The following is a 71856-nucleotide window of genomic DNA, read 5'->3' on the forward strand; positions in this document are numbered from 1 at the left end:
TATCCACTTTTTATTGCTACGATCAATCAGAAAAACTAAGAAAAAGAATCCCGGGCATCATGAAGCTATCAGCACAACTTGTTACTTATGATTTGCACATCACTCTTTGCTGATAAAGGAGAGGAAGAGTATCAGAAAAGATATGTTTGTGTAGCTGTGGAAGGTGATGTAGAAAACCGTTTTCCAATTTTTAGAAAATTTCAGAAAAAAAATTTGATATAAATATTTGGTGCATAAATGACAATAGGTAAGCTAAGAACTTGGTGTTCACTTGAATAATAGTATAAGTTTCAATAAAACTAAATTTCAGAAATGTTTTTTGGTCAAACTGTTTTTATTTACAACTATTAGCCTTAAATAATTCATATTTTTAGAGAAAGTTGGTTAATTTATGATTATTGCTGTACTTGTTATCACTGAATGTCGCCAAGTTTATTCCCACCTTTCATATTCATGCACATGTGAGTGACATTTGGTATCGACACATAATTCGATACATTCACAAGCGGAGGACGTCATCAGTTTAATTAGCCGCTCCTGTCTGCTCAACCATTTCTTGCGAATAATGTTACGCATCGCATGTACAATACGTACATGTTCCATTTCGCAAATGCGACCGATAACTGGAATTCAATAATGATACAGGAGACATTTTTTTCAGCGTTATCATGATTTTTTTTCTGTTCATTTTTAATTTTTTACGAAAATCAGCTCTGCTACATGTATTGTGCTTCTGCAATAAATCAGAAAATAAATTGAGTGCATGGAGTTTCCAAATCTGCAGGTGTATACGTAAACAGTTTTTTTTCTCTGTATACACAAGCATTTACATTTGAATTGAAATATATAATATTTACTCACAAAATCCAAGCTCAGCTGTTGAATTGAAAATAAACATTTTGCAGCTCAGCAGCGACAGAATTGAACAGAGATCACGTAGTTGTATTTGCAAGAGTAGGAGCATGTTAACTACCTCGTCTGTACTTTGATGTGCTACCTGTATTCTGAAAAACGGAACACGCAAAGGGTCGATGCTCATTTTTCGTTCTGTTCCGATAGATCCACGATCCATAAGTAATCGCAGATGTGTACATATAAATACCCACAATAGACGCAAAATCCTTTTCTTTCACATATCGATTCCGTACGTGAAAAAAAAAAAAAAAAAAGAAAATGACCAAAAATATCTCTTTAAAAAATCGAGTAAAGGCTAGACATTGCCATGGATAGGCAGAGAAAATCCTCGGAAAGAACACCATCCCTTGGTGTATTCATGCCAAACAAAGAGAGCAAAATCGAAAAGAGTACCAAGAAAGCGTAAGCTCGATTTCCCGGTGTGGCTCGATAATGCTCTACTTCTTTTTTCTAGACTCTTCTACAAAAAGTATATAGTGTAGTGCAGTGCACGCGAAGGCCTTGTCGGATTTTCCTCCCTCAGTAGTTATAGCTCGGCACTGCCTCCGACTCTTGTTTTCTGGACATTGTTCCTACCTACTGCTAGCACCGAAGCAGCAGATACTTACACTTACGTTCATGTAAGCTTTATACGTACAAAGTAACAAGCCCACCAAGTATTACTAGATATTACACAGTGAAAATTTAGGTTGAGCTTATATTCTTTTAAATTTTATGCCCTGTATACACGCACGTGTAAATCACCGGTGCTGGACTTGGGACTCTCACCGCACTCCCTTTTTTGTTTTGTTCTTTTGTCCAGGCAAGCGCGTCACGTTGAGAAATTTCTGATTCGCATTCATGCGCCCTGCAATTGTTTCCTTTCTCGCTTCATGCGAGTATACATGCAAGCCGCAAAGAAGAGTTATGTGCATACCAGTACTCTTTTTCAGCGGAGAAAAAAATTTCGTTTTTCACTCGAGTTTTAAAGATGATGGATCGAGACAAATGTGTATGGGATTACAAAGTAGAAAATGAAGATAAAGATTTCGGGACTCATAATTGTACAGCAAAATTGTGATTATTGTTGTTTTCTCATTCCCAATGCATTGGTTACAATGAGAACTTGGTCGTATTTAATGGCGACGCTTCCAACGGAGCAATAGGTGGCAGTCCCCTATTGTTTCCCTCCGAAAAGGGTAATTAAACTCATTAGTGGAAACGGCACTTGAGACAATACAATTGCACATCAATAGTTAAATTTTCCCTTATCTACGTATATTTTAGCCACCAGTTCAAATTAATCTACTCCTTCGAGTTCCAGCTGCCAACAGTACCAATTGTTTGTTGTCTCTCTCCGTCATCCCCGATGTCAACAACAAAAATTTCATGAAAAATTGTTTTAAATTTTTGAAGCATTTTAAAAACAGTCTCAGTTATTTCAAAAGAGTTTGCGTATCAAAAAAAGATTTTTTATTTCAAGTTTTTAAACAACGATAAAAAGAAGGAGGAGATTGAAACTTGATAGACGTTTATTCCCCCACTGGCTCCATTGTAGGGAATGTATTATTTTTCTGTTCGGCAAATAAGAGAAGCCGTCTTTGAGCCACAATTTCTGTGCTCCCTGGCAGCGAATACCGTAGACGAAATGTATTTTCAAGAGACAATGGAGGCACGCGCGGCAAGCGAAACTCAAACTGTGTACAGTAGAGGCAAGAGAATAGCAAGTGTGTATGGCTTCGTTTGAAAATAGGAACGCGGTAAAGCTTCTCTGTTGAGCGTCTCTTTCGATACCTGCTTTCCAAGTATCTTTCATTGTACGTTTTACGTAAACTATAAATGACTACGCGTTGGTGTTGTCACCACTAAAGAAATTTCAATATTCTGACAATGAAAACATTGTTCCTGCATCATAATAGTCCCGAACGAACTTTTTGAACGGATACGAATCACCACAAGAATTCATTGCTTAAATATAAAACACGCACCTTTCCAGCTAAACCCTCAGCCCTTTATATAACGTATGAATTTCATTGATTGTTTTTGAGCATCTTCGCAAAACGCTCTCCAACTCATCGCTCCATTTTCTCTGAGAAACAAAATCTAGAGATTTTGAAACCAGCTGCTGCAGGTGTGCAGGTACGACCAGCCTTTTATTCTTCTCTTCCTCGTCATTTTTATACTTAATCTCCACAAAATATGAATGCATGTGTAGTTAGTTGTACGCCCGTCCGCTCCCGAAAAATCTGGACTCCTTTTTCCCTGAAAAATAAAAATAACCTGTGCAAACTCATACCTCGCACGTACGCACGTACGCACGAAAAAAAAGGGATTACGATATGGAAGTCCTCGGGTGTGTGCTCGAGAGTATAGTAGTCTAATCGCGTAAGCTCATCGTCGGGACGTCGGTGGAATCGCAGCCACGGCAGACGTATTGCGCCAGGGATATATGCGTGGGACACTTCAACTCCATCCTAAATCCCTCCTCTTTGGGGGATGATTCTAGAGAGAGGCCCTGCTTTGAGAATGAAATCCTTCCCGCGTGGGAACTGCAAAATTTGGACGATGAGTGGTCATTTCTGATGAAACTTAGCACTCATGTAGTCCATCCTTTTTGTATTGTAATAATATTAATAACGATAGCAATAACTATAGTAGTACTTCCAATTCGGTAAATATTAATGGGTCAGGCTTTTGTATCTTCAGCTACTGGAAACTGCAATTAGTATCGATTACCATGACAAAGTCAAGCTTGCTTCTGGGATATTCTTGTTTCTTAATCTTAAAAAAAAATGCGGTTCCATATAAAATGGGAAAAAATCACACTTTATCGGCAACTTCATTTTGAACCAAGTATTGTCGTGAGACGTAAACATTCAAAGACGTTTTAACTTTTTTTTCAATGTTACTCAACTACGTGAGATTTGTATTTATTGAGTTGAAAAGATTTTAGTCGCAAGACATTCAAACACCCAATTTGGAGTCGGTAATTTATTTTAAAATTTTACAACAAATATATTTGCAAAACTTTGTTCTGTAATTAAAAAATCTACTACTACTTAACTCTGTTTCGTGAAAAAACTCGAAGCACGTGAAGATGACCTTTAAAATAGTTTTTCGAGTCAATTTACGTTTCCGAGTGAGGCAAAAAATCCATCCAAACAAGCATCCAGTGCCACAAGGGGACTAAAACGAGGTGGGCAAAGAAAGAAATAACAAGCAAAGGCTTGTCTGCATGTACGCGAAAAAATGTGCGTGGAGGAGTAGGAAGAGTATAGGAGATAGGCCCGTGAAATCCCACATCGGCGCCAGTCTGGTTCAATATAAATTCAAATACCATCTGGCCGGTCGGTGGACCGAGTGGAATTCAAAGATGGGTTCGAGCGGAAGGGATGACGGACTGTACGGCTCGCCAAAATTTAAATCGAACTACTGCTTTTTAGCTCCGTATACATACCTACACTTTAAAGGCGTTCGATGTCTATGCTACATTTTTTTTAAGTATGTACCTCTTTGCATGTTATTCTGACCATAACATTATTTTCAGGTCTATTTTTATTTAAAAACAGACTGTTTAGTAATGACTTTAATTTCTTTGACGAAACCTTCCATTCGTACATGTGTAGGCAAATAAATGATTTCTATCTCTATTGCTTCAAAATAAACTGATTTGGAGACTATTGAAAAATCGAGAAGAAATACGAGACAATCCGCAAACTCTGAAAATATCGATATAAATTTTTCACACGTCTTATTCATCAGAAATACTCGATTGTGCAGCTGAAGGTGGAGGAGAGATTGCACAATTAAAAACAAACAACCCATCCCTCTCGGATTTCCTGTATTACCGCTGTCCCCCTTTTCCCTCTGTTCGACTTTTTTATTCTCATTTCCGGGTCCCGAGCACGCGTGTCCAATTTTTCCTCTGCTCCTGGGAGACCGACCACCACACAATACAACGACTTTTATTCCAGTGGACAATTCAAGTGCGGTTTGACGAATAATGCAATCAAAATTGGAAATACGGAAAAACAGCTCGAAGGTCACGTACGAATCTAAAACATATTTACTACTACGTATTTTTTTTAGCAAGACCGACTGAGCTTTTTTTCATAAATCATTTGATTTTTTACTCAGTACTTCGTCAAACAAGTTTGTACGAGTGGGGCTGCGCACTCTGAAATCTTTTGAAGACTTCTAAAATCTTTGAAAGACTTAGAATGACTTATGAAGTCTTTTTGAATGACTTGAAGTCTTTTTTAATGACTTAAAGCTATATGCACTCTTGAAGTCTTGGGGAAAAGTCTGAAGTCTTTGAAAAACTTAGAATGATTTATTAAGTCTTTGTTAATGACTTTGAGCTATATGCACTCTTGAAGTCGCGGTAAAAAGTCTAAAGTCTTTTGGAGACTTCTGAAGTCTTTGAAAAACTTAAAATGATTTATGAAGTCTTTGTTAATGACTTTGAGCTATATGCACTCTTGAAGTCTTGGTAAAATGTATGAAGTCTTTGAAAAACTTAGAATAACTTATAAAGTCTTTTTTAATGACTTTGAGCTATATGCACTCTTGAAGTCCCGGTAAAAAGTGTGAAGATTTTGAAAGACTTAGAATGACTTATGAAGTCTTTGTTAATGACTTTGAGCTATATGCACTCTTGAAGTCTTGGTAAAATGTATGAAGTCTTTGAAAAACTTAGAATGACTTATGAAGTCGTTTTCAATGACTTTAAGAGAGCGCAGCCCTTCGAGTTTGTACGCAGATGTGCACACTGACACACGTACGATCAAATATTTTTCAGCACTAGTATTAAAACTCAGAAGTGAATGGAGTGAAAAAAAAAAAAATTTAACATTTTCATTTCCCTAGTCAGACACAGTGCTTTTCTCTTTGAGACAACAAAAGTGCTCCCACGCGCGCATCTGGACGTAAATCCCCATTACTACCCCTTTCCTCGGCCATTAAAACAATCCAACTAAAAAGCTCTCGAGGGCGCGGGTCGGTGGAAAAATAGCCTCGAGAGTTGATTAAAAAGTCCCATTAGGTCTCCCAATCCACGTGGGAACCTATTATTGAAAGAACCCCACCCTCACCCCCTCGAGCTTCAACTCCGAAGCGTACATCCGATTAACGGAGCTACTACTGCAGAAGGAAAAAACTCGCCAAGCCACTAATAAAGCTCTTCGAGGCCAAGGTAATTTTGCGAAGCTCTGGGTAATTGTGAATTTAACCGGGGACACTTTAATAGAGGCACATACAGTATAGTCTTCAGCACGTAAATCGGATATGTTTCATTCTCGAACGTGAAATGATGGAAGCTAAAGGGCATCCAAGCCCAGGGGCTCGTGTATACCGTTGTCGGGGGCCTTGGTGGACCCAAGGAGCGCTGTGATATAGAACCCCCTTCTTCTCTCTATGTTTCGTACTACGACTCCCACTGGGCTGTGACGCTATGTGCGCACAGGACTCAGAGGCTCCCAACGAAAACGTGTATGTCTTTGCGGTATACTCGGGTGTATAAATTGTCGTTGTGTTCGGATGTATTGAAAGGCTCTATTTGGCGTATTTTTCGTTCGAGGGTGAGAATATCTGTTATTGAGTAATAATTTAGAGTCTGTGTCGACTGAAGTAAGGTAAAAAATAAAAATAAATAAATACCGCCGAGGAAAAAGGTTGTCACGTATCACCTACTGTCCCGAGAAAGTAGGACCCATGAAACCTTGTATAGTTGTACGATAAATATAAATTCAATTTTTTTCTATTCCCTTTCCTCGATCGCCTGTAATCGCACTTTTTATCAATTACATTTACACAATTAGTGGTTTGTACACTTTCTTCCTTAGCAATTTATTTAAGACGTCAATGAAAAAGTTTAGCTAAACTAGCTTTCATCGACATCCAGACTTTTTGAAAAACTTTCTCAGAGTAAACTGCCATCTCTCGCTCGTCAGTACACACGTGGAAACCCCCTAACTTCCTCATCGCTGCACGTGACAGCCACAGTACTTTTATCCAACAAGCTTTTTCATTGCAATTTCTAATACCCCCGACTCTGTGGTCGCACGGCAAAATCGAGGGCTATCGAAGCACTGAGGTGACTTTGCTCTTTCCTTTTACTCGACAAATCTGTCTGTCTTAGTTTCACTATGTACAAGCTTCCCCCAGAGGGAGAAGGGTCCGATAAAAGCTTCCTTTTATTCGGCCGATCAACTGATTCCTGCCACTGACTTGCCTTTCGACAGTGTGTGTGTGTGTGTGTTTTTTTTTTCATTCACAGGCATTTGATTCCTTTTTTCCTTCTTCCTCTACTTCGTTTTCTTTTCTTTCTATTTACCTTCTCTCATGCACATGCTCTTCTTTTCTGTAGGTATAAGGAAAATAAAGAGCGAAATGTGTCTCTACAACTGTGTCTAGTCTTCACAACAATAACTTTTTGAGCTTTTGAGACTCGGTTATTTAATTTTTCTTCACGTAAAAATCTCTTGTACAACAACACTTTAGATTCTTAATACTACTATAGAAGCTCAAAGTTACGACTGCTTGCAATACCTAAAAAATTAAATACACAGCGGCATCTTGAAATATTTACAAATGTACAGACAAAAGCTTAAAAGCTAAATGATACACTAAACCCACTGTAAGCCCCACCAATCGCTTAAAAATCTCGATATAAAAATCTTTGAAAGGATATTACGAAAGGCCACCAATTTAAGGGAGCTGTAGAGAACATAGTAATACACATCAAAGAAAAAGCTTAAAAAATCACGTGGCAGTGCAAGGGAAGGAGAAGGAAAAAACGCCCACATCCACACTCTCGGCTTTCCCCCCTTTGCTCGCAAAGGCAAGTGCAAATAATTTCTGGGAGGTGCACTCAGCTGCTGCAGACAGGCCACGCGACATATTTTTCGCGATACTCGCTTTTGGCTCTCTTGGACGCACGCCATGGGCATAGTATACACATGTACACGCGGGACAAATGCACAACTCTCATACTTGCCCTCCCCAGTTTTTACGCTCCCACATCTGTATATACACGTATACGTATAGGTACATCTTCGAAGTAGAGCGCAAACAACGCGTCCCGTGCAGGCAGGAGATAAACAAATACGTTTTTGCCGAAGAGCACCGGCGCTCATCTCCTATCCATTACGTACTTATACGTAGTGGCTAAAAAATATATAAAAATATAAGCACTGTCTTTTCAGAAAAAAAGAGGAAGAGTTAGTACAATGGTTTCCAAAATGTAGTTAGAAGTATCGAGATTATAGTGTGATGATTCGTATTGAGCTGCAAGGCTGTTGCGTGTCGTTGCATTTTGACTCAAAAGCCAGCCGAAGTAGGTACGAGGTAAGTTATCGAAGGTTTATTTAGATGATTTCAAACTCAAATAGTGTTTTTTCCTTTAATTTCTTGAAATATGTGAACAAGCATTAAAAGTAAACAAAATACATGATTTCGGTACTATCACAAATAAATAATGTTACTTCTGTGAATGAATAAATGATGTGAATTTTACGAATTACAAATGTATTTTTCTACGTTGCAATGTATATGTGTGCCCACCCCAAAATATGTACCTGTGGACTGAGACAGACGCACAAATGAGGCCACGATACCGACCAAAGGAAGCGTATTGAGGACATGTACACATAATAACAGCAGAGCTTGCAAGCTCACTATCGCACGTGAAATAAGGAGGCCGTTGCACAACCAACCCTTGTACTTTTTGCCCTTCTTTTCGTTGCTAGCTCGCTAAAAGGACCGTGAAAAGAACAGAAACATATAGAGGCTCGAGCACGTGCGTTTTAAAAAACAAAAATACGATTTTTAAAGTAAAATGAATTTTTTTAATTTATTTATTTTTTAAAATTATTATTATTTTTTTCTCTTTTTAATATACGCACGTCATTGAGTGCAATCAAACAGCTTCCCCCTGAACACAGAAATCAAACATCATCAAACAAAAGATAAATAAGAGCTTCCCTACGTTTTCATGCATGCGTGGCCTGCCAAACCAACCGAAAAATCATGAAAAAATCCTGAATAGCTTCGTCAATTAAAAAACTGAACCGCGAGCACTTTCTCCCTCCCCATCGGTACGAAATCATTCGAATGACTCCCATCCCTTTCTCCCCCTTTTTTTAATAACGCACAACCTATACACGTACGTTTGCTCGTTTTTTATTTGGTGGACGAGTAAAAAAGAATCCATGGCTGTGCTGAATAAGCACATGCTTCCCACGCAACGCATCCCCTCACCGATTTATATTAATCGACGAAAAAAGTCAGCCTTTCTTTTTTCCCTCCTCTTTTTGGCTCATTGATACACCCATGGCCTTTGCTTCACGTGTAATTGAGTACCGCACTCCTTAGTAATGAGGTGTACGTGTCGTCAATCCATGACAGAATACCTACATCGACTTGATTGTGCGTCTGCGATGCAAAGCAGATATCCCTCTTTTATTTCCTTGTGCAGCCAATTCGTGCCTTTGAACTTGAATAACTTTTTTACCTCTTTTTTGGACTACTATTGGTCGGGGGGAGTTGAATCGATTGCTTTGCGATTTAATTGGCTCTCCCGATTGAAATAAATCCCCTCTTTATTTGGTCGATGGGGGATGGAAAAACAAAAACCAAAATTGCATTTTTTTCCCGATTGATTGTGTTGGTAGACAATTCGATCCCAAACAACAATAAAAGTACACAGACGCTCTCTATTGCTCCAAAAATAAAAGAGACATCGTGTGTTAGCCGAAATATATTTTATACGTTTGAAAAAAAAAAGGCCCAACACGTTCGATCAGTCACTGGTGCATGAAAATATTGTAAAAAAATCAACAAATACCTTCTTTTTCCCTTTGAACCAAAATATCGTAAAAAAAAAAAAAAAAAGAAAAAAAAACGGAGCCTCCAGCGAAAATATTCGGTTTGATCGACCTACGTCCACATATATATATGCACTGCGACTGTCACCGTCCATTTGCCAATTCACAGGTTCACTGCACAGGTGTACGTTGGGTCTCATCGTACCTTTCCTGCCTCACGTCACTCGACGCACACGTATCCGCATGTGGCAAAAGTATTAAGTGGAGTCGCTCGATTGAAAACCCTCGAGCCTTTTTTCGGGGTTCTGCGTCGAGTCGGTTGTCGTGATTATTCTCTGGAGTTTCGCGCACTGCTCACGGAAGGGCCATTAGTCGATCGCCTACTTATGTTCATTTGGCAAATAATTGTCGACTGACTCGAGCGAAAATTGAATCTGTTCATTTTGCTAACAAAATTTTAATTATTGTAAAATCTTTTTTAAAAAAAAAAAAAAAAAAAAAAGGGCGCAAGAAAAACAAACCTGGCTGGTATTGAAGTATGTATTGCGCAGAGCCAAACTTGGGCGAGTAAATGCATGAGAAGCCACTGGGGACTCCCTAATATCAACAGGTTCCACACCAAAGTGGATCAAAAAGTGCTGATCCGCAAAGACAACCTCACCCCCCACTATTCAACTTCTTTCTTTTTTCCCACCGAAGGAGAAACTTTTCCTGCATACCATGTACACCCCATTTTCGCATCGCATCTTCCCACTACCTATGAATTCCAGAACTCGCTCGTGAGCGAAGCGGAGATGAGGAGAAAAAAGGCAGCGCTTATCGATGCGATCCGCCTTGCATTATCCATCCCTAATATAGCCCCTCCGGGAGATCGCAAACTCGTTTCTAGAAAAATCGGTGCACAGCAGAGGTGCGTGTTGTGTGTGGCTACTCGCGTGCAAGCATAGCTGTTTATATGCATTTTTAGTGCCTCGAGCGAAACTTTCGACATTAAAACCGTTCAATAGATCAGGAGAAAATCTACGCCGATGCTTTGCTTTTTTCCATGACGACAAAGGAGAATTTCCATGGTTAACGCGGCGTTATAGAACTGCTGTGACATAGTAACTCTCGGATGTGGAGAGCTGTGAATTGTTCAACCATCCACTTCTGCTACATTTTATAGCTGGATGCATTATCTTCTTGTATTTACGTATTTTCTTTCTGTATTAGATTAAAAGGTACACTTACAGTTTCATTAGCTCACGTAACAACAGATTTTATTTTGCGTTACTTGAGCGTTCGCACTATTTTTAGTGTCTCGATTTATTTTTTGGTGCAGAAAACACCGCTCACTTTGTCCGAAACAAGTATCAGTTTTATTCTGCTTCGTTCGAAAAAAGCACAAATTTGATCCTGCTTCGTTCACCCTCTCGTTGATGGAACTTGCGAAAGACGCGAAACTCGTTTTTTCAGGCAGTAGGGAAGAGTAAGGGCGTAACAGTGAATTCTCGTGAAATTCTTGATGCGCAGGTTTATATGCCTGTAAAGGGCGCCCCAACAATGAATAAGACGCTAACTTGTTTTCCCTTCCCGAAAATGACGCGCCAACTTTGCGATGTGCATTAATACAAAGTGGTGTGTATAAATTTATTTCGCATGTCTTTGAGACCCTCCCTTCTTTTCCTCAGCTTTATCGTGGCATTAATTTTGTATTTTCACAGTTAATCCAGCGATGAAAACTACGAATAATGTCGTTTTCCAGTTTACTGAGTAAAATTGAAATTAATATTTACTTATAAAATATTTGCAAAATATATAGTGAAAATCAAATTAACGAGTGCAATGAGCAGTTTTTTACCGCGAGCTTTTGTACATGACTGATCTTGACCCACTTGGAAATCAGTGCAAAAAGTGTGCAAGCATATATACCTTATAAATTTTCATATTTTACCACCTTCATTGTTCACATTTAAGTTTTACATAGAAATTCATACAAACTTTTTTGACCGAAATTAAAAAAAAAAAAAAAAAATTTAAGCGTCTCATTCAAGTACAACTAATTATTATTGTATTTACTAGTGTACTTTTGTTTTGCATAAAATCATCTAATAATCTGATGATTTATAGTCCAAAGGGCTCTCCCTTTTTCCCCTCTGTAAATGAAAAAAAAAAAAACCTAAATCTTCTAAATTCACGAAACTTAGCTACAATTTACGATTCGCTGCACTTTAATCCTCGACCCCAAGAACACACGTGTACCTCGTCCAATCACGGTAAAACCCAAGATTTTCAACTTTTCCTCGTACTACTTTCTTGTTTACTGCACACCGGATGGAAATCAGTGCTTCATTTGTTTATAATACGAGTTTTTGCTAAAGACATAACATGTGCACTGTTTATATAGGCCTCTGTGGTCTGTCCTAAGATGAAAGGATGATTTCGGCACATCCCAAACACCTTTGGTATTATTATACGTAGAGAGAACGACAGAACAGTAATAAGAAGTAATAAAGAGCAAATAGTACCAACACATGTCTCTGTAAGGTATTACGCTCTTTTTGACTGGAACCCTCATCTGTTAGCCAATATGCATTATCTTCGTGTGCTCCTCTGTTTCACACTTTATTCAATCAGCGATAAGTTTTGGGATTCGGTATACTCGTGGGTAAATGTCCGCACAGCTCGACTTAGCTTTACTGTTGCCGGTCTTTCGAGTAAAAAGCTACTACTGCCACGTAAGACTTTAAAAAGGGTTGCCCTGCGTACACACCAAGATGGTCCACTGATAGTTGAATCGAGTTTTTTTGCTTCCAGTTAAGAAATGCCCCCTAAAAATGTAAAAACAAATCAGCTGACACTGTTTCCTCGATACAGCAGTACATTTTTATTTAAAAAAAATCATAGAAAGGAAAGAAACTGTTCTTATTTCCTCTTACCAATTTGAAATCGATACCGATCAACGGAAAGTGCAATCGCGATGTATGTAAGATATATTTTCATCTTGTAGAAAATAAAGAAAAAAAAACCCAGGTGTAGCACATAACTACAGAAAGTCGGTAACTTGCACAGCTATTCAGAAATCGATTTCGTCCACGCCGTGCACACTAGTCGATCGGCTACTCCCGCACGGCTCCCACTCTTTTCGCAAGTTCACGAGTGCGCGCACCTACACTTCCACCCTTGAAGAATCACAGCGGCGCAATTCCTTAGCTGCGACCCTCATTGGGATTCATGTATTCTTGCAGCCCGGAATTCCTACTTTTAGCTCCTCTCGATTTATCTCATCTGTGGTTCATTGGAAGCCTCCGATAAGTTCTTTGAAAACCATAAACACATACCTCACATTTTGTCAGGATATAAAGTATACTGTACAAACAACAATAACACGGACCAACGACTACCGGAGGAGGTACCTTAAACTCGTAAACTTGAAAAATATAGTCGAGGAGATTTCTTAATTGCCTTTGCTCTTCGAGATAAGTACATCGGCATAAGGCCACCGAGAAAAGCTCGTCCGTATGAAGAAGCACAGGATATGAGGAGGAGACAGTGGGATATTTACAGTCTGCGCACCTCTGCTTTAATATCCTGCCATTGCCTCATCTCATCCCTTTGACAAACGCCAGCGGGGTCGGGGGAACCGGAGGATCGGGAGTGGAGTCAAGCTCTTGAGCCAATCCAATATTGTTTAATAAAAAACTTGTTCTCCAAGAATTTTCAATTAAGCTCAACTGCAGTATACTTATCCATTAAAAGTCGAGTCTTTTGATGTAAATTTCAAGATATAAGTTTTTTTTTAATGGTCTCTTGAGTTTTGTCTCTCAATAATTTTCCCTAATTTTGCTTAATTTTGTACAAATTGTTTCACGCGTGAACCTCCTGAAACTTAACATCTTGTACCTAGTTCTATTTCAATCTTTTTTTTTTTTTTTTCGCTACATTGCAAATTATTGTCAAAAGTAATGATTAATGTTGTGTGTTGACTCGAATTTTTAAGACTATATTTTTGCATGTAACGAAAGAAAATGAATGAATACATAAATAAAGACGAAATTTTTTACTCCATTAAATTTGATAAAACATAAAAACTATATAATTCTAATATTTTATTTTTAAATATTAATTTTTTTTAAGGCCTTACACTATCTATGGGGTCAGCACGCTATATTATTTATATAATGTATTTTAATGTGAAACAAAAATATGTTATTATTATAGTAATAACATATTTTTCTTTCGATTATTTATTTTTTTGCACAGGAAAATTTGATACAGTTAATAAAATAAATATTCAAAGATATCGCTTCGTGCCAAAATCTCATTTTGAAGGATATATTTTTAAATTCATCGAACAAAACAGAAATACTTCAACTCAATAGTTTCTTTATTAAATATTAGAATTTTTTTGTGCACGTTTGTTTACTTGAATTCATTCGTGTTTTGCAATAATCATGCCGTTGAGTATGAATGTATAAGTTCATACAATTATTTATACAAATTTGACTGAAGCGTTAGTATGCATTACATCTCCATGATGCATAATAAAATAAAAATAAATAAATTGAATCTATTGGAAGTATTAATATAATCATCAAAAGTAGAGCAATTACGTTGTATCTGAGCAGAAACTTTTGCTTTGTTTGTTTATTTATTGTTACTGCAAATGTAAATAAATTTTAATGATGTTGCTACCTTTTAAGATTATAAAAATCTCTAATCTACAACCCAAGAGTTTTTTTAAAAGCATTATACTGACAAATAATTTATGCCCTACTGTCGATTACAAAAAAATTATATGTAGCTCAATGATTTCGTAGATATGGCAAATAAAGTAATTAATTGACTTATGTATATAAAAAATATAGGATTTCATAACAATTTTTCTTACATACATCTTGTGACGACAGTGTTAGCATACATAAAAGTAATTTTAATTGTTTGATAATTAGGTATCTATACCGTCACGAAACATGACATAATTGTGAGAACAAAGTTTATTACTTTAATTATAAAAAACAGTCAATGGATCAAAATTTTACCTATATGTATAAAATTATTGTATATAAAAAAAAATTTAGTTAAGAATTAACATTTTGTTGCGTTCTTTTTTTCATCCCTCTGAATAATAGAGCTATCAGCAGGAAAAAATCATATATCCATATACTACTTTATGAGAGTCCGCAAAAATAAGCAGATTGTATACAGATTATACTATCAGTTTTTTTTGAAAAATTAGTTTCTTTATGTTATTACTTTGTGCACGTAGTAAAAAATGATTCAAAAACATGAAATTCTAAGACTTTATTAAAAATCTCATGATTACAATTAAAGGCATATTGAATAATTACGATTATATATTCAGTAGTAGTTTTTTCAGTACGTATACAAATAAAGAATATGTTAGACACAAAAGAATTTTTCAAGAGAAAACAAAATAATGAGCAAATATACGAAAGGCTGTTTGAACGAATTATAGCTGAAAAAAAAAAATTTTATAATAAATGGACAGATGACTATATGTATGTTGATTAATGTTGGAAAATTATATTAAGTTAAAGCAGCGGATGTATGTTTTTCTTGATTTCTCAGAATTTTTACTCTTGAAATGAAAAAAATAGAGGATTTTGGTTTAGAAAAACGCAAATAGTAAAGCGGGACACTGATTTTTAACAGAAATGTAAAAATAAAAACAAAAAATATGTACACACCAGCAAGTCACCCACGTCCTACTTACCTCACTTACCTCACTTACCTGTAGGTACGGATTGGTGAGCTACTACAATCGTAGCAAACTATTCAAACCGAGTCCGCCCTCGTGGGTGACTGTATAGACTTACGTCATGAGCCAGTGTGTACACATCTCTGAACGACTTCTGTCAATTTGGTCTATATATACTAACCAGACACTTTTTTCGCCACATGCAGTGGCCGTACCATATAACTTTTTTTCGCTTCGGGGGCCAGTGTTATAACATAAGCCAATGTACAGAAAAATAGTTACATGGTACGGTCCCGGGAGCGAATCATGCGTGCACGCGGTCGGAGATTCAGTTATACAATATATACTATAATTTTTACATCCTTACCCTCGATCAATAAAAAGTTTTGTTGGTAAGAAAGAAAACGCGCTCTGTTTTTCTTATCTACAATCGATACGTCAGAGTTTTTTCATAACATCATTTTCTTAGTTGCTCTAGAAGTCACCACCACACGTCATTTTGTCATTCCGAGATTCGAGGTTATGTTTTTTATTTGAAAACATTATAAATACTTCTATGTTTGAAAATTGTCAAAAAACGGCTTTATTTGAGTACCAAGAATCATGGACAGGAGAAAAGATAGAGAAAGAATTGGATTAGTGGGCGTCGAAAGAGTTTGGGGAAGGTCTCCGACCAGAATCGAGGAGTAAGTTGTATCTCTAATGGTTTTCATGTTTTTTAAAGAAAATTTGATGATTGAGACCTTACCATGTTATTTTAGTACTGATGAAGAGGAGGAGAAAAATAAAAAATTAAAAAAGCAGAAAGATGACGACATTCTCAATGACAGAAAACGAAAGAAGAAGGAGAAAAAGAAGGTAAGCGTCTCAGTATCTTAATACACAAATAGAAATCTCAATCAACGACCTCAACTCAAAACATGTGTTATTCTTACAGAAGAGCAAAAAATTGAAAAAGGAGAAGAAAAAAAGGAAAGAGAAAAAAAAGAGAAAGAAGAAGAAGAAGGTCTCGAGCAGTAGTTCGGACAGCAGCAGTTCAGATTCGGAAGAAGAATGGATTGAAAAGAGCTCTGTTACTGTCAAACCAAAAACAAAAGACTCCAACTCAGAGGCAAGCGAAGATGAGGGTATCGTGGGTCCAGCTCAAAAGCAGCATGTCACATTGTCTGCCAAAGATTTTGGAAAAGCTTTGTTACCTGGTGAAGGTGCAGCTATGGCTGCTTACGTAGCTGAGGGTAAACGTATCCCGAGGAGAGGTGAAATAGGTCTGACCTCAGACGAAATTGCATCCTATGAATCAGTGGGTTATGTAATGAGCGGTAGCAGGCAAGTGTCAAGCATACTAATTTTCCTTTTCTAGACGTTTGATGATAATTAATGTACGTTTGTAACCTACTCTATTTGTTTTATAGACATCGTCGCATGGAGGCCGTCCGTATACGTAAGGAGAACCAGATTTACTCGGCTGATGAGAAGAGAGCTCTTGCTATGTTTAGTAAGGAGGAAAGACAGAAGAGAGAAAATTTAATTCTTGGACAGTTCAGGGAGATGATCAATCATAAGCTGTCTCAAGAGCAAAACAAATAATGAACGATTCAAATATTTGAAGGAAATAGAATTGCAGTGATGAAGATTTGTCATATTGACAGAGTGACTGTAGTCTCATTATATAGGTGGTGTACATAAATCAAATGAGACAACTGTTTTACTGTGTAATTGAAATAGACTTATCAATAACAAGTTCTAATTTATTTTGAAAAATTGTATATAATTTAAAATCGACTTCAAAAAAAGTCGCAGTTGTAAGTGAATAATAACAACATTTTTATAAAACATGCTTCCTTGCATTTATTGCACTTAATGCTTTTTGATGTTTCTCCCAATCAAGCCAACCTCCATCATAGTTGTATGAGCTACAAAATGGGACATGTCTTAGATTTTATTCAATCAAAAACGAGTGTGATTAATTTGTGATATCTTACTTGGAATAACCTATTTTTTGAAGCTCTGATTGAACCCATGCACTTCTTCTGCCTGATTTGCAGCTTACAATAATCTTATCTGCTAGAGCTGGCTTTTCTCTCGAATATTTTTTCTTGAAATTTTCTTTCGAGAGATTTAACTCATTAACAACGTTATTCACTAAAATTTAAATTAAACTTGTGAATTTCTAATCATAATGTTTTGTAATTGTTCATGAATAAGCTGTTTACTTGGAATGTGAATACTTCCAGGCAATTTTCCAGTTTCTTGTATTTCAGAAACTTCTCTTACATCAATGATTAAAATACTCTTATCACCTTGAGCTTTTACAACATCATCATAGTTCACACTTAAAGATTTACTGCCATCTCTACTCATTGCTCTTGATAAAATGTTAGGTGCTAAGAAACAATTTCCAACTCTGTTACCTCAAAATGAAAATCCATAATGAAAATACTTATTTGAAAGTCAATTGGACAGGTATTTAAATTTAATAAAAGATCACTTACATGAACACCAGCAAGAACTTAATAAGCACTAAAATCATCATAAACACCTACCTATTGGGGTTACGTGACAATGTTGATGAAGAACTTTAGGAAGAGTATGATAACGCTTATCACTCAAAGGTTTTATTGCTACAAACACTTTCTTTGATTGTCTTAATTCAGAATTTAAAATTATGCCTAATCTGAATGAAATTAACTTATTTACAACCATATTGTTTGTTATCATTGATCTCGAATCAACAATTCACAAACCACACGCAATTATCATCAGCCAATAAAACAGATCAACTTAACAGTTTTGGTGGTAGGTGGTAGAAAATAAAACTTAGTAATAAAATAAAGCAACATACAATAAATAGTATGATTATTGGGTATTGATACAAAACTTTACTTTTGGACCCTACTGATGGAAAAAACTTTTTGCTTTACGAAAGAATATGTTTTAATACCTATTATTGTTTATAATTTTCTTATTTAAACCATTTAATGTATATCGTGTCATACACACTGACATTCAAGAAACAAACATTAGATATATATGTACAAATATTAACTCACCACAGCAGATAGCCCATCAACGTCTACTAAGTATTGTTTATTGCAAGGATCCACAACGGCAACAGGCCGTACCTATAGTGCCCATTTTCGAAGAAACTTTTGATCGACTTGAGATCGTACAACATCTTGAGAGGATGAGTCTATGAGAAATCAAGCAAAAAAAATTCAACCTCGACTTAGGGATTGTCATCAGTTATGGTAAAAATACACATACCTTTCAATAATCTTATGACCCACTATCTCATTTATTCTATGTCATCAAAAATAAATCATCCCGTTGCCGTTGGGTAATGAGTACTTGGAAGAATGTACGATATCTTGGGCGTTTTTTGTAATACTTGTAAACAAACAGAGACCGGCGACTCTCGCGAGTTTCGCGCGACGACATCTCATATTGCGAACGAATCGCACACTGCAGCAGACTGCGCTTAGGTACTTATACCTGTACCCGCGAACGCGAACAATGGGTGTATCGTATTGCCATCAACTTAGCGACAATATTATTTACGTTTAACGAGAATAATTTTAATCCTATGTACTTTTCGATCGGAAATTGATGATTACCGCGCGCACCTGTTATTACACTCACTTGCATATAGCGCACTTGGAGGAGTTAGAGGTTTCCGTGGGTCGTGAATAAATTGTGAACAAGTAAACAATAACAGCAAGGTGATGTTTATTCATAACCGACTGCGATAGCTCCTGATATATAATTTTAATTCGGTCCTATCAGCATTTTTTTCATTGGCGTTCAAGTCTCATTTACTTTAGTAAGTACTCCAATCGTCTCGCATATTAAGTATGCGGACACCGGACGGCCGAAGCCCGGAGCCAGACACATTATCGCAAACTGTAAGTTAATTATTAGGGCTTCTTCGTGATCGTCGAGCATTATTTGTGTTTGAGTAAGCGAGCAGCGTGAGTTAAAGGTTACTTGAATTTTTCTATTTTGTACACAATGCATTTGAAATGACAAAATATTTTTATTTACTCATGTTTTTTTAGACAGATGGAATTTAATGAATGTATTTGGATGTCGATTTGAAATTCCCACAGATAAAATGACGACCACCACACTTGTACTTCGGAATGTCACGATTTGTTGTTAAATGTTCATCTTATGTGGCGCATTTCGTGATAATCGCGCGTGATCGTGTGCTCCTAGACCTGAATTAAATTATGTAGAACCGTAGAACCTCACTCGTGACCTTACGCGACTTACGAACTGCTCGTAAATTCACCGATTTACCCATCTATCTCTCTCTCTCTCTCTCTCTGACGTCACGCGTGTCACGCGCAAAACAGTTCATGCGGGTGCCGCGGTGCCGCGGTGCCGCCACTCGTCGTGCAGTGTCTCCGCTCAACTTGGCAGCTCTCTGCAGCAGTCTGCAGTCTCAGTCTCACCTTATGCATATGTGTCCGTGGCAGAGTGTTAAAAAAAAAAATTGGCATTTTTCATCAGTTCGAGGCAAAGCGAATTCTTGAACGCAACGTCCGGCTGTTTGTGAATGGTCGTTTTCATTTCATGATTCGATTCGCGATATTTACACGTTGATCGAGTGTGTTTATTAATTGCTTACACATACATTGTTTATATACTCAATACGTAACAAGTATCAAGCTCTTTTAAGAAGACGAAGACGAACAACTCTTTCACGGACGCGGATGCAGCGTAAGTATATTAATCGTGCCGTTCTGTTGGAGTTATTGAAAATATGTGGAGATAATTCTATAGAGAGAAAATATGTGTGCATGTGGATAATATCTACATAGGCATACGTATATATGTATACAAGGCATAATAATAAGGCCCATAAGCGCGTGTACGTGAGAGTGTGCGTGTGCGTACGTGTACGCGGATCAGTGATTGTATGTGCGATAAAAAATGTATTCCAAGGCATAGCGCGGAGTGACGAGATCACTGGAATTCCTCGGTTAACGTGTTGCTGATCTCATGCTTACAATTTTGCGTGGACATTGTGGTTATATATAAATGTGTGTGGCTGTACGTGTATATATATATATGCGCATACTCTTTCTCTCTCAACGTTCGGTGTGTACTTATACTCTCTCTTTTACAAATAATTCTTCAACCGCGTGGACTTATTGGCCCAACACTTTTGTTTATTTATAAAGTAAGGAAATGAAGAATCTTGACGCGATATCGCCTGTGGAAAAGGAATGTGAACGTACTATAAATGTGTATGTGTGGGTTTAATTTATTGCACGTCATGTCATCAATATACATATATTATATTATATGGACCACCTCTTTTTGCAAATGCACGTTTTATCGTTGTGATTGTCAATATTTTAAAAATCCACTTGCTTTACTTATATACCCATGATCTTACATTTCATCATCTCTATTCCACTTCGACTCCGAAACATTTTATGATGTATATACATATGTTGTGTATATATATATGGAAAGTGAAGATGAGAGAAAGAGGAAATCTTTCTCAATTGGATTAAATAAATTTTATCTTCGCCACATATATACACATCAGGCCTGATATCAAGTTCTTTCTTTCTCTTTCTGATGTGTTTCGCAACACTCTATCAAAACTTTAAACGCATACCTATATAATATACCCACTCCATTGTAAATACAGTGTGTGTAGGAGTCACCAAGAGAGCGCCAGCCAGCCAGCCAGCCAACAGTCCGATATCTTCCGATTATCAACATTCCAGAGTGTTGACACTGACTCCAATTGTTGCAGCCGCTAGAATATATGACTGAGAGCGCGTGCCTCTCTCCCCCCCCCACATCACTGATGTGTTTCTTTTTTTCTGTTCCTCTTCACTGACGTGCTCTCTCTTTCTCTTTCTCTTTTCCTCTATTTTATTTCTATATATTTTTTGCATGATGTTAGAAAGAAGATATAAGTACCTAACATCTGTCTTTTTCATCTCCTCTCCTCTGCGAGCAGCTGTCCATCTGTATATATGGGAGAGATCGTGTCTTTTTCGGTATGCGATGCATGCAGCTGGACAAAGGCTGCAGATGCAGAGCAATCTGTTTTTCAACGCTCTTCCCACATATATTATATACTTACCTTATACTCGGACATATTACATTAGCCGCTCATCCGATCTCTAAGTGTATATATATATGTACCTACGAACAAAATATTTTAAAGAGAGCCGCAGAGAGTGAAGGAGTCACGAGTGTAATATGTTATATCTACCGATACACCACCAAAAGCCGTCCTTTTAATTAATTAAATACTCATCTGTTTCTCCTCGTTGTACTTGCAATTACAAGTACAATACAATTGTCACGCTTACGTGCCCAAATTTGTGTCTTATTGATTATTGTGTCCCAATAATTTTGGAGTTACCTGCACGTAGCTGTGAGTAATTCACAAAGCATTTCAATCTATTTGGGTATAATATATGTGCGAGAGTGAAAAATACGGAGATGTACGAGAAAGTGATACGTAATATCGATGTGATACCACGGGCTTGTACGGTATTTAAGCCGATATAAAGATAAACACGCTCATTCTTTTAACGATGGAATTTCGGATTGTGGCCCCCCCCCCAACATCCAAGACCTCGGCAACTCTTACTATTATCATCGTTCACGCTTACTCGCTTGAATAACACTTCCTCCTCCTCCTCCTACTCCTACTCTCCTCGCTTGAGTGATCAAAAATCACATTTATTCTCTGCAGTGCAGTCACATTGTTACATTCGTTGGTGTATAACGTATACACCTTGAACATAGTTTTATTTGGTATTTTCAAGCGATTTACGTTGTACTTGTAGGTATATAAATAAAAAAAGAAAAAAAAGAGAGATTAGGTTTATCAAGGAAATCACGCATCAGGAATGCGTGCCCCCGAGCGAGCCACTTGTGAATCAATGTAGGTGTAAGTAATTAGTCTAGAAGAGTTGATCAGCCGTGTGTTCCGGCTTCGATATCGTACAAAAGTACACGTGTGTTTTTTCTCCCCCGACACAGTTTGAGCATGCGTTTTGTTTTTGCTTGTGAATTCTTTCAATTACTCAATCACGCCAATGCTCGATTGAGAGTTGTGCTTTTTGTATCCGCATCATCCTGCGGTGACTTGCCGGTTCGTTCGCTCTCCCCCACGGGACGATATTAAATTAAAGTGAAGCAAGCATACATGCATCAATTTGTTAACGAAAAACAAATAAATTGTAGGCGAGATCGAAGCATGAAATCCAAGTCGAGCAGAGAGAGATGCTTATCACACGTGCAGGTATTATCGGCACAACATTGATGGATAGGAATTCTTGTCTTGTCGGTGCTTATCGCACGCGAAAACATATTCTCTCTCTCAAACATTTCCCGCGATTACTCTCATCCACGCTCCACGCAAAACGTACTCTCTCAATCCTTACAATATTTTTCGTACCTACAATCGTGTGTGTGTACTTACTTACTTTTATACATGTTTGCAGATTCGAGAGAGAACCAGTTCAGATGAAAGTTTAATGCCATGAGTTCCCTTCAACAAACCGGGAGGTTTCTACCTTTTGCGACCAGCAACAACAACAATAACAACATACAGAGGAAGCAGTTGTCAAGCCAAGGTACTTTATAGATATATTTTTATAATGACTTTTTTTTATTGTTCTCGTGCGTTTATCGAGTGGTTATTCATTTGAACATTGTTCCGATAAAGGGGGACTACCGCAGAGCCTGAGCGGCAGCGACACAGATGTTTCGACGTCGAACGAAAATTTGAGCAACGAGGAGCGCTACGTGATAAGGCACACGGCCAGACAGGAGCCCCAGGGACAGGAGAACCAGCAGCACAGCCTGCTCAAGGAGAGCTTGAACAACGCCTCGAACCGAAACAGTTTGAAAGAGAGTTTGAACGGCTCCAACCGAAACAGTCTCAAAGACAGTATAAGCGGCTCTAACAGGAACAGTCTCAAGGACAACCTGAGCAATCGCACGAGCGTCGGCTCCAACAGGAGTAGCCTCGACGTATCCACGAGCTCGTACAACACGCTCATCATCCACAACGCCAACGATGAAAACTCGTGGACGCCCACGTCAAGGTCCTTGTCATACACTCGGCTAAGTTTTCATGTATATACATTTCAATCCTTGTGCTATAACGATGGTTTTTTTTTTTTTTTTTTTTTTTTTTCAATGAATTGCAGATTGTCCGGAGTCGTGAGGGACCACGGTGACATAGGCTACATATACTGCGAGGGGGCCAGTGGCAAGGGCCACTCCAACAGTCCGACGATACAGTCTCTGGCGAATTTACCACACGACGATCACATTTACGAGAACACGGGCAGCGGGGGCTGTCAAGAAATCACCGACATACCCGATGATTATCTCAGTCAATCGCAGGTGCGTTATAAAAAAAAAACCGGTAACAACCTTGCGCTCTTCTAATATCACATTTGCAATTTGTTTTTCTTATTTCTCACTCCATGTCATTCAGGTGTTAAAACACTTGGCCAAAGAAGTCAAAGTGCCTTCGTACGTGAAGCTCACCGGTAACGACGGCAGCTTACTAGGAGACGGCGATCGCGGAAAGCAAGCCGATTACGAGGACAGACCGCAATCGAATTACGCGACGACTTTGTTGCCGGTCAAAAGCAGACACAGGCTACTTGGGCCCACGGAAAAGCTGACGCTCTCGAGGTCGCAACCCGATTTGTCGAGGCTGAGCAAGGCCGAGGTAGAGAATTATGATCCGCGCACGATCTCTCCTCGACCGCAAACGAAGGGCAGGGAAGAATTCGTGACGACGACCGGCGAGATATGGCCGACCTCGGAGATGGTGCAGATACTCATCCAAGAAAACAGTTCCTTAAAACTCGAGCTCGATCGCTGTTACAAAAAAGTCGCCAAGTCGCAACAACTGGAGCAAGAAATAGCCAAGGTCCACAGGGCCCACGAAGAGCTCGCCGCCTCCTGCGAGCGCAGGGAGAAGCTTGAACGCGCAGCGCGACTCAGGCTGCAGAGTGACTGCAGACGACTGCAGGAGCTCAATCGGGCCCTAAGGGATCAGATCGATCTGATGACCACGCGCACAGAGAGCCCGCTTACGATTGACTCGATGAGGAAGGAACTCACCCAAAAGGAGCTGTTCATCGGGCAGCTTATCACTCAAAGTATGTATGAGTTTTTCCTTTATTTCTTTTAAACACTGCTTTTACACGTGGAGTGAGAGATTATTCTAATTTTTTGTACAATCAGCCAAGGAATTAGCAGCAGCCAAAGAACGCCAGGAGATCGAACTGGCTGCGCAGCGAGCGACGCTGCAAGAGCAACGAACGCACATCGACATCCTCGACACGGCCCTCACCAACGCTCAAAGCAACGTGGTTAGACTTGAGGAGGAGTGCCGAAAGAAGCAAATGTACGTCGAACGAGTGGCGCAACTTCAACGAGCTCTGCAGTCCCTGCAGGCGTCTAGCGATAGACGCGAAGAGACAGAGCGCCAGCTGCGGGGTCAGCTGGAACGTGAGCTGAGGGAAGGTGGTGGTGGCGATCATTCGGGCAACGGAGAAACTATTACGGAGTTGAAGCGTAAGTTGCGCGAGCGGGACGAGAAAGTCATGTCCCTTGAAGGAGATGTCGCCAAGTGGGAGCAACGCTATCTCGAGGAAAGCGCGCTCCGACAGGCAGCCATTGATGCCGCTAGTCTTCCAAAGTAAGTTGGTGTGACAGTTGAAAAAAGTCTTTCTCGATCTTTTTCTTTATTTATTTACTGTAAACGTGACATTTGTTTCAAGGGATGCTAAAATTGCTGCTCTTGAGAAAACGAGTCAAGACGCAGAGAAATTGATAGCTGAAGCTCGTTCAGAAAAGATGCGGCACATGGACGAGGTTCATGCTGCTCAAAAGAAGCTAGCAGATCTTGAATCCAGGTAATACTACACTTCTCACGATGTCACATATGATCGATCGGCTGCTTATGTTGTGTTGAATGTTTGCTTATTTTATTTTTTACAGGATGAAAGATCTGGAATCCAAACTGGCTGAGAGAGACGCTATGATTAGGGTGCTACAAAAACACACCTATGACAAAGACAACAGCAGTAGTAGTGGTGTAGGCAGCTATCCAGCAGCTCACTCTACACATTCCAGCACATCGGCAGATCACCACTCGGCTCTTACCAGTACTCCAGAGCTCGGTAAGTCGGAGGTTCCAGAAATTTTCTAGCAGTTTAAATGTTAACATAATTGTATTTTATTTATTTTTTTACAGTTACAGTTGGCAATATTACGTATGGTAGCGCAGCATCGTACGGTATTGATTATGGTTACAGGAAACAAGGAAGTTTTGAGCAAACTAACAAGAGTCTAGATGATCAGCTTAAAGAACTCGACTCACAGTTACTCAGCAAGGTAGGGATAATTTTTTCTGTGTAGCACTGATCGTTTCATTATATGTGTAACTACAAATCACGCAATCATCGCTCATCTTTACGCACATATTTATTCAACTGTGTAATTTTATATTTTTCGGGTTTGATAGTTAATTTACTTAAATTTTACGTACATCATTTTAACTTTTAATGATGCATATTAATTATTTTTTATTCGACAAATCATTCGTTCGCGATTTTTTTTTTCGTATTCGTGTATTCAAACGAGATTCAAAAAAAGAACAGCGAAGTTAGGTAATTGTAATTAAGCAAATTATACAGCAGCAGCAAACTATGAAACTAATTCAAGGTATACAGTAAAAGGTATCGTTACGTTTGTGTTGTGTGGCTAGGACAACTTTGGATTTATTTCTTGAGGGCAGTCAAAGCTGATGTAGTACTATTTTTCATTTTAACACTGATTAATTAATCGCTGTTAACTGCCCTCAAATTCCGATTTTAGTTTTTTCTTTTTTGTTTAGTGATTTTTGTGAGTTGTGCGTATTTGATTTATAGTTTTACCATCACTGAGAGAATTTTCTCTTTAACAATTATTTTTTAATTAATTTCCAATGGCTTTAGTTAATTTATTATTATTATTGTAAGATACGTAAGAAAAATAAATTTGTAAGTTAAAATGGACAATTATGTTTGTGATTGTTAATTATTAAAATTGCTGTTAAAAAAACTTTCTTTCTAATGACGCATTTCTCTTGGATTCTCTCAGTGCTTCTTTTTAACGAGATATTCGCAAATGCAGAGCTCAAGTTTGTTTTCGCTCCAACACTAATCACAATCATTCTCATCATCATACACATCACTGTATTGAGTCATACGTAACACTCATAACTACTCTATTCTAAAAACAATTTTTGATTTTGAAAATATTGCTAAACTTATATGACCATCGATTATCAAACTCTCCTTCCCTCTACACTGGACCGCGGTTGTAAGACTTTGTGTTAACCTCTCAATGCCAGTATAAATAGATAACGGGTGAGTGCTGACACACATGGTCTTACAAAGCGAAACGGTCCAAATGATCCTCAAATGTCCAACATCCTACAATTGCGTGCGCATGCACTTGTCGTGGGCGTGCAGTGTCTCTGTGTGGCGTGCCACTAACCCTCTCTTCGGAGGGCAACTCCGGGGGTTGTCGCCAATCCCTGACTCCCAGAAGAAGAGAGCGCTACCGATTTACAAACGTACAAACGTGACGCACAGACGACGAAGACGACGACCGACCGACCGACCGACCGACCGCTTTTCCCCTCGATCCTGGATCCAAGTCGAGTCAAATCGTGCGGGGCTCTCTTCTTCTGTGTTTCAGCGTGCACTTTGCTGTTTTCCAGGATTCTCTATCTCTAATCCAGGCGCTATGTCGCGAAAAGGAAAAATACCCAAGCCACTACTGGCGAGTGTAGAGTCGGGCGGGTCGAGCACAGCCTCGAGCAAGAGCCGACTGCTCGACGATTCGCCCGGAGCCTCGGAAGCCGCCTCCGGTATCCTCGACTTTGCCGCGGCCGCGTCGCGCTTCAAGTCCCGCCTCTCCGACGGCAAGCCCGAGGACATGATGCTCCTCGAGAAGCAGGGACGCAGCTCCCAGCGTCAACGCATGCAGGAGCAACAGCCCGACCACCACCAGCCCAGGCGGGCCGGCAGTCTTCCGCCCAGCTCGTTGCCACGGCCGCCTCGTTCGCTCAAGTCCCAGAACTCGCGCTACTGTCGGCTCAGCGACTCAGAGGCCCGCAAGAACCCACAGAGCGGCGCCGGCCTCGACTCGCCGACCGGCCCCAGTCCGGTCTCGACCATCCGGGACTCGGGCAACTGTACCCTGGAGTACGCGGCCAAGGTGCTGCGCCGCAAAAAGTCCTCCGAAAGTATCCACAAGAGCAAGCACCTGCACCTCCACCACCACAACGACTACGAGCGCTTGGGTATCCCAGGGCCTGGGGAGGGTTTGGCCAGCAGCAACGGGAACATCAACGGTGGCGGCAAGCATCGGGAGCACCAGTCGAGATCGCTGATCCCACCGCCCTCGAGGCGCATCAACGGGGTCGAGTACGGCCGGTTGAGCGACGGGGATGCCCCGAAGCAGCAGCAACAGCGCAAGTCGTCGCGCGAGTCGTCGTCCTCGCGCGGCCAGAGCACCGGCAGCATCATGAGCACCAAGAGCGAGAGCTCGTCCATCAGTTCGCTCCAGCCGCCGACCCCGACGATGCTCAAGCCCAGCATGCGGTCGATACCCAGGCCCAGTAACTATCGCATTCAATTTTGAATATAATAATGTACTCCATGGTGCGTATATACGTATACATATACGTACACTCACCCTTGTTACGTATGCTTACGTCATAGCTTCTTTTTGTACGTGGTATGTATATGTAATCTCGAGCCGACGAGAGGAAGATACGCGGGATGGTGCGATAATTTTATCGGTGATCGACTATTTATAGAGTGCCTTTTCAAACATATACATTACACACACACACACACACTTTTTATATACGCGCGTGTTTAAGTAAACCTCACGGAATACCTCGATGCAAGATGTTTTTGTCGATCCAAAGTACATAAATGTTATTTTTGCTGACATACATATAATGACGTTGTTGTTGTGATATCGATACTTACTGCCTATAGGCATGGTATTATTTCAACAACCACGTGAATTTGGAAAATTATGAAAATTAATAAGAGAAGAAAAAAAATTGACGACAAATTCGCCAAACGAATTTCTTAAAAAAAAAAAAAAAAAAAAAAAAAACATTGGCTGTGATTGTAAATTATTAATATATTACACTACGATACGTTTAATTATTTCTAAAGTATAACTTTTTTTTTTTTTTTGCTAGTATTCGATGTATCGCAAGGTTTATGCAAACATTCGAGCCTCAAGTGAAGTACGTTTAATTATGTACAAAAGCAAGTAATTGCAACAATCAAGTGTGAAACTTGTCAATTATCGAGAACATGACGAAACAAACTATTTTCCGTGCCTTATATTCAATAATACGTATATTCAGCGCAGGGATTTTTAACGAAAAACCTTGTAACGACTTTTGTTACAACGAAAAATAATGAATATAAAAAAAAAAGAAACATCCATTGATAAATCAGCGACAAACAAATAAAATATTTTTTAATGCGTTTATAACGAACGAATGGGCGAAAAATCAAACAACTCGCAAGTCTTGCATTTATCTTTTAACTGGAAAAAAGATAAAGTTGAAAGGTAAAAAATCTCAAATTTCCCTCACCCCCCATTCCCCTTTTTTCAATGAAGAAACTCGTTGAGCATCAAACACTTTATATTGGTTGTGTTGTAACAGCTGACATTAAGTACATTTTTTATACAACTTTTTTTTACACCTAAACGTGCATTCGCATGCATTTTTACCTATTCTCAATACGCTTTTAGTGAAAAAAAATAATAATAATTTTTTAAGTTTAAATCGCAATCTCAGTCATCTCTTTATGAATATCTTAAATTACATTTTAATTTCCTTCTCAAACCAAAAACGAACAAAACAACTAGATGCATTTTTCCTTCTCTCTTTTTTTCTAGTTAGAGGTTAACATTTTTTTATCACGCAAGGGCATTACTTACAAGGCGATCGTGTTTTTTTTTTTTTTTTTTTTTTGTTTTTTTTTTTCAACATGATTGTGAGCAAAAATTTTCCTCGCTGTTATTTCACAATCATCTTGAAGGTGATTGTTCGACAAATTTTTTTAAAAACAAATCTCAGATCGGTACGAAAACACGAAAAAATCAATCCCTCTGGTATATCCCCCTTTTAACACTGTCCTACAAAACACCTACATGCAAGAATACCAAATTGCGTTTCGATTGTTATAATTTCTAATCTGCGCTGTTTTATCAGTGCTGCGTTCACCAAAGATGCGTCTCCTATACAACAAATGTAATATTATTAATACTATTGATAACAATGATAATAATTTATGTACATGTACAATGAATTGCGTTGCTCCTCCGCTTCTACGTTTACTCTCTTATTTTTGATATGGCCACAAAAAAAAATAAAATAAAGTAATGCACAAGTATAAAAAAAATTCTATATCAATAAATCAAGGTTTTCACACCAGAGTACGCTTCAAATTCGGTTAGCAAGATCTGACTTACTTTATGCCATTAAAGTAGTTGAGATTGTATTTACATCACCCGTGGGATGTAAAAAAAATTTGAAATACCACGAACTCGAAACTACTTGACTTAATTTTACGGATTTTCAAACGAAAATTCTAAAATTGATGAAACACGAATGGATCATATCCACAAGCATTTTGTTTCACGTGACTCCGAGTTGTGGTTGTATGATACAAGAATGAAAAATTAATAAAAATCGAAGTAACGAGTTGTTGGCTAGAAAATGGATAAGAGGAAACGTACATTGATAAAAGAGGAAATATTTTTTTTTACGAAAGAAACTCTATTTCACATATATGTATGCGAGTTTTTTTTACTAACCATTTTCTTCGGAATTTTATCGTTCCCGAACATTTCGGGAGCTTTGTATACTGATTGTAAAAAAAAAATAATAATAAAATACTTTTGATTTTTAATAAAATCATAATTAACACTATGTAAATCTTTTTTTTTTTTTTCATTATTTCCTGATATGTTTTTTATTATGTACTAAAAACAAATGCCCTTAGCGTTTTAAACTTTAAATCCTCGAAAACCTTACCCTTACTGTACTTAGTTTATAGACAATTCATAAAATTTATAAACTCTGTGCTGTGCTAAATTTCTCAACCTTTTCAGTGATAATTTATTGAGGAAGATTTTTTTGCGTTAAGAATGTTTTTATTAAATTATATACACACTGCGTAATACCATTAAAACTTATTTATTCTTACAAACTTGGCTTTAACTGGACGGCTAGGTCGAGTAATAGCATCTGCAACTGTTTCGAAATCACCTAATTTATCAACTGGTTCTATGTAAAAGTTGTACAAAATAGTTGAAATCACTGACTTTAACTCCATCATTGCCAGCTTCTGACCTAAAATTTAATGAATGATACTTTAAACTAGGTTAGCAAAGCAACTGAGGTGCAATTCAACTGAGAACAAATAAAAACTATAAAACAATTATAGTCCTTCGTTACCAATGCAATTTCGGAACCCAGCACTAAAGGGTATGTAGGCGAACGGGTGACGATTGTTGACTTCATGAGGTAGAAATCTGTCGGGATCAAACTTGTCTGGCTCAGGCCAGAAGTTTGGGTCACGATGCACGTCAACGATACACGTACGTGCGCCCCCTCTTTTTGGGGCCTACTACAGATGATTGTAGTGGGAGAGAGCAAAGGGATAAGCCGATAGGATGCTGAAAGGAGCGCGCTCTCTGGCTGGAACCGTCAAGGACGAAGGTCGTACACACGCGACGCGCTCTTCTCTCGTTTTTGCATTAATAAAGACGTTGATACTAGTTCCTCGACTATTTACTTCGTGCGCACCCCAAGACCATAGAATCCTACGCAACAGTACCATCACGTTCGATCCTTTGGGAGCCAAACAGTTTTCTGAAATTCGAACGAATTTATTAATATAATTTGAAATCCCTAGACAAGTGACTCAGTGATAATATATGGTAATTGTGTTACTCATTTGTAGGTCTTCGGTCACGTATCTGACGATTGATGGGACTGGTGGGTACAAGCGCATGGATTCTTTAATGCATCTCTCAACATACTTTAAATCATTAAGAGCTGAAAAATTTAAATTTCCGCCGTTCTGATTGAAAACTTCCTCCACCTCTTTTCTAGCCAGTTCCTAACATTAGTCATGGAATAAGTTAATATTGAGCTTGAATTTAAGTGAAAAAAAAAATGTGTTCCCAACATACTTGGACATCCTTGTGTTCTGCAAGTAACAACGTAGTGAAGATAAAAGCTGTACCAGTTGTATCATGTCCTGCAAAAACAAAAGTGGCAACTTCCTCTTTTATACCCTCATGATCTATTAACTTGTTCCTTTCGGCAGCTAAAAGGAGATCGAGCATAGCTAGTTGTTTCTTTTTCCCTTCTGAAATGAAATTTAACGAGTTGAATTTTTTTTTTTTCACAACAAACGTCGCAATGAATATAATTACTGTAACAATCATCATCATCCAGATTCTCGACATTATCAAATTTTTCTAAATTTTCGTAATTAGATTCTTCATGATACTGCCGTCGTTTCACTACAATCTGAAAAAGTTAATAAGATCTGTAAAAATCTATTAAATATAAAAACAGGTTATTTTGACAACTAACGGTATATTTACGTCATTTATAAACTTATCCATATCATATGCACTTTTTTTGAGTCTTTTATTTATGTGGGGTACAAAAGGTAATGCCCAATCTTTCAAATACGGTCTAAGATTCCTGCAAAAGCACCAAGTGTTATTTTGCATTATAACGTATTCCAAAAATCAATGGAGAATGTTGAGCTTGATTTTACCTGTATATTATCAAAGTGTTCATTTCGTGGATTGCTTTTTTGTACTTCGTCGCTGCTTCTTCATTATCATCGCCGTCTATGGCCACGCCCATCGCTGAATCTTCGGGGAAATTTGTTACTTTTTTAATACATTCTATTTTTTCAATTTGTATGGCATGTAATAGTTACTTACCACAGAGTACATTCAAAGTAAATTTCATACAAAATGGCTCCAGATCAATAATTGATTCAGAACCTAATGTCTTCATTTCGAAGATGTATTTATCGGTGTGTCGTATAATTGTTTTCATAAGTTCTTTTAGAATATTGAAATGGAAAGCTGGTGTCAGTATCCTTCGTCTGTGAAACCAATAGTCGCCTTCGTAAAAAAATACAGTATTTTATGATTTTTGTACAATTATACTTATGAAATTAAAAAAATTACAAATTAGACAAACCTCTACTTGTTAAGAGACCAGATTTCAACCATGGGGTAAAATAAAGGTATCCAAAATTTTTGTTGACGTGGATTTTACTCGTTAATAAAATCTAAATGCATTTTTAATTGAGACAAAATTATAACTTAAACTGTTCGAGTAAGATAATTTATTTGAATGTGTTAAAAGTATAATTAATTTAATGAAACACAACCTCCAAGTCATCTGGATGAGATATATTAATTATTGCCATATCGATTATCCACATTCGATAAACCGGATAATAAGCCTTTCCCCACTTTCGCAGTATTCTATAGAAATCGACTGTAATAAAGGAAGAATATGACCATAAATGTATAAGGTATCGGTATTTAAATGTATTTAGTTATCAATTCAATTATTCTCAAGTTGTTAATTCAGACACGAACTTGATTTTTTGATAACTATACGAGTAGTTTGGATAAAGTATGTTTGTCATATGTCATATCATGTATAGGAGATACTAAAAGTAGAAAAAATCAAAATGATAATTGTGTAATATCAAATCAATCAACATTTTTTATTACGATCTTCTACAGAGGTCAAGTTTTGGAGTTACCCTCTGTTACCGATACTCTTATCTTATATTTTTTTGCATACAACGTTAATAATATCTGCCGATGACTCTAAATGCTCTTATACATTGTTATTTCAATTTTTTTAAAGCTTTTATTTAAGGACGTTCATCACGCATAGCGTTTTTTGTAAGATCTTCCTAAAATTTCAACAGGATGTTTGTAGTGAAGTTAAAAAGTTACTTGTAGAATTTGAGATCGTTTTATCATACCGTTTTTTAGATATTAAATGTTGAAAAAATTTCTACTTAACACGTATCTTATAAAGGAGTCACTTTTGAGGGTTGGGCGTACCCTCAGTAGGAAAAATGGTGTTCGGCATACAAGCGCCATGAAATTTTCGTGACGAAAAGTACCATTTATTCTTTCTGGCGCATTTAAATAAAAGCTTGTTTTAAAAAAATTTTTTGTACAGTGTACCTCGTGCTTTACGTCCGGCTCTGTTAACAGGAGCACACCTCCCTATTACGTTGCCCACATTGACAGACAACCAGTTACATTTCCAATGCTAAATTTTAACGAAATATTGATGTGTACAATAAATAAACTGGATAATAAAAAATTCTACTCACATGCTTCTAAATTAAGTTGCAATGCATTTCCTATTATAGGCAAGGTAGGTGGACCAGGAAGTTGGTTCACAATTTTTCTTCTCCTACTATCGCGTAGGTGATGACGAAGAACTAGCAATGTTAACACTACCAAAACTACGTAAAGTAACATGACTAAAATGTTACTACGTTTGTTTTTTCACAATCGAAATTTCAGTCTTGAATAACAGCTGAAACCGTACCCTATTGTACTTTTAATTAGATTTTACCTTTTCTATTTTATTATGTTATTATTGTTGGAGCTTTTTTGGCTGACACATATGATAAAAATGTCTAATAATTAGAACAGGATGATGCAATATACTTTGAAAAAATAATGTTTTAACGAAATATTAGCAAAAAATAAATTTTACTCTCTGATATAACAAACTCGAAAGTTCGTTATATAATATTAAAAATTTTATTTTAACAATATTTCCAGATGTCCCATTAGTTCTTGATGGTAGCTTACGTACAACTAAGTATTTTTCGGGGTAATGTTTCTCCTCCACGTAGATTTTTTTTTATCTTTGGTGAGTTATCGCTACGCTTGAAGTACGAACAAAAATCATTTTCCATTGTATGCCTTTAACATTTATCAACGTGTCATTTGTAGTTGCCGTATCAAGTAGGGAAAGCACGGAGGGGAATATCGCTGCACAGTAAACTATTATTGTCATGATCAAATTAGTGGTACTCGCGTTTCTTTTAAATGGTTTTTAATTCTCAACTAATTTGATGATTAAAGTAATAACGAGACAAAATTTTACCAATAACGAGACCCCAATCTTAATACATCAGGCGTTTTTGAAAATAATGATGAGATAGTGTGCAATATAATTTTAGTTTTTGGTCATTTTGTCGAAGTAACTGATTTTTTACGAAAGTAACAGAAACTACAATATTTCTAAATTATTCTAGAATATTTTTCGTGATGAAAGTTTATTTTTCTATTAGAATACTTGGCCTAGTCGCGAGGGCCACCCGCTCACCACACTATGTGTGGGGGTGTATTGCCACACCCATCTCTAAACCTTTTTCCTCGCCTCCTATACCTGAATCCATGGGGACAGTGTGAGTATCTCCGGTGGAACCACTCAACCACCTTGCCAGTTAAACTGACACTCTCTACACCGATGGTGCATCGGGTCCACTCACCTTTCCCCGGAGAAGACTCCATTATTCCAGGACGTCCACTCCTCGCCGGTAAGGCCGGCGATCCCTGCCTGGCATCGGGTCCGCTAATCCCTACCTATAAGCCCTAACACTGTTTCGCATTCACCCAGGCCCGAAAACCTGTGGGGCAAAGAAAAAACCCTGGAATTACTCTGAAGGAAAATTTCACGGAAAAACCCGCCCCGAAACAGCCGGGGTTACATAGGAACTTTTCCCCATGAAAACAGTTTTTGAAAAAATCTGCATTCACCGGGAATCGAACCCACGACTCCTAGAACTGCGTTGTATCAGTAACAAGCACGCTTATCACTGAGCCAACGCCGCTCCTTAGATTGTACCTTTTTATGATAATGATATTTCTATCAGAGCTTTTTTTTGGTTGACTCGTATGTTAAAAATATAAGTATTTTCAACGATTTTTTTTTTGTCCCATCAGGACCTTAGTTCTGGGAGGCAGCTTAATTAAACTAAGCTTTTTTTTTAATTTTTCAAATGATTATTAATTCTCAGCTAAACGAAATGTGAAAGCTTTCAGGTTATCGGATTCATTCAAAAGTTGAAACGTAAAAAGATAATAGTAGGAAACACCTGGCGTGATGGTGCAATGCTACTTTTTAAAATTGTTCGTATCTTTTTTTCTTTTTTTTTTGTTTCAATATTAAGACCTGAAATCACGTATATCAGGCGTTTTTGAAAAGTTGCGATGAGATAGCGTACTTTTGCTGACCGAAATAACTGTTTTCTTAAGTAACAGAAACTACGATTTTTCTCAATTACTGCAGAATATTTTTAGTGGTGATTCGTCAGTAATAAAGCAATAACTGATTAGTTCAGTCTCACAAAGATATGCCCTGATAACTTCCTATACCACACGAAACTAAATGAACAAATGACGTAGTTGGTTTAATCAGGATTTTTCGACACTGACGTACTTTATTTAAAAATTCAATACAAAATAAAGTTTTAAAAAGTTGTAAAACCAGCAGCACTTAATTTAATCACAATTTTTTGTCTTTTAGAGTGATAATTACTGTAAACACTATACTATCTGTCTATTTTAATGAATCTTGTTTGGATGGCTAGGACGAAAGGTGATATCTGCACAGAGACGATTGATCAGTTCCAAATGAAAATTGTATAAAATTAGAGCCATAAAATGATAGTTCCAAACAAAATTTTTTTTTCAAAAGATTATCATTAGGTCTTTTCGTAAAAACAGCATAAAATCGTGGCATCTTTATGTTTTTGTGGTGTGAATAGTATTTACACAAATTTTAAATTTTGAGCAAACTTCATTGAAACTTCGATATAATTGATTTTTTTGCAATGGAAGTCTTGACTGGATAGTTTATCAACAATTTGTTTAGTTTAGACGTTTTTTGGTAGTTTAAGCATACACGAAAATATGGTACAGTTTATTACGTGAGGTAATAATTGAACTATTTTAGCAAATTGACGATTCTGATACTTATTGAACATAGAATTTTTCATAAATAATGGTCAATATAAGAAATTCGATTTTTGGTATAAATCGAAAAGAATTAACATTTTTTTTTTTTACATTATCATTAACTGTCTTCAGTTGGTGTACACCTTAACCGTTCACGTGAACCATAAAATCCAAAAAACCCGATTTTTTATTCTCTTGTGAGAGTGTATGCGCATTTTAAGAAAAGTTTATTATTAAGATTTCAAAATCAGACATTGTGCAAGTACAAAATATATTACTTAAATATCTTTGTGGTCCGCTAATTCGCGATTATATACGCTATGAGCATAGCATTCAGTGATCTGCGTTGCAGGGAAACCTAGCAACCTTTAGCATAACGTCAATGAATAAATTTATAAGCTAAATGACTGTCTGATGGCTAAAAATTTAAGTGTATTCTTTTGTAACGGATAAAATGACGTTTAAAATATTAGGCGGGTAGATAAAGCCTCAAAAAATGGTCAATAAAGAATTTTCTGTGACTACGACAAAAATTGTTAGAATCGCTTCGTATTATGGTCAGAATACGTGAAAAAATAGTTTTGGGGTATAATCGTGCTGGTTTTTTTTTTTTATTAAATAAATAGTGAAAATTGACCGGATTTTTTCTTCAAATTTTGCTTATAGCTTGTTTTTGGGAAATTGTATTACAAAAATAGCTGACGATAACTTGCTCATTATTTCATTAGGTGTTGATCGGTGTGGGTTAAATTATCTGAAACCTATTTTTCGCAAAGTTGTAGAACAAAAAAATGCGAAAATCGCCATTTCACATTTCAATTTTACAACATTATTAACTTTTAAATTTTTTAATAAAAATTCCTTAAAATTTAGAAATTCCTAATAAGGATCTTTAACCACACGCAAAGATTTTTGTCTGACATTAAAAATGACCTCATAAAACTGTTATTAGTTTAATAATTAATATGGATGTCCTGAACCTCACAGAATGGATAGATCAAATTTTAAATAGAATTTGTTAGAGATACTAAAAACTTAAACATGAAAGAACTTTTGCTTCAATTTAGAACACCGATTTTTTTAACATTCAATTTTGCAAAATAAACAAATAACTGTGAAGTTTTATAATTTACTGTTTTGCATCCACTTTTACTTGATAGAGTAAATTTTTACCCGAAATAAAAAAAAATTATTGCAATAATTTTTTTTAACCAAAATTAACCACAGTTTAGTGATTGTTCCGATTGTTTAAATTTTGACTATTATTTTAACTCAAAATAATTTTTTATACTTTTACAGGATATTTTTTGTTGATTTTGTATGAGTTAATAACTTTTCTACACATTAACAATAATAAAAAAAAATAGGTATAAAGGTATCACGTTATTCTTTTTTTCATAATAGAAATTTCAGTTCTTGATTAACGGCTGAAATAATAACCTTCTGTACTTTAATTCAGGTTTTACTTTTTTATAATTCTGACATATTAAACAAAGCTCTTTTTTTAATTGGCACGTATGATATAATTGTGCAACAATTATAACGATATAATGCAGTATACTTTAAAAAAAGTAACAATAACGTTTGAGGAATTAACAACCTTAATAAACTTTCAGAAATAACAAACATAAAGATACGTTTAATAATATAAGTATTTTTCAATAATTTTGTTAGATGTTGATCCCATCATACCAATAGTTCTTGGTGGGGGTATATATACAACTAAGCATTTTTGGAGTGATACTCCTTTTGTTCCTTTCAAATAATTATTAATGCTCAGATTAATGGATTATGAAAGGCTTGACGTTATCACATTAATTTAAAAGTTGTTAATTATAACATAAAAAAGTGATAGTAGAAAATACACGATACGATGGTGCAATGCTACTTTTTTAAATTATTTGTCTAATTTTTTAATGTTTTTATGATTTCTTGAGGTTTTGTGCATAAGCACACGATCAGTAAGAGCTAATTTAGGAGTGAGAATAAAAACTCCAAAGTCAGGTGTTAGTTTGAGCTAATTAATGTTTTTAATGTTTTTATTTTATTTTTTTATTTTTTATTATTTTTTTTTTTTTTACTGATAGTTACTCCTGAAATTTCGTATATCAGGCGTTTTTGAAAAATAATTTTGAGATAGCGCTTAACAAAATTTTAGTTGTTGGAAATTTTGTCAGACTTTTTCGATCGAAGTGACTATTTTCTTATGAAAGTTACAGGAACTACGATTTTTCCAAATTGTTTTAGAATGGTTTTGTGACAATTCGTCAGTAATTAAACAACAACTAATTAGTCCAACCTCACAAAGATATGTCCCGATAGCTTGCTATACTACACGAAACTAAAGGACTAAATGACGTTTTCGCATGAGGTTTAATGATTACTATTATAAATAAATAATAATGTTTTTAGGCAATATATATAATTAATTTTTAAAAATTAAGTGATCTGTTACGCATAATAGCATATAGCTATGCTATCCTCCTATAGTTTAGGCCCTAAAGGATAGAAGAGCAGGGAAAATAAGGGCAGTCAGACTGTCGAAGAATACCAAGCAAGGCAGTCGATCAAGAGAGTTGAGAAGGAGTCTTTCGTGAGAGATGAGACGAGTCGATCGATAATACTGTAACGTTCGCAGCCGCGAATCCTCAAAAATTTTAAACTACCAGACACACCCACTCCTCTGCACTGTCCTCGCTCTCTACTACTCCTATCCATCCGCACAAACAGCATCAAAAGGGAGAGACATTCGACGCTTCTTATCACCTTCGAGAAGAAACCGTTTCAAAGAAAATACATCCGCATGCAGTGCACACCTCGTTGGCCATTGGTACCCTCCTTACTCCCGCACTGTAACAAGCAACCCCATGCCACCACTACCGTGTACAACTAAACAGCCTTTTTTTTTCCTTTCCTTCCCACTCTCAAGAATATTGCTACTGCTGAAAATATAAATAAACAACATAATAATAATTATTGACAACATTTATACTTAGGTTACTATTACTATTACGTTTATTGTTATTATCATTAGTATTATTTGTATAATCATTTTGCGATTACTATTACTACTATTGCCACTGCCAGAAATATAAATAAACGACATAATAATTATTGACAACATTTATACTTAGGTTACTATTGCTACTATATTTATTGTTGTTATTATTATTATTATTTGTATTATCATTTGGCGATTACTATTACTATTTCCACCGCTGGAACTATTGCTACTATATTTGCTATTATTATTTTTATTTTTATTATCACTGCTACTGTTAAACCATTATTGTTTTCACCGCTCGCTCTTTTAATAATTAACACTACTTTAGTAGCAACATTAGTTATAAGAAATGCCAGATGTGAGGAGGGACGAAAGAAAGAGGAATAATGTATCCCCTCTCTCTAGTGTGTTGGACTGGGAAGAGAATTTTCTAAACTTGCAAACCATATTCTATTCTTGAACCTGAGTGGCGGCCCTGAATTATGCAAGGGCGTGACCTAGAAATCAAGCTTTCCCATTCGCACTCAGGATCTCTTCCCAATACCCCAACTATGCATGTACACAAGATCGGCACCCCCGAATTGACCCATGCGAAACCGTATAAAAGGCCCGAAGCCTCCTACACTAACCAGTCTCAATCAATCAATCCTACCATCCTCGACTCTTCTTTGGTCGAGGTCCTCTGCTTGACTCATCTTGGTCAAGTTCCATATACTGCTGCTCTCAATTGGTGGCACTCTTCCAAATCATCCTAGTTTCCTGCAGTCAAAGTATCAGTCGATTCGGGTTGCCTTAAGTATTTGCAACCAATAAAAAAAACAGTAAGCAAAATTTTAACACATACCTATCTTCTAACTGCTAGTCTTTGAGCGAATGAGCAAGCGATTTGATCTGCTCACAGTACGTTTGCACCGTCTCGCGAGAGTGGCTGGCGTAGGGTTGCACCTCCTTTAGGTACCTTTCCACCTCACATCGCGGCCTATTTTCGTTTATCTGACCACCCAAACAGAAGACTTAAATAAAAGGAATCCTAAGCAATAAGCGAAAGCTTAGCTCAAACTCTATACGTTACGCCGACGTAACAATACACTCGTCCCTCACCAATAGGAGTAATAAAGGATTGTCGAATCTAACGAAAATATCATCAATTCAAATGATTCAACAACCCCATGAATAAGAAATTAATATACTGTAATAAATAAATTTTTTTTGTAAAGTTTTAAATATAGCAACTTTTGAATCTTCAACATTGTTTTAAAATTTTAAATAAATATTAAATTTGAATTCAAAAAGTAATTGAATTTTTTAATTTTAAACGTCTTATCTTAATTTCAAAAATTTTTTGAATTTTTAAACACATGTTATTTCCTTTTCAAAAGTACTTGTACTTTTAAGTAACGGTATTTAATTTTGATTTAAATGCCTACTTTGCAAATATTATAAATCACTGTATTAAATGTAATAATGTATCTTAAACATTTAAAAAACCAGTTTTTTAAATTAAGTTACGTATTTTTAGTTTGCTTCTATTAATTTGGCTGGAATTTTTCTAACAGTGATACTATCTGTCTATTTTAACAAATTTTGTTTGTACAGGACGACTCGGACGCAGGATAATATCTGCTACCAATTCAATGTCACAGAGACGATCGATCGGTTCCAAACGAAAATTGTACAAAATTAGAGCCACAAGAGTTTTCAACTCCATAATTGCAAACTTTTGGCCTACAATATTTAGAAACAATTAGTGCCATGAAAGATTTGACGTTAACCGTATAATTCAGTCAACACAATTTTTGTTCTCTTACCAATGCAATTTCGGAATCCAGCACTAAATGGAATGTAGGAAAACGGATGACGTATGATCGTTTTATCGGGTAAAAATCTGTCGGGATCAAATTTGTTCGGTTCTGGCCAGAAATTTGGATCACGATGGACATCAACTATAGACAAAACGACATTCGATCCTTTGGGCACGAGACAGTGTTCTAAAACAAAATTATAAAAAAATGTCACCAATATTACAATACCGTGACTTTAATTAACCTTATTACTTAATTGCAAATCTTCTGTCACTTCCCGACTTATTGAAGGGACCGACGGATATAATCGAAGAGATTCTTTGATACATCTTTCCAGGTATACCATGTCTTTGAGATCCGAGAAATCAAATATGCCGTCGTTCCGGCAAAAAATTTCCTCAACTTCTTTTCTTGCTCGGCTCTGAAGTGAAAACGAATGTGCGCATGAAGAAAGGACTTTTTATCAAGAATTTAAAATTAGATATTGTTCGAGTAACAAATGTATTACTTGAATTTCTTCGTGGTCCGCTAATACCATAATAACGAAGGTCAAGGCCGTTTCTGTGGTATCATGTCCTGCAAAGACAAAAGTAGCAACTTCCTCCTTTATACCTTCGTGATCTATTAACTTGTTTCTTTCAGCAGCTAAAAGGAGATCGAGCAAAGCTAATCGTTTCTTAGTTCCGTCTGCAATGTAAAAAAATCTTGGAAATTTTCTAAAAGTCTACGTGAAATTATATTTAAAATAAATTACCCAAATACATATCCTTCAAGTCCTGGGTATCATTCTGAAGTTGTTCCAAGTCCTTGTAGTTATTTTCTTGATGGTACTGTCGTCGTTGCTTTATTATCTTAAATGTTAGATATTTTAGATCATCAGTAAAATACAGCTATAAACGTATTTACCTCATTGATAAATCTGTCACTTTCAGTAATACTGTTTTTTATTTTTTTGTTTATATTAGGTAATAAAGGTAGTATCCAATCCTTGATGTAGGGCCTCAGTAATCTGGAGAAATAAAATCAACCGTTTTAATATTGTCTAATTTTTTTTTTTTTAAATTAATAAAAATAATTAGTTAATAAAAAATAAATTAGTTAATGAGTATTTCTAATTTCAAGTTTCCCGATTACTGTTTTCATTATGAGCTAATTAAAGCTCGGAAACTCCTGAAATCATAACTGGTTTTTAATCGATTTATCGTATCGTATAAATTTAACTTTTTCCTCATAGACAAGTCAAACGAGAAGTTTCGTAAAAAAATATACCATAAATTAGATGATAAAAACGATGCTGTCAATCGAACGTTATTCCAACATTAGGTGTGGGTGCAACATATTTGTGGAAGGTGATGGAATTTTTTTGTCGGAGGGAATGGCCATTATCCGATGAATCAATATTTATTACCTATACACCACCATATAAACCATGTCATCCAATGCTTTTTTATAATTTGCTGCTTCGTTGCCTGCTCCTCCATCCACAACTGCACCCATCGATAATTCTAAAAAATCCAATTACCCTTTTGGGTAATCAAACGTAATTCTTATCGTTATAGTACGCTTGTTTGAAGTATACTCACCGCAAATGATCCTTAACGAATATTCCGTACAAAATGGCACTAAATTCACATCGATTATTGAACCTTTATTTTTCAAGTTGGAGATGAGCGTTTCTGCTCGTTCTAACATCATTTCCATCTGTTTCTTCAGAATATTAAAGTGGAAAGCCGGTGTTAAAATCTTTCGTCGATGGTGCCATTTTTCCCCTGGAATACACATCAAATTCAACCAAAGCTAAACGTTCATCCTCCGTTCGGTTCTTATTTTTTATTCGACTATTTGACTAAACTAACTATTCGACTAAAGAGTATTCATTAATATCTTAGATATTGACCTGAACTCGTCAAAAGGCCGCTTTTCAACCACTTGTGTAGATGCTCGTACCCAAATTTCTTATTAATGTGATTTTTGCTCGTCAAAACTATCTGAAATGACATCGGATACGAAAGTTATGTTTGCAATAGGAGATACTGAGTTTGATTCGATCACCTCAATGTCATCCGGATGACGAATATGCACCAAGGGTACGTTGACAATCCACACTCGAAAAATTGGATAGTACGTTTTGCTCCATTGCCTAACTCGTTTGAATATTTCCGCTGCGAAAACAAACATCTCACTTTTTGTACTTGGGTACAACAGGTAACTCTTCATTTTCCAATAAATTTATATTTGTTTGATACGTTACTTGACTCGTTTATAAATTCACCGCTTAAAAAATGTTTTACCTGGTGACACATTCACTTGCAAAGCATTTCCCAAAATAGGAAGCATAGTCGGTCCGGGTAATCGGCTCATTAATTTTCCGCATCGGCCGTGATGCAGGTATAAATGCAGAAATACCAAGCACAACAACACGAATAATAAAAAATACTCCATTTCCCCTCGATTGTTGTGGATGTAATGGTTTATACTAGAGGTGTCTTTTGGTCTGCAAATGTATTTACGGTTGGATATAGTATTGTATATATTTATCAATGGTGCGTTGTACGAGCTACAAGTAATAGATATACAATTATTTAAATGAACAACAAAGTTGTTGGATTAATCCCTCATTTAAAGTTAAGCCACCCTTACCTACGATGAATTTAATTCTTAAACCATCGATCCCAACATCCGGCAGTTATTTCAACTCACTGGAAGATTTCAATGAAACACAACGTTGGTTTTGTTGAAAAGTTTAGTTAACGAAAGATGCACATGTCCTCACTAACGCGAAATGAGCATTGTTTTCGTTTTTGTAGTTCATAATATATGTGCATATGGCGATATTCGAGCAACACAGCATCAACGGAGTGACTGGATGCTAACTGCTCGAAACTTCAAAGGCAAACAAAAATTGTAGTGGGGGTCAAACATTCATCGTTGATTTACCAAATGTACAATTCATGCAGAGTCAAGTTTTTGTGGAGTTTTTCCATTTTTTTTTTTTTTTTTTTTTTTTTTCCTACGCAACGTTAATCTGTGATTATTCCTTATAAAAAAAATTCAGTTCGCTCATGCAGAGCGTATTCGAATTGAAAAATAAAATTTTATCAGACAAACGTCCATGAGATTAAACTCGTGATGTTGGAGAGTTTTTCTTTTTGCGAAATTATGTCATCGTGTTGATTTTATCCAAATGATTTCGAAATTTTGATCAAGTAATTTCGACAGAATCATAGTAATAAAACAGTAACGAAATGACTCATGAAAATTGTAATGGATCATAGATCATAAAAAAAGTGCGAGTAATATAACGATTATAACGATGCATATTTCAAGCATTGGAGTGTAGCAAGTGTAAAGAATTAAAACCAGTGGACAGTGAGTGCTTGGGTACCCAAGTAAGAAGTTATACGTCTAGAAAATTAAATGATAAATAATAAAATTATAAATATAAGTATACCTCGTGTGAAACGATATTATGTACGAAGGTGGTGCAATTATTGTTGGAATGAGTATACCTACGTTAGTTGGGTGTGATTTCAATAAATATTTTAATATCTAATAACAGAACAACTATAAACAATATTTTATGGTACGATACAATATAAACAATATGGCAGCTGGCCAGTAAAAGACTGTACTCTTTCATCGAATCTTTCAATGGTTTCAAAACAAATTCCTAAGAAAATAAGAAACATCCTTATATAAAATAGCAGATCATTCAACTGTATTCTTTTTCACATGTTTAATTTAAAGAATTTTTAATTTAAAATGTAACCTTATGGAAAAATCACTTTGAATTAGTTAAGATATATATATATATAAGATATATATATATAAGATATATATATATATATATATATAGAGCTCTCATTTTTTTTGTATGGAAGATTACTATTAGATAAACCTGTTTCATTTTCAAATAAATCTATAATTTTTTTTTCTTCTCATTAACACAACAAAAAGGGGCCAAGTATGCGTAAAAGCGTGTATGTAAGTTCATCCTTATAAGAAAAATAATTTCCAGCGTTGCAGCATATATTTGCGCTCCTCCCACCTCTCTGAATTTTGTTCTCAATCACAAAAGAAAAATTGTGAAATAAGAAAACGCAATAAAAATCTATCATTGTATTTATACAGTACGATGTTTTTTTTTTTTCATTTATTAAAGTTCAGAAAAAATGTGAAAACAATTTATTTAATAATATAAGACGTCCAATGACAGTTGGTTGATAATTAAAATAACGTCCAATGGTGGTACTGTCAAATTTTGTATTTATTAAAAAACAAAACGACGTTCCGGCCGTTTGGACAATGCTCCGGTCCTTATCAGGTACAAAAATCTATGAGTAAAAAAAATTCTTTACAATACAAATTTTGATAAATACAATAAACGCAAATTAATTAAAGTGAATAATATACCTCTGACTCTTACAAAAAGAATGTAAAATCGTAATGTAGTCAGAGTTTCAAGTTTTATTGCTCTTGTACCCTGCACATACACAAATGACACAGTACACGCACATAATACAATCAAATAAAAATCGCAAGCAATTCCTTGTGAGACACACGTAAACAGATTATGTTTTCCTAATACCATAAATGAAAGGGGCCCTCAAATCATGTGAATTAAGTTAGTCAATCAATCAATCACTCATTAGTCAACGAATGTAACAAACTCCTGTCATTCAAATCCAATTTGACAAATTTCAAAAATGAAGAAAGTAAGTACCGAAAAAGAAAAAGAAGATATGAATAATAAGAAAAGAAGTTGAGAGGCGTTTGCTCAGTGGTAAGCGTGCTTGCTACTGATACAACGCTGTTCTAGGGGTCGTGGGTTCGATTCCTGGTGAGTGCAGATTTTTTCAAAAACTGTTTTCACCGGAAAAAGTTCATATGTAACCCCGGCTGTTTCGGGGCGGGTTTTTCCGTGGAATTTTCCTTCATAGTAATTCCAGGGTTTTTTCCTTGCTCCACAGGTCTTCGGGCCTAGGTGAATGCGAAACAGTGTTAGGGCCTAATAGGTAGGGATTAGCGGGCCCGATGCCAGGCAGGGATCGCCGGCCTTACCGGCGAGGAGTGGCCCCTGAAACATGAGGCTTCTCCGGGAATGCTAATTAACCTGGATCCGATGCTTCGGACCCAGGCTACACAGTGGCGAGTTGACCCGATGCACTTCCCTCCGGTGCAGAGAGTGTCAGCTTAACTGACAAGGTGTGTTACACCGGAGATACTTCCACTGTGCCCATGGTATGATTTGTATGGTATCAATCAAGGGGGCTCCTTCGCGAAAGTCCCCAAACAGAGAAATATTATTTCTTGTAAATAAAAGTCTACTGAATTTAATGGTGGTCTAAATTATATTTCGAATGGGTCAAAATTTTGAGAAATCCGAGCTCAAAGTTATAACCATTAGAACGTGTTCCTATGGGGCAGCGTGAAAAACAATTTGTTTTCGTTTATAATAAACCTAAATTAAAAGTCCCAGCAGACTGAATATATACGTTTTGTAGATGAAGTCTTCCTCTGTAATATGCTGTATTAAAAATTGTGGATAAAGGACCATTTTAGCGAGATATTTGTGATGGAAATAAATAAATAGTGTCCGGGAGGTCAGGAGGTCACGTGGGTAGCAGACGTACTTGTTCTCGACATATATATATACCATATACCTATATATTACATTGCTATACTACACCAACTGACCAACAGAGGTGGTCTGGTCTGGTGGTGTACCCTCGTATGCACTAGACTGGTCAAAACAATAATTAATTTTTCGTACAAAGTTAAACTGCACACATAAATATCGTTTTTCCCACTTCATACGTTATTAAAAATATCATAATGATTTTCAGACACATTTGTTTATTGAAAAACAAAACTTTATTTTTTGTTTGTCTTTGACCTCAGCAGTAGTCGTAGGAGCCCCCTTAAGTCGCGTTCGAGCTGTTCGATATGTTTGTCCCACCCCGACGGATCGTCACTAGCTAAGTTAGCTTGAAGAGCGGAAATCATAGTTTGATTTAGACGCTCTACTTGACCGTTCGCCTGAGCGTGACGACTAGAATTTAACGTATGACTTATGCCATTTTTATCGCATAGTTCTTTAAATTTTCCAGACGTGAACGCAGTCCCCCGATCGGTGACGAAACGAATCGGCGCCCCGAAACGGTTTACAAGTTTTTCCAAACATCTTACGGTCGTAGCCGCCTTAACATCCTTTACAGCATAGAGCAGCGCGAATTTAGTCAAATTGCAAACTGCTGCTAAAACGTATTTATTCTGCTTCCGAGAACTTACGAATGGGCCCAAATGGTCTAAGTGCACGATCGCGAAAGGTCTCTCGCCTGGCGGTATCGGATGCAATTCGCCCTCTCTTTTCCCAGATTTATTCTTTGCGAGTAAGCATTCAATACACGATGCTATATGCCACCTGACGTAGGCTTTCATTCGGGGAAAATAATAATACCTTTTGATCCGCGCTAATGTACGATATACACCGAAATGACTCGTCAAGTCATGGTTTTTAATAACGATCGCTTTCCGCATGTGAAGAGGAACGACGTAGCACTCTCTATTTTCAGAGTCCGTTTTATACAGAATTCCATCCCTCAACACATACCTGGACACTTCGTCCTTTTCTCGTCGCGACCTTTCACGTTCGGGTTTTTCCAAAATTTTAAATTTTCTCGACAGTGTTTCGTCCGAACGCTGGTACATTAAGATCTCGCCCTCGTGTACGTTAATATTGTATTTGAACGCTCGCTTCAATTCTTCCGCTGGTTCTATTGGTGCTCGGGACAGCGCGTCCACATGCCTCATACGCTCGCCTTTTCGATGAACAATCACATAATCAAACTCTGCGATCGCAGCCAGCCAGCGAACGATTTGAAGATTTTTTGTTTTTAAAGAATTGACGTAAACTAGTGCTTGACAATCGGTGACAATTGTAAAATGTAAGCTAATTAGCCACGGTCTCAATCTTTCCATTGCCCAGACAACCGCCAAGAGCTCTAACCGACTAGAATGATACGTACGTTCTACATCTGACGTTCGCCGACTGATTGCATACACAGGGTGCAGACAATTTTTATCGTCGCTTTGCATGAGTATTGCTCCGAGCCCGTCACTCGATGCGTCGGTATGTAGTTCCGTGCTCCTCGCGTTGGGATTGTAATGGGCCAACACCGGCTTGGTACACAGCTTATTTTTGACCGCAACGAAGGCATTTTCGTGTCGCTGTTCCCATACATAAGGTATGTCCTTTTTTAATAATTCGACAATCGGCCCGGTTATTTTTGCAAAGTCTGGCACAAATCTCCGAAAGTAACTGGCCATGCCCAGAAATCTACGTATCTCATGAATATTTTGCGGTCTCGGAAAATCGATAATCGCTCTGACCTTCTGCTCATTCGGCCCTATACCATAACCGTTAATAATGAAACCCAAATACACAATATCGCTCAGACCGAATTTGCATTTCCTCAAGTTTAAGGTAAGTCCCGATTTTTTGAGCAATTTCAACACGAGTTCGAGTTTCTCAAAGAAGGAATCCCAAGTTTTGGCATGAACCAGAAAATCATCTATAAAATTTAACGCGAGTTTATTGCCATAATTCCCAAAAACTTTCTTTATTAATTTCACAAATAAAATGGAGCATTCATGAGACCAAACATGGCTCTTTCAAACTCACCCGTTTCATCCGGAGTAATGAAAGCGGTTTTTGCCTTTGCTCGCTCGGTCAGGGGCATTTGCAAATACCCGTGTGCTAAATCTAGGGTCGCGAAAATTTTTGCCCCATGCAATTCCTCTAAACCGTCATCAATACTCGGCATCGGGAAATTCATCCTAACTGTTTGTTTATTAAGTCGCCGATAATCGACCACTAACCTGTGCGAGCCATCAGGCTTCTTAACCAACAGACAGGGACTCGCGTAAGCTGAATCAGTTTCACGTGCAATACCGGCTTGCTTCCATTTGCTTACTATCTTTTTCATTATTTCGCGCTGTTCCGCGTTTGCTTTGTACGGTTTTGAGTACACGGGTGCACTACCTGGCAATTCGTCAATGTCCATATATTGCTCATGACAACAGCCGACTTCCAGATCGTTCATAGCTGAGCACTCGCGATACTTATTAAGTAAATTCAACAATCGTTCCTTTTGCTCGGTATTCATCGCGTCAGAAACAGATACGTCGGCCTCGACTATGAGCTCGCGACGGGGGGATAATTCGGGTGCGTTACCGAGTATTGACATAACAATTCCACCTAAAGCGTCGCCTTTCTTTACGAGGAGATTCGAGTCTCGCGTGTTTTGCAAGGGCAACACTAATTGTTCGTTGTTTACCTTCACTTCTACAAAATTAACGCTCGCGCTCGGAATCGCGGAGGTCACACTCGCTCTAACCTCATCGCCCGATTTACAATTTTTGAATACCGTGTCGTCGAAATCGTAAGCAAACTCTGCGCGATTCTTAAATATTAACTTTTCGCCTACCTTGACATACACAATATGAGGCAATTCGGTAAAGTTTCGACCGATGATCACATCATATGGCTGTACATCGTCCGGGACGACTCGACAGCAAACATCGCTCGCTTCGCATTCGTCTACACGCACACATGCTTTCACGATGCCCGGAGAAATAACCTCATTGCCTGATTTCCCGAATCCAACAAGCGTGCTAACAACAGGAATGAATTCATAACCATGCAACAACACAAGAGAAGCTTTTATTGTACAATCTGAGCTGCCCGCGTCGATTAGCACTTCAACGTTTTTACCATTTAGCTCGGCAATTTTTTTATATTTATCCGCGCCCGCAGCATGGGATGATATTACAACTAACGTTTCCGCGTTCGGTATTTTTTTTGGTTTTTGACAATGCCTAGACACGTGTCCAGCCTGATTGCAATTAAAACATACAATTTCGCGTTTTATCGGACAACTTTTCGTGACGTGACCGCTTTCATGGCACCGGAAACACTTTTTATTCGCAACATCACCTGAATTTTTCTCGCTAGGCTCCTCCTTGACAGCAACAGTGGCTGATGTCCCGCCTGCCTGCGCCGTGTCGCTGGATCGCTGCGTTGAAGTCTTGTTGCCAGCTGGTCGTTGTCCGTCAGATGTTCGCTGCGCCCCTTGTGTTTTTGCGCCGATGCGTAGCTTTCGGGCATTTTCTAAGCCTTCAAGCTCCTGGATATTGCGCAATAGCTCATCTGCATTAGCATGTGTGCGACTTAAGATGGCGGTCGCCGTCGTCTTTGACCATAGCCCAATCGCTATTTGCGTCGTTGTCTCATCAAACGTGAGGTCTAATGCCTTGCATAGACGTAGCTTGTCAAAGAAGTATTCAGCCACGTTTTCATTTAGGCCCTGCACGCGATTCATCATTTCTTGGTACCGTTCAGTTAAGGACTTCTGCACCATAAACGTACCCTTAAATGCTTGCCTGAATTGTTGCCAATCAGTAATGGCGTCTATGTTAGCCAGATACCAGTTTCTCGCCGCCTTTTTTAAGTTGCTACGTGCCGTCTCGAATGCCACAGCTTCTGTCCATCGATGCAGGGTTGCCGTCGATTCTAGCTGCTTCAGCCACGCGCGTGCATGACTCGGCCCACTCAGACCATCAAATTCGGCAATGTTATGAGATAGATCTGGTAACACACTATAATGCGTTTGTCCATGGTTGGCTTGAACGTTGTTGATGATCTGCGCATTTTGCTGAACTACAAGCGTCAATGCTTGTAGGAGAGTCGCCATATCGTTTTGCGGTTGATCTTGATTTCCCGCCGCCTGATTGCCTTGCTATTGTTGCAACAGCAACAACGCATTCGCAGCTTCATCATTTAGCAGCGGCATTGCTTGTTCGAGACACAAAAATTCGCTTGAACAACTCGAAACTTTCTCGGCTTGCTTTCGAGGTGCCTTATGTCCTCTCCTGGCCAACTCCGGCGTCAAGCTCCCCAACGAACTTCTTTTCATGCACCCGCGCACCGCACCTTTTATCTCGCTGCTGATCAACAAAAATCCACCACTATCCTCGCTTACGGACCGTCATTTACTCTTAAATTCACAGGTATCCCACTTCTGAATTGTAAGGAACGGGATTCAGGGTGATTAACTCAGCGAGATGCTCAAGGGGTATTTTAATTAAAAGTATTTATTAAATATTAGATGACAATGAGTTGTGGGCACAGACAACGTCTCGCACTTACACGCGCTCTCATACGCTCGCTCGCAGGCCACACGGCACGTCTTGCCACCTTCGCGTCTCGAGGTATTTCTCCTCTTATCCCACTTCTCCACGCGAACACATCAGTAAAGCTGCAAGCGCCCGTGCGCCTTTCTCTTCCCTAGAATCCCTAGACCACGCATCACACAACACACACACACGCATACACACGCTGACTATTGCCGCCCTTTTTTGGATTATAATTCTTTGATTTTAAATGCGTATAACAATACTAGACATGTTACTAAGCTCTGATCGCGGTTTTCAATATCTTGTAAAAGTAAGCATTTTTTCGATAATCTGACAACTGCGTTTGCGCTTAACCATTATTTTATAAAAAATGATCGAAAAACAAAGTATAAGGCGTAGTGGACCTAGTGGTGGTGTAGGGTAGGGGCATCGGAACTACATCAAAAGGAAAAGAAGAGAGAGTTACTTTATCCTCTTTAATTATTGTATTATTATACACAACACAAATACCGACTAACAGTGGCGGTTGTTTTAAAACCAACTATTCGAACAGCTTAATGCATTTCGAATTTGGCTGACACTATGGGCGAGAAAATAGAATCGGTTCGATCAGTCGTATATGTAACTAGTTTAGATAAAAATAATGATAAAAGTTGTTCTAACTGTAACTCAACCTTTCAAAATTAAACCACTGGCATTTTTATCGACATTTTTTAATTATTAAACACTAAAAAAAAAGTTTATTTAACATTATTGAACACTAAAAAAAAAGTTTATGTAACAATGTCGAGAAAAGCATGGAAACGAAACAAGATTATCGACATACGATCATTTTAAATTATTAACGGATCAAAAATCTCTTGCCAAAATAATACAAAAATCGTAACTTGTCTAAAATCCTTCTTCATTAGAAAATTAACGAACGCTCACGACCAAAGTAAATTTTTAATTTTCGATTGTAATATGAAACTTGTGCATATGCGATGATCATACATTTCGATAGCAGATAAATTTTACATCATACTTAGTTGTTTTTGAAGTCCAACTCATCCGGATACATACGTGTGGGGACGTAGATAATGTATGTACGTAGATACACGTGACACGGCATCACCTGACCTGAACCCCAAGGTTTACAGTAGGTAATAGACCAGCGGTTTGTTTTGGAGTTCCGGAGCACCCGAGTGGAATTTTTAAGCCCAGCCAGATCACATAGCCCAACATGAGCAACCGAGCCTGGCCATACGTGTAATTTTTTTTGGCGCATAGTTTGTACGGCCTGACTTTCGCTTGCACTGTTATTGTGAGATCGTTTATTAAAAAAAGTTGGTACAACGGAAGTAATTTTGTTTAATAAAAACATGCGGAAGTAATTTCGTTTAATAAAATGGTAATAATTATTTTTTTTTAATTAGTAGGAAATATAGAAAAATAATAACAGTTCTTTATGTCCAGATTTAAAACAAGTAATAAGACTTATTATTTACAATTGTCTGTCACAAGTTGTTATTAAAACTTGTAAATACTTATTATTAGATTTTTTTTTTCGTTCACGAGATGAAACGGTACAACCGTGCCCATAGAGATTGTTATTTTTATTATTTTTTTCTATCTCATATAAAATATAAAACAATAAATACAATCTATTATTAACGATTTTTAATAGCTATCAGTTTTTAAAAAATGTTAAAAGTCATGTGTTAAATAGTGATTATTAATCATAAAAATTGTTTCCAGTTACTTTTTTCGATGTTTCTATAATGACATTCATAACAAAAAATAAATACTAAAAATAATAGCTAATAATAATACTTATTGAACTTTACTATAGTCTCAAAGCTAGAATTTATGAAATATTACTATTAGAATTTTTTTTTTTTCATTACTTAATCACAAAAAATTTTTCAGCTTGGGTTGGAATGAAGTTTTCGTTAAAAAAAATTAATTTAAGCTTAAGGGTTGTATCATATGTACATGAGGAATTTTCCTTCCATTTTTTACTTTTCAGGGTACCCAAAACTGCCAAATTCAAATTTCAAGCTACAACTCTTGAATAACTTTTTTTCATTGGTAGTAAGCTAGATCGTTGAAAAAAAATCCAAGAACACGCAATTCAAGTCTTTGCACATTTTTTTCTGCTTTAAATGTAAAATAATATTAATTTCCGTTAAAACAATAGGCGTATTTTCGGCTCCCGGATAAATAAACGTGAAAATGTCCGTACAAAAAATAGGCGAAACATCTTGCCCACAATTTTAAAAATTGCTCTTTTTAATGGTGCAGTTTAGATTTTGCTAATATTCCGTTTGTTACCATATTTTTTTGCCAATATAAATGAAAAACACCAATTTTCCTATTTTTTCCCTAATTTTCGGCATTTCTCGAATACGTTATATTATTTTCCAATTGTTAAGTAAGTAAAAAGGATCTTTAAAATAAATTTATTTTTAAAAATTATATTATTAAGACATGCAACAATATTATCATTCTTTAACAGTGCAATTATTAGCAAGTGAAGTTATATTTTCAATATTTTAATCATTTACTTCAAGTACATTTTTTCAATTTTAATTTATTAATGAAAATTATTTCTATAAAACGAGTGAATTTTTTTTACTTTTCAAAACACTACTTTATTTTGGAATCCAAAACACATGCAAAACTTTTATTTCCTAACATATTTTTTCCTACACCCAAGTTTAGCTATAATGAAAACAGATACCCATAAATGCAAGGATAAATAAAAAAACTGATCAATAAAATTATCGTATGATGTGGGTAATTTATGTGGGATCAAATGAAAATCCAAGTTTATGTATGTACAAAATACGAAATGTTATTTTATTTTACCATAAAATCAAGTGAATAATTTTCGTTAAATGACAATTGTAGTTACAAATTTTAACGACGTAAACGATTTATCCAATATGTATGTACAAATACTATATAGAAATTAATTATACACTATTTAGAAGTTTTGTTGACTATGATACAATCTGCTTATAAACTAAATCACACTTGAAGATTTTTATGCTAGGATACAAGTTATTTTTTTTTTATATAAACGCTGTACACTCTAAATATTAACAATGAACTTAAAATTAAAATCACATGAAAAAGCTAGTTTACTATAACACACTCGTCACTCAATAAAGCTTAATCAAAATTGTCTGACTACATCCCTCGGTCAAAGAAGCAGGTACAAAAGCAAAGAAAGTCCACAAAAACAAGTCGATTATCTTTTATGGTTTTTTATATTAAATGTCTTCCTTGGCCTGAGAGTTTGTTCGTTCGACTATAGGCACTCACTGGTAACTATATTCAACATGTTAGTACTTGGATGGGTGACCGTTCAAGTCTTGCCGTTTCGCCTCTGCTGTTCTCTTCATGGGTTGGTTGACTATTTCTCTGTCCCTTTGACATCGTGAGTGGAAGGTATGCCAAATTTCTGCCCCGTTGTCTTAGACACCAGGTCAGAAATGAGACAGATACACCACGCTGTTACGGAACAGGTTTTTCCTACGGGAGATTTCCCGGGATTTTCCTGATCCACATGACAATTGTTATGGGCGAATGTGGAGCAGTTGTTAGGGTTCTCCTTCCTTCCAATCCCATCCCAATTCCTGCCCAATCTCAAATGCTAAGTGCCCTAAGTAGTACCTCTACAAGAGAGCTGGACGTTAAGCACTAAAATATATATATATATATATAAACTATATTCAACAGCCCTATTATTGAATAAAAGTACACTATTCATCATAATTATTCTTGCTCTCGTAACTATTTCTCTTTCCTTATCTCAACTCGATTCATAACCACATAGTCCCATGGATAAAAGCACAAGAAAAAATAAACGTTCTGATACGTATCCCTGGGTGTAGCCGCATCTAAAACCGGACGTAACTTTTTTCGTCAACAACGGATCTCAAGTGTGCCTAGTCACAATAGGCACCCGAAGTTACGGTGTAGAAAGATTTAAGGAGGTTAAGACGGCAGCAGTGGCTAGTTTACGACTACCCTACAAGTTAAGGTGGACGGGTTTCGAGTGCCGGCGTCGTGGAGGCAAAGGTGGCGGCGTCTCCGGCCACGTTTGCTTGTGATTGTTATCCTCATTGTTACCGATTATGCAACTGCCACTGCTACTGTTCCTACTACTGTCGCTGCCGATGTCTTTTTTGCCAAAGTCGTGCAGTCTGGCGTCCTGCTGTGCCGACTTATTGTAGTCTACTATGATGTCCGTGAATTTGATGATTCTCCACCGGTACAGGACCTCTTCCTTGGGGTTCTCGGCGTTTTTTTTTACGGCCTCTTGAAGCTTGACAGCCAAGTCCGCGGAATCCATCGGCGATTCAGGGACAAAGATCTCACAGTCCGACAGCGCCAGCCCAGAATTCGTGGACAAGGATAAGCAATCTTTGCGTAGAGGTTCTGTCAAACAGAGATTGTCCAGGGAAATTCCATCAGCTACTATAAAACGAGAGAAAAAACGATTGAAACCAGTTTTTATAGTGTAAAGTCTTTGGCGGGTCTCAAGAAAAGTTTGGTGCTTACAGTGTAGGCTGTCGGTGCTGTCTTTGGCTCCGCTGTCGCTTGGCTTGGCGCCGAAAAGCAGGTCTACCCCTTCACCGAACAGGACCTCGCAGTGCTGGATAAGCATCTCCACGAGGGCAGGAATCGCCTGGCTCTGGTTGACCGAGGGACTCTCGGACCAGAGCAGACTTGGCCCACAGCACACGCCGAGGTTACTCGCGCACATGAGGTTGTGCTTCGAGCGCCGGGCTATGTGGTGCAGCACATGGATCAGGTGCGACAGCAGCGTATAGTTTGCCCTCGGCAGACGGTCCAAAATGCTACAAACCAAACGAACGATAAATAAATGGAAAATCGTATATGATAAGGTAGCTCCATTGAAGTAAAAATATTAGGGGTCGTACCTTTTGATCGTCGTGAGCGGGTCCGGAGACTCGAGGCTGGCCATCCACAGGGAGAAGAGGTGAGAGGTGAGGAGGGGGTCGGGCAGTGATCTCAAGAAGTCCTTGAGTAGGGCAGCCACTACGAGTACGGACGCGTCCTCGAGGCAGCTGGTGTCACCCAAGGACTCAATCTGCTTCTTGAGCTCCCGGACCACCCTCAAATTGGCGGATTTGCGAAAGATGCCTTGGGTGGAGGGACCCTTGGCGAGGAGCTGCTGCAGCATGACGAGGACCGGCTCGGGCAGGCCGTTCTCGTCGAGCCGTGCTAGATGGACACCAAAGACGCGGGGGCTAGAGGAGGCGAATTTTCGCAGGAGATTCCATGTCCGGGATTTTTTCGATTTAGTATTACTAGTGACTGACGCCAAATTTCGCGCGTCGGTTCCCATGTACTTTTCGTACTCGGCAAGCCTCTGAATCTGGAAGGAAAAACGGTTGAGGTTTTGGTTAGTCGTTACTTTTTGATTATGATTATGAGACAGGGTAACAATTTTATTTTTATAAGAAGATAAAAATCTGCAAGTCGGTACTTGTGTCGTAGAAACATTATTGATTTGATTTTTTTTTTGCACTCGAAAGCTTTTATGTCTCTCGAAGAGCTTATCTTATCTTTTTTTTTCTTAATGAGCTAATTGCACATGTCCCGAAACCAATGAATAGTTTGTACGCTCGAGAAAAATAGCGATGCTACATATACAAGGGAAAGATTTACGCTTCAACCAGTGTGAGTGTACAGCGAAGAACAAAAAAAGCGCGCAGGAAAAACGGATAACACAAAATAGCAGCTGCGCCCGAAAACACCGTTGTCCCGAAAATTAGACATAACATTACATCGGAGGTAACAATACTAGCTCTGAGACACACTTAAACCCCGATTTTCAAATTCAAAAGTAGGCAGCAATGATATTTTAATGCCCGATTATTCACTTTAAATAAATCTACTCATTCAACTGATATGAGAATGCGCGCAAGGGAAATATATTTTATGTAAGTTTAATTAAAACTTACCTCACTACTCGGCTGGTGATCATTTGATCCGTGTCGAAGGGACCGGAAAGACGCTCTAGTCTTTCTGCGCCAGTTAGAAACGGCCCTCTTCATTTTTCACTCTGACGTACACTCCGATTTCACTAGTTGCACCCTTCGGTTCACAATGCGAGCAGTTACCACTAGTAGACACTAAAACACTCCGAGGAAGAATAACTGAGGACTGAGGGACGGTGGTCTCATTGCACTCCCGAATATCCCCACACTGTGCAGTGATGAGTTTACGCCCTTTCACTATTGGCCCGAGTGCAATTAGTCTTTAATAGGAAGGGTCAGTACTGTCAGTAGTGGGATTATTTGGGTGGTGACATATACATGACTAATTTTGTTCGAACATATCTCAGGTAGCGCTACCCATACCGGAGCTCGGCACCAAATTTTCCTGCATGGAAGCATAGGATCTTATGGAGACGGTTTAATTTCTATTCTTTTATAATTTTACTTTTATGTGGTCGTTTATGGAACTGGTACTTTTTACAAGATATTGAAATAGTTTATTGGGAAAAAATTATCATAGAGAAAATACATGGGCACGAGGAGGAGAAAAATAAGAGTACTGTAGCTCTTCAAGTAAATAAGACATATTAGCTATGCCGAAATATTTATACTTATGTATTTTTTTTAATACAAATTATGGCAAAAAATTGAATTTCTTCAAAAATTCGTCTGTATTTTATTAGACGAGAAAGTACGTTAAAAATTACAAGTTTTTCATTTTATTCTCGTAAAATTATTTTATTCAGTATTTTTATTTTAATTTGTTGTTAAAAATTATTTTAATTTAACCAGTGCAACTTTTTACTGTTCAAAACACTACATTAATTTAGAATCAAAAAATATACAAAACTTTTATTTCTTAACATACTATTTTGTATATTGAAAATTCGCTACAACTTTTGTAGAAGTTAAATTTTTCTCCACGATTTGTATGAAATAATTGAATTTGATCTTAAGATATTAAATTTGTCTTTGGACTTTAAGTGAGATTCAAAATTAATTATTATACCATATTCTTGGCTTTTCAAATATATAGCTTATTTATTACTTACACTGAGAAAAATGATATTAAAAAAAGTATTATAACCATACTGAAAATTACATTCTTTAGGAATGCTACTAAGACATACTACCGGAGCCAGTGCCAGTGGTGGGTATAGGTATAAGACCTTAGATAACATACCAAATCTCTGACAGGTAAGAGTTAAAAGTTATACTTATATAAAATTATATGATAAATAATATATTTGTAAATATAAGTATACGCAGTATGAAATCATATCATATACAAAGGTAGTGCAATTATCGTTTAAATGAGTATACCTACGTTAGTTGGATGTGGTTTCAATAAATACTGTAATATCTAATAACAGAACAATTATAAACAATATTTTATGACACAATACAACATGAACAATATGTAGGCTGGCCAGTATAAGACTATGCAGTTTCATCAAGTCCTCCGATGATTTAATTAAGAACAACTTCCCAAGAAAATAAGAAATACCCTCATAAAATAGCAGATCGTTCAACTGCACCCTTTTTTACATGTTTTATTTAAAAAATTTACAGTTTAACATGTATAACATTATTGAAAAAATCACTTCGAATTGGATTTATAAGATCTATATAAAGCTCCCATTTTTTGTTTGTATGAAAGATTACTATTAGTTAAACCTGTTTTATTTTCAAATAGATCTATAAATATTTTTTTTTTTTTGTCTTTTAATAACACAATAAACAAGTCAAGTATGCGTTAATATAAGCGTGCATGTAAGCTTATCGTTACGGGAAAAATAATTTTCAGCGTTGCAGCATTTATTTGCGCTCCTCCCACCTCTCTGAATTTTGTTCTCAATTACAAAGTAAAAATTGTAAAAAAAGAAAGCGCAATAAAAATCAATTATTGTAAGTATTCATACGGTACGAAAATTTTTTTTTAAATTTTATTTATGAAAATTCTAAAATATGAAAAAATTGTATAAACAATAATTTATTTATTTCAAAAGTAACATATTAATCGTAAATAAACGAATTTTCCAAACTTTTGAAAAAACATGTACCGAAAAAATATATTTTATTAAATAACTTATTTATTTAATGTCAAATAAAATCAAATAAATGAATGCACAATAAATAAAAAGTCACATTGAAAATAAGTTACGAACTGTAAGATAAAATGAAGTAATCGGTTATGTGAAATGAAGGATCCACTTCTTAGGGCACTCGACACTAAGGAAGGGAATAAGAAAAGGAATGGGAGGCCTCCCATTACCAGGAGGGTGTGGTAGGGGGTGAAATAGGCAATTTTGCTCGAGGTCGCCCATACTCTTGACGAGGAGCATTGCGTGGTGAACGAGCACATTTGAAAATTCATAGAGGTAATTATTGTCTCGAAAAAAGTCGCACTTGCCGGGAACAAACGGCGGTCTCCTGCGTGCCGACCCACGACCTAGCCGACTGAGCCACCGCGATCTCCATAATATGTGTGTATATGTATATATAAAGTGGTGTACATACCTCTTAGTGGTTAGTACACTGTAATATGAAAAAAAAAAAAAAAAAAAAAATATGTATATATATGCACATCGCATTTTTTCGGGATTACCAAAACATATAATTTGCTTTTCCGGTATCCATAAGAAACATATTTCTATAGGATCTCTCAAGTAATATATCATTTTTTCTGGGATGTATATATGTAGGATCCCAGAAATATTGATCATTAAATTTGTTGATTTTTCTTATTTTTCATATTTGCTTAAGGAGGCTCCGTCGCCTACTGCAGTAGTCAATTCAGTGACGATCGATGCGATGTCACTAGACGAAAGCTTCCTTTTATACTAGTAGTATGTCGGTAATGAAATTTTTTTTATTTTCAACTGAATCCACCTGCTATTATATATAGTTTACTACATATTGGTACAGTCAGCTGTCGAATAATTTAATATTTATGATTGCCATAATTTACTGCGTTATTACCAAACAAATAAAAATTGAAAAATCATAAAAGTTTTCATGTTGTTATACAAATTTAAATTTTTTTTATTGCGCGCGCTCCCTAAACTAATATGGCCGGCAGTGTTTGTCACTGCATTTACAGAACGTAACTGCAAACCAAAATAGTATTTTAGCTATTTTATCAATTTTTTCATCGCCAACGCCTATAAAGTCACCCGGTTTCTTAAAGATGAGAGTGTCAGGGTTACGATAAGTATATTTTTTTTTGCTTGTACATTCCATTTGAGTGGTTTAATTGATAGTCAAAAGTTTGCTTCAGGCCTTCGGCCATAAAAGACTGTGTTAAACGAGCTCGAAAAGTGCTGATTTTGTATTGAATTATCTCCGGATTTTGATCGTCAACCCATAAAAATAAAGATACTATTGGATTCAGCGCGATCTCAACTTCAATAATATATCTGTCAAAGTTCTTGTACATTCCGTGATGGAGCCTTCTTAAGCATTTTAGATGTTACTGTTTGTTCAACTTTTGAATTTATTAAAAGTAGTATTGAATCATCACGATTAATATTTTACAATTACACTTTAAAATGAGCATTTTATGCACACTGACCATACAAATTTATCTCAAGAAAAAATGAGATAAAAATTTAAACCACGTAAATTTATTCTAAATAACAAGAAGTTTACTATTCAAATCATCTCTTTGTTTTATTTCAATAATGTATAACTACATTATAACCATACTTTAACTTTCTTGACGTTAAAGTAATTTTGCAACCCTTGTGAGTATAAAGTCGCATGACTGTAGGTCATAGCTAAACAGCACATCTTAGCATATTTATAATTCTTATGTCTTTGTAATAAATCAATAGAATGTAATAGTATATAAGAATGAAAGTCGTGTTATTTTATAAAATATTCGGTTACGTAATATTTAAAAACTTTTTTGAATGAAAAAATGTTTCTCACAACTTCATTAAAACTTTGTTGATCTTGGTTAAATATATATATATATATACACATATATATTTATAAGTTTTGAATTTTTATTTTATTACAACGAACATCATCGCATGATAATTATATTTTAATAAGTAAGTACATACACACATTAGACTCTTGACCATCACATGTAGCGGTTATTATTCAATATTTCATATATCTTACTAAATATAATAGCGCGTTTTTAACGCGAAAGCAACGATCTCCGTGAAAAAATTTGAATGAAATAAACAGACACTCCATACTAGACAAGCTCTCAGTGGCTTAGTGATAGGGCACTTGCTATCTACCTGGAGGGCTCGGGTTCGAGACCCCGCTCCTAATAGCTCCTAGGTAGCTGGTGTAATGCTTACCGTGCTATGCTGATAGTTAAAGAACAACGGTGCCTGATCGGGCTGAGGTGTAATGCATACCGTGCCGTCGGAACAGTAAGAATCAACGGTGCTTCGAGGGGGGAAGGTAGGCGACCCTTTCGTAGTAAAAATCCTCTCGGAAATTATTATTATAAAAAGCATGAATTGTGGCGATTCGGAGTTACATAGCCATTCAATAACAACAATCATTCAAAAAATATATAATACTGTAAGGAACGGGATTTAGGGTGATTAACTCAGCGAGATGCTCAAGGGGTATTTTAATTAAAAGTATTTATTAAACATTAGATGACAATGAGTTGTGGGCATAGACAACGTCTCGCACTTACACGCGCTCTCATACGCTCGCTCGCAGGCCACACGGCACGTCTTGCCACCTTCGCGTCTCGAGGTATTTCCATAGAGATATTATAGATAGAGTAGGCAAGCCACCGATTCTTCTGTAAGTGGCAGCGTTAACACGATAAAAAGAGATGTAACATTGAGCTACCTTTCTATCTCTCTCTGTGCTCGCTGCTGATTGGCTGATGTTTTACGTATATGTGGGCATAGGCAATCAGTAGCGACCACAGAGAGAGATAGAAAGGTAGCTCGATGTTGCATCTCTTTTTAACGTGTCAACGCTTGCACTTCCAGGCTTGCCTACTCTATTTATAATATCTCTATGGGTATTTCTCCTCTTATCCTGCTTCTCCACGCGAACACATCAGTAACGCGGCGCTGCAAGCGCCTGTGCGCCTTTCTCTTCCCTAGAATCCCTAGACCACGCATCACACAACACACACACACGCATACACACGCTGACTATTGCCGCCCTTTTTTGGATTATAATTCTTTGATTTTAAATGCGTAGAACAATCGGCCATTCTACACGACGCTTGGACTCCAAGCGTTTACAGATAGTAATCTTCGAGTCTCTTTGGAGGTCGACGCTTTCGTTTTCCATCTAACGGCTGATTGCCTTTTGTGTTTTTCGCATCATTATTTATGGATACACAGGAATTGTCCGTTACACAATCTATATTCGAATTGTCGCTTATATCAAGTCTTTCGCCGTCCGATTCGTCACAAATAGAACTGTCGCTTGCATGCTCGTCATCTTTCGAGTCCTCGTCTTTTTCTTTACACCCTTGCCAGATTTTTATTTGGCTCACATGAGAGGTCGTGTTACCCTTTGCTGATCCTTTCGCATGCAAGTTATTAACGCAGTACGTGTCCGACGGTAAAACCCTTTCGACAACGAATGGTCCCTTGTAACGCGATTGTAATTTAGTCGATTCGCCCGTTGCGACGGGGTTGGTTTTTATAAAGACAATATCACCCTCGGAGTATTAAACATTCTTTACCCTCGCTTTATCATACCTGTCTTTAGACTGTTTTTGTTCAAACTCGATTTTTTATACAGCCTCGCGTCTTATTTCTTCGGGTATACGATACGTTTCGTTGTTTACAGTGAGTACACGACTTAGCCCTTCGCGAAATTGCGGTAGATAGCCATATAACATTTCAAAGGGAGTACGACCAGTCGTTTTGCTTATCGAGCCATTTAAGGGGGCTCCTTCGCGAAAGTCCCGAAACAGAGATATATTATTTCTTGTAAATAAAAGTCTACTGAATTTAATGGTGGTCTAAATTATATTTCGAATGGGTCAAAATTTTGAGAAATCCGAGCTCAAAGTTGTAACTATTAGCACGTGTTCCTATGGGGCAGCGTGAAAAACAATTTGTTTTCGTTTATAATAAACCTAAATTAAAAGTCCCAGCAGACTGAATATATACGTTTTGTAGATGAAGTCTTCCTCTGTAATATGCTGTATTAAAAATTGTGGATAAAGGACCATTTTAGCGAGATATTTGTGATGGAAATAAATAAATAGTGTCCGGGAGGTCAGGAGGTCACGTGGGTAGCAGACGTACTTGTTCACGCCATATATATATACCATATACCTATATATTACATCGCTATACTACACCAACACAGGTGGTCTGGTCTGGTGGTGTACCCTCGTATGCACTAGACTGGTCAAAACAATAATTAATTTTTCGTACAAAGTTAAACTGCACACATAAATATCATTTTTCCTACTTCATACGTTATTAAAAATATCATAATGATTTTCAGACACATTTGTTTATTGAAAAACAAAACTTTATTTTTTGTTTGTCTTTGACCTCAGCAGTAGTCGTAGGAGCCCCCTTAAAGAGAAGATTTGGGGTAAATGGGTGTGGCAATACACCCCCACACATAGGTGGTGAGTGGGTAGCCCCGGCGACTGGGCCAATAGGCTGTCGCGGTAACCCGATATAAAAAAAAAAAATAAGAAAGGAAGTTAAAAAGTTGTCTCTAGTGGCTTGGGACTGAGCCATTCCATTGTGATATAAGTGGTTTATTGTACCGGGTAGATACTTTACATACTTTAAATATTATGATATAAGTACATTCAATGTTTAATGAGGTTTGTATTGAATTGAAATTGTGTTTCCTTTCACAGAGCAGAGATTTTCACAATAGCACACACATTTTCTAGCTGCACAGTATCGAAATATTCCAGATTTGAAAAAGATACTTACAGAGTATTCATAGTCATCACACTAAATTTCTTCAAACGACGTTTCGAGAATCTGTCATAGAGACTTGGGGAATCACACATGGATAGATAATGGTTTAATTCTCATGAGCACATAGTATCTGTGCGTATGAGGCTGTACGTAATTCACCAAAATCATCTTTAACAACATTTGTCTTTCGAAAACTTATGGATGCACGCTAAAATGAAAATATTAAGTCAGCAAATTTAAAAAAATTCCAGGTTAACGCGTGCCCCTAGACACACTTCAATTTCCTATTCAGGTGATTGAGTTTATTTACGTATACGGATTGTAAGATCCAAAAATTCTTTTTTCCTTTCAGTGATAAAATTATCACTGATAAATTAAACTTTCAGAGAGTAAAACTTTAGTCATGAATTAACATTTGTATTTTTTAGTTCACCATCTAAAAGATACAGTCATTTTCCTGCCGCTCTCTTGTACAGATTGATAAAATCGGGACCAGCAATAATGTCATCTCCTCTTTTGACCAAATACTTCACAGGGTCGTCTTTTCCATCAGTTATGGCTGCCTGTACTGCAGATAAGTCCAGGTGGTGCCTTTAATTGACATCAATTCTATTATCATCAAGTGCCTTTTAAAGGGTTGGACATTTGTTGGGCTTCTCAACATTTTTTGGGCTACAATTGCGTGGGCCAATATGGAAATAGCGGACACTGCGAACGCATGACGCTACGTTAATGAGTGGAACGTTAATACGAAACGAGTGGAATTATGACGATGTCTTACCAGTAACCTTGACCAGCCCCTTCGCACCCACTTTTCCTCGAACGATTCGCCTCGTTCCGTGACGACAGACCCTCTATCAACGTCGTAACCTTCTTGCGCTGCCACACACCTCCACGCTCTAACAGAAATGAACTGACTGACTCTCCCCTTTTCCGACTCTCGGATCAGTCCACACGCATACCTCCATCCCGCCAAAAACAAAAACGAGCGCTCCCCCTTAACCCATCCAACCTTGCTCTTCCGCTTGCCTCTCGACAAAAAACACACACTCACACACGCCTCCCCGCATTAATCCAATCCGACACTTGACGCGCTATGTGCCTCTGGTAATGAATATTATCATGAGAGGTCGCGCTCGACCTTTACAACAATCGTCTTACAATATATAGTGATCGCATCGCCCTTATTCATTCTACTGTAGCTGATCTAGTCTTGTGTGATTTCCTTGGCATGAGGAAGCGGACGCAATTTGGTTACATTACGTACATATTCGCCTTGGAGGTTCTCACCGTTACTACTCTAGTCAACTTATCTTCGCCTAGGAAGACTTCGGTTACTACTGCCAATGGCAACAAGGTTGACCCTTATCCATGATGCGAGCAATAATATAAGATGATACGTTGTAATTATTTTAAGCAAACACCTACAACTACGTTTGCACATTATTATGTGTCAGCTGGGCCTCAATCGCGTTGCAAAAACGGCGCCCTCCAACGAGAAATTTGATAACTATGTGAGCCTAGCATGATATCAGTATATCTGTATAGCCGATTACAGTCAAGTTAGTCGGGCATATAGATATACTTACCGATACGCCAAGCAATCAACACATACACAAGTATCTCACTTACAGGCATTTTTTTATCTATACCAAACTAATGATTAAAATTTACTATTAAACAAGCCGGGCGTTAAGAGCTCAGTAGCTGCGTGGTTAAATGCGTATGAAAGCTTTAGCTATCAGATACTGAGTTGCCAGGAGGTCCGGGTTCGAGACCCAACCTTCGACGTAGTTTTAAGCGGTGTTGGGTAGAAATTAATTAATCTATAAGCCTTAGTCAGTAAGCAAATAGATTTTAATGTAGAATTAAAAATCGTAGATTTAAGGTAGGAGTAGTAAGACTAGATGTAAGGTAGAACAATAAGAGTAGATCTTAAGGTAGAATAATTAGAATAATAATTAAAAATAACGTAGAATGAAAAAATAGGTGTAAGATAGAATAAGAAAAATAGAAATAAGGTACAGTTAATCCTAGATCTAAGGTAGAATCATAAGTAGCACATTGAAGGGTTGTAGGGTCAGATAGAAAGTAGGATAGGGAAACTGAGCCAGGAGCCTTACTAGGGTGTTAGAAGATTGTAATAACAACTACTAGGGATGACAGGTCAGCTAATACCTGGCTCAAGCGCTGTTGTGCGCACCCAAATTTTTTCAATTTTTTTTTTTTCAATCCATACCACGTGCTTAATAAACTTATTGATACCATGAAAATCTATTTGGCGATGGTAAAAATATGTTTTAATCAGATAGAAGTCTTTAAATCAAGGGTAATGAAACAAAACTTTTAGTTAGCAACTGGATACATTTTTTTGACTTTAAAAAAATCTCTGAACAAAACATTTAATATTATTTAATTGTACATTTTAAAAAGGATCACCGAGATCGTTTTCAGGCATTATCAGTACACAGTGGCTTTTATTTAAAAATAAAAGTAGTTGGACGCATTACATTACTATTTGACGGGGTAAAAATAATTATTAGCATAAAAAGTCAAGTTTGTCTTGTGCTGCGTATGAAAGTGATTATATACTCGATTATTTGGTCCATAAGAAGAAAAACAGCTTTATTTGTATATTTGTACACAAGATAGTCCTTGAATTAAAATCTTTGGGCTCTGCAAGCATAAAAATATTTTATACATTGCGCTGTTACGTGTGATGATGGCCTTACAATGTATTATATATGACATTCTCATTTCGGTAAAACATAAAAATTTCTACTCGAGGAAGAACCATCATTTTTATGCATTCAGTTCATCTAATACATGCATGATTTGACAGACAATCATACTAGAATTATTTAATGATTTTCGTAATAATCACTGATCATTAATTAAAATATTTATATGCCACTAACGTTCTCTGATACTTCTTTTTCTAGATGAAAATTGATACTTCTGAATTGCAGAATACCTTGATCGTGCTAATGAATGAATGACTCCGAAGAGATGAAACAGTTTCTTTAAGTTAGCATTATGTTAATTTTGGTTGTTTTGTTTTGATAAAAAATATTTGTAGTCGTGAACTTGATTAAAGAAACAAGAACCACTTTTCAGATTTCACGATCTGAAGATAGTTTTTGCTAAGCAGTTTTTATTTATTTGTATACGTTTTTATACTACTTTTGTAATCACAGTAATTGAGTGTGCGATACGCTATTAGGAAATATCCTTGTGGTTTGTAACGGACAACATTCAATGGATGATTTTTTTTAGTGAAAAAACAAAAGCTAATGAATTTTTCTCCAACAACTACATTCCTTTCAACTGCCTATTTCTCGTAGTGCAGAAAATTACGGGTATAAATGCTCGAGAGCTTAGCGAAGTTTACCAAATTGCAAGGGATCGAGAATTGATTAAAAGTCATTTTGGAACTTGGGATGAAAAGAAAGGATTAAGGGAAACTAATCTGACTTTTGATCAGCGCAGAAATGATTTTCAAGGACAAATAATCTGAGTCGGTTGCTTTAAGGTATTTTACCATCACAAAGTGGTAGAAAATAATGAAATGTATTGTTTGACGAGAAATTCTTTAGTATACAAGTTATTGTCAATATCAATAAATGTGTGTTTGACCTTGTTGTGGAATTATGCATTTTATTTTTTACACCTTTAAATATGATTAAATGTAACAGCGAGTAGTTGAAATATTAGAATAATTTAATTTGGACAATTTTCAACAGAATAGGAGTTATATTTTATATGCAAGGTTGATTAAATTGGTATAATTTATACAATTAATACTGTACTTCAACGCAAATAAATAATTAAAATATGAAAGAGTTATACAACAGTAATATAGAGATCTAGACATGCTGTTTATCTTGTTCTCCCATTTATGCGTGTTATTAGTGAATACCTGGAGATAAGCTTGTCATGAAAGAATCCTAATTGTTTTTTCTTGTCACGAATAAATTTTTCGTTGTCCGAGCGATAGAGTCTTGAGCGAGTATACAAACTATCTGTTTGACTTTGTTGCAGATTCCACACATTCTTAAAATAGATACCGATTCCACTGGCAGAATAACCATACGGAATATCTTTTTACGAGCAGTACTGGACAAGTTCAGAAAAACACGAATTGCTCGTCAGTATATATTTGTCAATTAAAACTGCAGTTTAAATTTATTAAACAAAATATCTGATTATTTGTTTGAAAAATAATTTTAGTTTAACGTTCATCAAAAGAAATACCCTATCAGAGTGCACGAATAATTAAATCCTATCTGAATTATTATCATACAATTATTTTGTGTATTAGTAGAAACTTGGGAGACGCCATATATTGTAAACCATATCATCTCGTGATTGTTTAGAAAAACGCATGTATAGACGAGACGAAAAAAAAAATTGACTACTTTGATGATGAGAAAAAAAAAAAGATAAAAGTAATTGAATTAACGAGAAACAAATAAACGAAGAAACAGAACAAAGTGGCACCTCTTGTACGTATTTAATTGTGCGTGAACCCTCTCGAGCCTATGAATTACGATATAGTATATGGGGAAGATACGTCTGATTGTATTTACACAATACGCACACTTGACTGATCTTCAAACCTTCAACTTCCTATCCATGATGATGATGATATATGTAGGTACGGATGGACAGCGGAGGCGCGTAAGTACACGTTACAATGGACACGTGCTCAAGCCTCGTCGTGTATACACATACACGCACATTTGATTCGAAACAGCCTCTTTGGGACTTGATTAACCGACATCGTTCACAACGACCACAATACAATATCCTGTGTGCAGAACAACGCTTTTTATTATTTTACAAGTGAGCTTATACTTATCAAAGCAAAGCTTATATGCCATCTATAGTGTGGAAAAATAATTAGTGATGAACATAATCTAATCTGGTAATTAGTATCATTAGCATTTTTCAGTCGGTCGGTCAGATTTCTATCGAGTTTTGTATATCTATATACCAGCGCAGCGTCCCGGCGAGTTGTTATGATAATATATAATAATAATTATGTACGTATAGGTGTACTCAACACACGGAGGGATTCAGCTGACCGACAAATGCACTTGCTATACCAACAAAACACGAGAGGCGCCAGTTTTTGGTAAATTTTCAGTTGGAGATCAAAGATTCATTTTCGTTAACAAATAAATACGAAATATCCGCTCATTTGTCATTCAATAGCGCACGTCATATGCTTTTAATTCTATTTAGCTGCACATTAGCTTCAATGTTACTCACGTAGACGCTTTGTTTTTCTCACGCAAGGGGGCGTAGAAGATAAAACTTATCATCTAAAATGCAACGCTTTTAACATCGCGTTGGCTTTTTGTTGCCACTTTTCTTCCAGTGTGATACAATATTATAAGATGATACGTTGTAATTATTATAAGCAAACACCCACGGCTACGTTTGCACATCATTATGTGTCAGCTGGGCCTCAATCGCGTTGCAAAAACGGCGCCCTCCAACGAGAAATTTGATAACTATGTGTGCCTAGCATGATATCAGTATATCTGTATAACCGATTACAGTCAAGTTGGTCGGGCATATAGATATACTTACCGATACGCCAAGCAATCAACACATACACAAGTATCTCACTTACAGGCATTTTTTTATCTATACCAAACTAATGATTGAAATTTACTATTAAACAAGCCAGGAGTTAAGAGCTCAGTAGCTGCGTGGTTAAATGCGTATGAAAGCTTTAGCTATTAGATATTGAGTTGCCAGGAGGTCCGGGTTCGAGACCCAACCTTCGACGTAGTTTTAAGCGGTGTTGGGTAGAAATTAATTAATCTATAAGCCTTAGTCAGTAAGCAAATAGATTTTAATGTAGAATTAAAAATCGTAGATTTGAGGTAGAGTAGTATTACTAGATGTAAGGTAGAACAGTTAGAGTAGATCTTAAGGTAGAATAATTAGAATAATAATTAAAAATAACGTAGAATGAAAAAATAGGTGTAAGATAGAATAAGAAAAATAGAAATAAGGTAGAGTTAATCCTAGATCTAAGGTAGAATCATAAGTAGCACACTGAGGGGTTGTAGGGTCAGATAGAAAGTAGGATAGGGAAACTGAGCCAGGAGCCTTACTAGGGTGTTAGAAGATTGTAATAACAACTACTAGAGATGACAGGTCAGCTAATACCTGGCTCAAGCGCTGTTGTGCGCACCCAAATTTTTGCAATTTTTTTTTTTTCAATCCATACCACGTGCTTAATAAACTTATTGGTACCATGAAAATCTATTTGGCGATGGTAAAAATATGTTTTAATCAGATAGAAGTCTTTAAATCAAGGGTAATGAAACAAAACTTTTAGTTAGCAACTGGATACATTTTTTTGACTTAAAAAAAATCTCTGAACAAAACATTTAATAATATTTAATTGTACATTTTAAAAAGGATCACCGAGATCGTTTTCAGGCATTATCAGTACACAGTGGCTTTTATTTAAAAATAAAAGTAGTTAGACGCATTACATTACTATTTGACGGGGTAAAAATAATTATTAGCATAAAAAGTCAAGTTTGTCTTGTGCTGCGTATGAAAGTGATTATATACTTGATCATTTGGTCCATAAGAAGAAAAACAGATTTATTTGTATATTTGTACACAAGATAGTCCTTGAATTAAAATCTTTGGGCTCTGCAAGCATAAAAATATTTTATACATTGCGCTGTTACGTGTGATGATGGCCTTATAATTTATTATATATGACTTTAACATTTCGGTAAAACATAAAAATTTATACTCGAGGAAGAACCATCATTTTTATGCATTCAGTTCATCTAATACATGCATGATTTGACAGACAATCATACTAGAATTATTTAATTATTTTCGTAATAATCACTGATCATTAATTAAAATATTTATATGCCACTAACGTTCTCTGATACTTCTTCTTCTAGATGAAAATTGATACTCCTGAATTGCAGAATACCTTGATCGTGCTGATGAATGACTCCGAAGAGATGAAACAGTTCCTTAAAGTTACCATTATGTTAATTTTGGTTGTTTTGTTTTGATAAAAAATGTTTGTAGTCGTGAACTTGATTAAAGAAACAAGAAGCATTTTTCAGATTTCACGATCTGAAGATAGTTTTTGCTAAGCAGTTTTTATTTATTTGTATACGTTTTTATACTACTTTTGTAATTACAGTAATTGAGTGTGCGATACGCTTTTAGGAAATATCCTTGTGGTTTGTAACGGACAACATTCAATGGATGATTTTTTTGAGTGAAAAAATAAAAGCTGATGAATTTTTCTCCAACAACTACATTCCTTTTAACTGCCTATTTCTCGTAGTGCAGAAAATTACGGGTATAAATGCTCG

General features: G+C 36.8%; 5 protein-coding genes across 8 annotated transcripts; 2 read left to right on the forward strand and 3 right to left on the reverse strand.

Moving 5' to 3' along the window:
- The first annotated feature begins 15902 nt into the window (after window positions 1-15902).
- LOC106645467 (NF-kappa-B-activating protein) lies at window positions 15903-17231 on the forward strand. Its single transcript, XM_014361339.2, has 4 exons — window positions 15903-16106; window positions 16182-16278; window positions 16358-16746; window positions 16833-17231. Exons 1-4 carry the CDS (start codon window positions 16024-16026, stop codon window positions 17005-17007), a joined length of 744 nt encoding a protein of 247 aa, XP_014216825.2. The 5' UTR covers window positions 15903-16023; the 3' UTR covers window positions 17008-17231.
- On the reverse strand, window positions 17141-18141 carry LOC106645441 (rhodanese domain-containing protein CG4456). Of its 3 annotated transcripts, none has more exons than XM_014361303.2 (4): window positions 17964-18141; window positions 17634-17831; window positions 17403-17562; window positions 17141-17333 (listed from the first exon to the last, which is right to left on the reverse strand). In XM_014361303.2, exons 1-4 carry the CDS (start codon window positions 18136-18138, stop codon window positions 17246-17248), a joined length of 621 nt encoding a protein of 206 aa, XP_014216789.2. In that variant the 5' UTR covers window positions 18139-18141; the 3' UTR covers window positions 17141-17245. The 3 variants fall into 3 exon arrangements, with proteins under 3 accessions (XP_014216789.2, XP_089452703.1, XP_089452705.1); XM_089596577.1 differs by having other exon boundaries at window positions 17634-17824; window positions 17913-18031; XM_089596579.1 differs by having other exon boundaries at window positions 17634-17824; window positions 17964-18029.
- Window positions 18142-19875: 1734 nt separating this feature from the next.
- Window positions 19876-28680, forward strand: LOC106645457 (uncharacterized). Of its 2 annotated transcripts, XM_014361321.2 has the most exons (10): window positions 19876-20142; window positions 22905-23036; window positions 23129-23510; window positions 23616-23814; window positions 23909-24584; window positions 24670-25126; window positions 25209-25343; window positions 25429-25610; window positions 25685-25824; window positions 27175-28679. In XM_014361321.2, exons 2-10 carry the CDS (start codon window positions 22943-22945, stop codon window positions 28120-28122), a joined length of 3213 nt encoding a protein of 1070 aa, XP_014216807.2. In that variant the 5' UTR covers window positions 19876-20142; window positions 22905-22942; the 3' UTR covers window positions 28123-28679. The 2 variants fall into 2 exon arrangements, with proteins under 2 accessions (XP_014216807.2, XP_089452622.1); XM_089596496.1 differs by lacking the exon at window positions 19876-20142 and having other exon boundaries at window positions 22940-23036; window positions 27175-28680.
- Window positions 28681-30697: 2017 nt separating this feature from the next.
- Window positions 30698-34070, reverse strand: LOC106645440 (putative cytochrome P450 4ac1). Its single transcript, XM_089596742.1, has 10 exons — window positions 33918-34070; window positions 32488-32673; window positions 32316-32415; window positions 32137-32239; window positions 31963-32059; window positions 31717-31895; window positions 31475-31643; window positions 31352-31393; window positions 30977-31114; window positions 30698-30871 (listed from the first exon to the last, which is right to left on the reverse strand). Exons 1-10 carry the CDS (start codon window positions 34066-34068, stop codon window positions 30705-30707), a joined length of 1332 nt encoding a protein of 443 aa, XP_089452868.1. The 5' UTR covers window positions 34069-34070; the 3' UTR covers window positions 30698-30704.
- A 7056-nt stretch (window positions 34071-41126) lies between these two features.
- LOC106645475 (cytochrome P450 4C1-like) lies at window positions 41127-44090 on the reverse strand. The gene is made up of 12 exons (XM_014361346.2): window positions 44008-44090; window positions 43659-43924; window positions 43420-43529; window positions 43265-43355; window positions 42951-43136; window positions 42776-42872; window positions 42274-42376; window positions 42122-42218; window positions 41876-42054; window positions 41620-41788; window positions 41374-41553; window positions 41127-41290 (listed from the first exon to the last, which is right to left on the reverse strand). The coding sequence occupies exons 2-12, from the start codon at window positions 43807-43809 to the stop codon at window positions 41127-41129; spliced, it is 1527 nt and encodes a 508-aa protein (XP_014216832.2). The 5' UTR covers window positions 43810-43924; window positions 44008-44090.
- Window positions 44091-71856: the final 27766 nt, after the last annotated feature.

Source organism: Copidosoma floridanum, unplaced genomic scaffold (genome assembly GCF_036245765.1).
Source record: "Copidosoma floridanum isolate Cflo_tuat_1 unplaced genomic scaffold, Cflo_Japanese_pri ptg000030l, whole genome shotgun sequence".
Lineage (NCBI taxonomy): Eukaryota > Metazoa > Arthropoda > Insecta > Hymenoptera > Encyrtidae > Copidosoma > Copidosoma floridanum.

Excerpts from the sequence above, each read along its gene's own strand:
- LOC106645467 (XM_014361339.2), top strand. The coding sequence starts at position 16,024 with ATGGACAGGAGAAAAGATAGAGAAAGAATTGGATTAGTGGGCGTCGAA. Across the intron at positions 16,107-16,181 it reads TCTCCGACCAGAATCGAGGA|TACTGATGAAGAGGAGGAGA; the intron begins GTAAGTTGTATC and ends ATGTTATTTTAG. Across the intron at positions 16,747-16,832 it reads TATGTAATGAGCGGTAGCAG|ACATCGTCGCATGGAGGCCG; the intron begins GCAAGTGTCAAG and ends TTTGTTTTATAG.
- LOC106645441 (XM_014361303.2), bottom strand. The coding sequence starts at position 18,138 with ATGATAACAAACAATATGGTTGTAAATAAGTTAATTTCATTCAGATTA. Across the intron at positions 17,832-17,963 it reads TTGTCACGTAACCCCAATAG|GTAACAGAGTTGGAAATTGT; the intron begins GTAGGTGTTTAT and ends TTTCATTTTGAG. Across the intron at positions 17,334-17,402 it reads CAAAAAATAGGTTATTCCAA|CTCATACAACTATGATGGAG; the intron begins GTAAGATATCAC and ends CCCATTTTGTAG.
- LOC106645457 (XM_014361321.2), top strand. The coding sequence starts at position 22,943 with ATGAGTTCCCTTCAACAAACCGGGAGGTTTCTACCTTTTGCGACCAGC. Across the intron at positions 24,585-24,669 it reads CGGGCAGCTTATCACTCAAA|CCAAGGAATTAGCAGCAGCC; the intron begins GTATGTATGAGT and ends TTGTACAATCAG. Across the intron at positions 25,611-25,684 it reads TACCAGTACTCCAGAGCTCG|TTACAGTTGGCAATATTACG; the intron begins GTAAGTCGGAGG and ends ATTTTTTTACAG.
- LOC106645440 (XM_089596742.1), bottom strand. The coding sequence starts at position 34,068 with ATGTTACTTTACGTAGTTTTGGTAGTGTTAACATTGCTAGTTCTTCGT. Across the intron at positions 31,644-31,716 it reads CAGAACACAAGGATGTCCAA|GAACTGGCTAGAAAAGAGGT; the intron begins GTATGTTGGGAA and ends GACTAATGTTAG. Across the intron at positions 31,115-31,351 it reads ATCGAACGTGATGGTACTGT|TCGTTGACGTGCATCGTGAC; the intron begins TGCGTAGGATTC and ends CACGTACGTGTA.
- LOC106645475 (XM_014361346.2), bottom strand. The coding sequence starts at position 43,809 with ATGGAGTATTTTTTATTATTCGTGTTGTTGTGCTTGGTATTTCTGCAT. Across the intron at positions 42,219-42,273 it reads GTGACAGATTTATCAATGAG|ATAATAAAGCAACGACGACA; the intron begins GTAAATACGTTT and ends CTAACATTTAAG. Across the intron at positions 41,291-41,373 it reads TGGATTCCGAAATTGCATTG|GCCAAAAGTTTGCAATTATG; the intron begins GTAAGAGAACAA and ends TAAATATTGTAG.